This window comes from Bidens hawaiensis, unplaced genomic scaffold (genome assembly GCF_021521415.1).
Source record: "Bidens hawaiensis isolate Kalapana, Puna unplaced genomic scaffold, B.hawaiensis_p1.1 tig00046649_1, whole genome shotgun sequence".
Taxonomy (NCBI): Eukaryota; Viridiplantae; Streptophyta; class Magnoliopsida; order Asterales; family Asteraceae; genus Bidens; species Bidens hawaiensis.
In genome coordinates, this window is record NW_027505991.1 from 9307 (window position 1) to 81395 (window position 72089).

General features: G+C 35.2%; 1 protein-coding gene across 1 annotated transcript; it reads right to left on the reverse strand.

The window, feature by feature from the left end:
• Positions 1-7018: 7018 nt before the first annotated feature.
• Positions 7019-59726, reverse strand: LOC143616289 (uncharacterized). Its single transcript, XM_077089162.1, has 14 exons — positions 59550-59726; positions 59341-59485; positions 59129-59221; positions 34595-34653; positions 14193-14314; positions 13735-13794; positions 13523-13642; positions 13324-13443; positions 13086-13227; positions 12754-12924; positions 12519-12674; positions 12018-12215; positions 7281-7579; positions 7019-7205 (listed from the first exon to the last, which is right to left on the reverse strand). The coding sequence occupies exons 1-14, from the start codon at positions 59724-59726 to the stop codon at positions 7019-7021; spliced, it is 2049 nt and encodes a 682-aa protein (XP_076945277.1).
• Positions 59727-72089: the final 12363 nt, after the last annotated feature.

Below are 72089 nucleotides of genomic sequence, written 5' to 3' on the forward strand. Positions count from 1 at the left end.
GTTTATGCGGGTTTTGCCGCCTTCCCCACGCAACGACTTCACGTAATTATGCGGTGAAAACCGGCATATCCGTGTTGAATAAATTAACCGTTCGACGCGCGGTTGTCAATAGGTTAGTGTTCAGTTCCCTTTTTCATGATTCATGCGGATAGACCGGCACTTTCATTTAATGGGAGGACTGAACTTTTCCCCTTCAACTGACCTGCGTGAAGGTTTGTCGTTGTTTGGGTTTATGCGGGTTTTCACCGCCTTCCCCACGCAACGACTTCACGTAATTATGCGGTGAAAACCGGCATATCCGTGTTGAATAAATTAACCGTTCGACGCGCGGTTGTCAATAGGTTAGTGTTCAGTTCCCCTTTTCATGATTCATGCGGATAGACCGGCACTTTCATTTAATGGGAGGACTGAACTTTTCCCCTTCAACTGACCTGCGTGAAGGTTTGTCGTTTTTTGGGTTTATGCGGGTTTTGCCGCCTTCCCCACGCAACGACTTCACGTAATTATGCGGTGAAAACCGGCATATCCGTGTTGATAGTTCATAAAAATGTAAAATCATCAGTGTCAATGTTTTAAGGAGAATCGTTTCCATTAGAAGTGGCTCTTGGCCTTTTCTTTACAAATTTGGAATTGATTACATGCAAACTGTGTAAATGAGCTCCCTTCCATGTTGTTGGGATGGGAGTGCCATCGAGCCGATACGCACCTGGTTCGGGATCTCGTTCTTTACGCAGCATGTAGTCTCCACATTGAAGCTGGAATTTTATTCGTGTTTTCCCCAGCTGGGGATCTACACGCATCAGCCTGCTCAGCGTTCATTGCGCCACGAGGTGCGCGAGCGTCCCATCTCTGACGAATGCTTCGACCATGTCCTTTACGTCTATGCATTCTTCAGTGTTGTGGCCTTTTGTCCTGTGAAAGTCACAGTATTTGTTCCGATCAGCATTGTGACGATGTCGGATTATTTGAGGCTTTGGCCATGAGAGCTCCTCGGTGGCGAATATCTCGGTGACGCTTTTGGTGAGCGGCGTCCATCTGGAGTTCTTGTTTGACTGTACATTATCCCTTCCGCCTAACCGATGCTGCAAGCCAGATGAGGTGTCAAAGTTTACCCTTGACTGCCAAATGCCTAGCTTTCGCTTTTTGTTTAATCGGGCGGTAAGGACGTTGTCTTCCCTTGTTTTCTGGGTGTAGAGGTTTGTGCTCTGTGGGAGATCTCTACCCAGTTGCTTCTCCGTTTCCGCAAAGCGTTTAGCTGCTGTCATGATGGCATCCCATGTGGATGGCATGCCATCTTTACCCGTTAAGGTGCGGATGAGCTCTGGGTCGTTCGCGCCCTGAATAAAAGCAGCGCGAACAAAATCTTCGCTAATGTTACCCAGACTTAGCTTCTTCGAGTTGAAGCGAGTGGTGAAGTCTAGCAAAGATTCATCTTTTTCTCGAATGCACTTGAGGATTGTCCATTGCTCCTCGGTATACTTTCTTTGCTGGCTGAAGTGTTGGCTAAACTTCTGTTGGAAGTCTGCCCAGTCGTAGATGTGGTTGACCGGTAGACGATCGAACCACGCTCTAGCAGCCCCGACCAGGGTCATTTGGAACATGTAACACCTTGTAGGTTCCGTCCAACTACTGACGGTTGCCCCCGCTATGAATCTGTTCAAATGGTCATCTGGGTCGGATATACCATCATATGTGCCTATACTGGACATTTGTTTGGCACTTTTTGGGGCGATTGCTTCCGCAATGTCCCTTGCAAATTTGGACGTTCCCGCATTTGCAACGTTTGGTCTGAATGTTTTGGAGAAGTCTCGTGGACTTCCACCTGTGCTTTTTGGTTTGAAGGCTTGTCCAAAATGCCTTCTCGGTTGGGAATCCGTTTCCTTACGCTTCCCTTTTGCCCTATGGCGAGGGTTCGCGTCGGAGTCGGATTCCTCCGAGTCATCCAAGTAATCTTCGAATTCGTCAGCCTGTTAGACGGAACGCAAGCGTTCGTCCAACTCGACTTGGAATTCCCTCTGACGTGCCTCCGCCCATGCCTTAACTTCATCGAGTGTTTGGCGGGGGAGTCTTGTTCGTTCTAACTGGGTATCGGTGAATCCCAGTGAGCGATTATTTACTGCACTTGCCCCAGCTTGGGTAGCTGGGGTAGTGTTCGTAAAATTTACTTCACTTGCCCCGGATTGGGTAGCCGGGGTAGTGTTTGTAAAAACTGTGTTGCCGGTATTCCCCCAAGTAGCTGGGGTTGTGGTTACCGGAGTTTCTTTAACCATCTTAGAAGTTTGAAAAAACTGGAGAAAAATGTTCTAGCTTTATGCACGGATGGCGCCAATGAAGAAACACTAACCGGACCCCGGGCAGATTACGAGTAACCTGGGGGTTAGATAGATGTTTCCCACGAGGGGTTAGACCCTGAGAAGATGGTTCTTCTGATAACCTGCAAAACAGACACCGTGAGCTCGTCACTGAGAAGGGGGGGTTCCTCCTTGTGACCACCCTCCGGCGTGAGAATCAGACTAGATTGCTCTTTAAAAATAAGTGTATATTAAGAGATTGCTAGAGCAGATATCAGGTATAATATGATGTTATAAGATGAGATCAGATGGTCATACCATTTGTGGTATTTATAGCCGAAGGTAGGTTTCCAAGGAGGTGTGGCCGGCTGCAACAGTGTTCCTGTTCCACCAACAGTGGCCTACGCACGTGCCCTGCTGGTAGTTGGTGGGTAGGCAGCGGCTGATAGTGACCAGGCCTGCTGTGTACTATTCCTTTTCCACCAACTGCCGGCTACGCACGTGGTATGACAGGAGTTGGTGAGTAGGCAGCGGCTAATAGTGACATACAGTGCAGGAGCATGCTGCTCGCCATACTGTTGTCAATAAGCTGTCGTATCTTTAGTCAGATCTTTTGCCCATACCTCGTCAGGTACAGTACAGAAGATCTTCCCGTATCGTACGGACTGGCTTATTTGGGCGGGAGTATTCCCCCTCCCGCCCTTGTGCGGGATTGTTCCCGGCTTTGCTCATTCCCTCAGGTGACACTGAGTGATTGAGAGCTAAGTGCCTTGTGCGTGTAGCCTTGCTGCGCGGGTGGCCTTCCCTGATGGCTTGTATCCGAGGCTGCGGGGACAGGCGGAGTCCTTCACCATTGGGAGGCATTTCCTGCGGGACCAGCTTGCGTACTGCGCGTAAGGACGTCACGTCTCTGAGCATGGTTGGTCCTGCGGATCCAGTTGGTTTCTGCGCAGACGTTCCTCTTCAAGGTGAGTCTTGCGGGTCCAACTGGGCTCTACTGGGACCTACCTCTTCAGTGTGAAAGTCAACAATCGAGTATTTGTTGATGAAAAGTCAGAATCGAATGAAAGGTTTAGAAAAATAGACGGAAAGAAAAGCCCAACGGGTTCTGATAAAAACATAATGAATAACCCATCTACAAGTTTTGATGAGCAATGAAAGAAAAGAAAAATGAGAAAGAAGAACGATCAGAGTGAAGTATGTGAGATCAATGTGGACGGTTTGAACGATGAACGTGAAAAACTTGTTAAAAAGGTTTGTTACAATCAATTGAAAAAAAGGGTAAAGACGAACCAATTATTAAAACTGAAGAGTTGAGAGTGTTGTTGGGAATTCAAGACCCTCGTGGTACAAAAGCAAGAAGAAGACCAATTCAAGATTAAGGGGGTGAATGAATGTTAATCTTGAATTATCAATAAAGTTGAGGGTTTGTTTTGTTAAGTTTATTTTAATATGGATTATTCTAGAATAAGGTTGTCTTGGCTTCCAAGTTAGGTTTGGCTTGGATGACAAGTTAAGTTAATCTATAAATAAGGTCTAGATTATTGGTTTTATTTGAGTGAGTCAAAAGGAGTCTCTTCTCCATGTAAGTTTGTTATGTTAATGAAGTTCGTTTGGTTATATGAAAAGAGTCGAGGGTTGTCACACCAATATCTCGTGTTCGTTCATTTGTTTGTTTGTTCGTTCGTTTGATTCGATTGTTTGATCCATCTGGGCCAACACTAGAAAAGTCAATGCACTAGATTTTTCACAAATGAAGAAAGAAAAGAAGAAAAAGAGTAACCATAGTGGTTTTTTTTTTCTCTTTGGTTTAAAAGGCTTTGATCGATTACTTTTTGCGGTTAGAGTTTGACGAAGAATGATGAACGATAAAGAAACAATGAAGATGAGCGGCGGGAGCGGGAACCCAAATGCGTTCCAAAGTCCCATGCTTACCTCTACCAATTACACGGTATGGGCTATTCGAATGAAGGTACTCTGGAATGTTCATAAGGTTTGGGATACCATTGATCCGTGGTCAACCGATGATGATAAAAACAGCATCGCGATTGCGTTGATTTATTAGTCGATCCAGGAAGCGACAATCATGCAAATGGGTAAATTTGAGTCGGCCAAGGAGATTTAGAACGTGATTAAGACGCGTAATCTGGGGGCTGATCGGATTAAGGAGGCAAGATTTCAAACCATCATGAACGAGTTTGATGATATGAGGATGAAAGAGACGGTGACCATTGATGAGTTTGTGGCGAAACTCTCGTGTACGGCATCAAAGGCGAGCAAGTTTAAGAGAGATGATCGAGGAAACTAAGATGGTCAAGAAGTTCCTTTCAAGTCTACCCTGCAGTAAGTTTATTCAAGTTGTTGCATCCCTTGAACAAACTTTGGATCTCAAAACTGTTGGGTTTGAAGACGTGGTGGGACGTTTAAAAGCATATGAGGAGCGGATTCGGGAAGAAGACATGCATTCCGAAACCCAAGGTAAGCTTATGTTTTAAGGGTCTGAATCCTCAAGTAGTTGGTACAATGATAGTGAGTCCACTCGTGGAGGTCGTGGACGTGGAGGAGGGCGAGGACGAGGTGGTCGCGAGTCGAGTCAAAACCACGGTCATCAAGAAAACGCCATGAACGGGAAAACCGTGAACATAAGGGCAAAACCCGAGGCCTCTAAAAGGTTCAATGTTATCGATGTGATGAGTTTGGACACTTTGTCCACAAGTATCCCAATCGAAAACAGAAAGTTCAAGGCGAAGCAAAGTTAGCTGAAGTATCCGAGACAAGGGATCCTGCTCTATTTATATGAAGAGTGTTTAGGAAAAGGTGTTCTTGAATGAAAAGAAGGTTATACCCGAAAACTACGAGTCCAAAGATAATGGTAGAGACGGTGTTAAAATGCTTATATTAGACAAGGAAGGTAAAATTACAAATAAAACAAGAAATATGGTTTAAAAGGAAGTCTTTAGTAGCTTATGAATTTTACATTTTCAACTTTTGATTATGTATCTAAAGATTGTAATTTGAATGTTACTTTGGTTTATCTTTATGTTTCACAATCATTTCTTTTTGTCCCAATATTATTTACAACTTAAAGTATGTTGCCGTCCCAAAATATATATAACAACTTATGTTGTCCTTTTAAATTGCATGTGTTTGTTAGACAATTTCAATATTTTCATTCGTGTCATACACGGGTCAATAACCCAGTTAAATACAATATTGGAAGAAGAATTTAAACAACCACATTTTGTATTGATAACTCATATACAACGAGCTAGAAACATAACCTACATGTAATTAATACTAGTAGTTATATTTTGAATATGACTTTGACTAAGACTTTTGATTAGAATAATACATATTGAAAATATGCAAATAATATGTCTCTAATATGCATCCCGCAAGATGAACGGTCATAGGATAAGGTAAGTCTTGAGTGAAAGTAGATTATTAACATTTTTGAGCTAAGAGATGAAGTTGAAAATGTAAATGGAGATAAAGTTGATGAAGCAAAAGAATATATATTTTGTGGGTTTGTTTAAGAGGGTGAATGAAACATAAGATAGAAGATCAAAGGTGGAGTTTGCCGGAAAATGATGATTGCGACGGTGATAGGATTATAGGTTTTGCAAAATCTAATCGATATAGACAGAGAAGTAGTTGTGTTTAAAGAAGTGGCCATTGCAAAGGCGATGTAGATAGATTTTTTTTTTTTAGGAGAAGAAGATGGCTGGATAATTGATTGTAGGTGGCAGAGGGTGGGGTGTTTGAATGAGTAATATTGTGATTGTAAAGGATATTACTAGAATATAGAAAGAGGAAAAGAGATTGATGGTTAGAGGATCAAGAATTTTTCATTGGATATATGAACTTTAATACCATCTCAAGAAGAAAATCAAGCATATTACTGCAATAGAGAATGAAGAGAGTAGATTGATGGTTGCAGGAGCATGAGCTACTCGTTGAAAATACAAGCTTTGATACCAGGTAAGGAAAATGATCAATCATGGTATTTGAAAGAAGAATAATCAAATACAATATTGAAAGAAGAATATAAACAACCACATTTTGTATTGATAACTTATACGATATTTATAAACAATGAACTGGACACATAACCTACATGTAATTAATACTAACAATAATATTTTGACTATGGCTTTGACTAGGACTTTGACTAAGACTTTTAACTAAAATAATGCATGTTCAAAATCAAAATATATACAAATAATGTGTCTCTAGTAATAACTATCGATGGAATGCATGTAACTCAACATCAAACGTGTAACCAGTAACAGCACCCGCATAACACAATACCAGACATGTAACCAACGTGGGTACAAACGTAACACATGTCGGTGCATGCGTAAATGTTTCCGTTACGCGCATAACTTGGCTCGATGTCGATACATGCGCTAAGCAAAATCGAACGTGTAATCGGTGCCGATACTTGCGTAACCCGGCCCATTGTCCGCATGCGCATAAATTCTTTTTGTTATCTCCTTTTATGACTTTTGTGCTCATTTTTTGAATCCAACCCGTTCCTGGAGCAGTCCCAACCCAACCTATTACGACTCGGATCCGTTTCGACTCTAACCAATTCCAACCTTAACCCTTTCTAACCTGTGATCCTAACCATTAACCAACCCGACCCGTTTGACAGCTGAGTGAACTTACATTCACAAAACAAATTGTAACTTTTTTTATGGGATCCTGTAACAATGTGTTTTTAACTAAATGAAACCGGCAATCCTATGGTAAAATGAGAATTCAATTTTGAAGAGAAGAGAATATAATACTTGCCTGTTTACGTGTGCGAAGAACCAGTCATTTTTGTAATCACTTTGACCAATTGTAAAAACCAAATCACCATCCGGATATAGCTTTGCATATCTTTCCCACAATCCGTATTGTCTAAACCTACTCAACTTACATATCTCTCTTATTATCTTCGATCAATTTTCAAAGCTAATACCAAATTAGAATAACATTTACCTGTTAAGATCATTGTCTAGAAACGGGTTAGTATACGTCTGGTCAGAATCAGGAATGTAATATTCAGCTGCCGATCGGTCAGGTATCCCGATCTCCCACAACGTTGGACCGTCTCTCGGTGGCTCAAAAACAAGATCACCAAGTTCCATGTCACAACCTGCTATGATAGTGATGGTGCTAACGTTTTTGTAGTCGCCGATGAATCCAGGGACCCATGCATATGCATTATATGTCCCAGCCAAGACGTTTTCAATCGAAAACTGGCCATCAATATTTGTTTTACTCCAAAACTGATAGCCCTGCACTCGTGTGATTGTGGATTAATATACATATATTTTGTAATTGTTGAAGAATAATAACACAGAAAGAAAAGAAGCAAAGAAGGAAAATCTTATTTTATCATAATGAAAATTACAAAAACAAAAGGCAGAAAACTATATATATGACAAAACATATGCGGCACATATGTTATAATATATATATATAGGGTAAGGTTAAAATGAAAACCTACTTGAGTTGTGAAAACCCGCGAAAACCCTATGTAACATCGTTTTTTTTTTGTTACATGTAATATATGTTGTAACATTTAATACAAAACATCGAAACATTAAAAAAAATGTTTTGCTAACTTTTAACATTTTTTTACTAATTTTTATATATGTTTTCAGGAGAGAGAAATGGTTATATTTGTATTTACATTTTTTATTCACTCTAATTGTGGACCACAAGATTTAAACATTAATTAAAAACATATAGTTGAGAATGGGTTTCTAGAGTTTTCACAACTCAAGTGGGTTTTCATTTTATACTTAGCCTATATATATATAATCAGGATCATGTGAGAACTTTTTGGGAATTGAGAACTATGAGAACTATTTTGGACCACAAAAAAATCCAAAAATAAAAAAAATCATAAAACAAAAAAAAAACACGAAAGTAAGAAAGGTAAAAAAATCAAAGTTCTTATTTATCATCCCATTTTCTAAAAAAAAACGTAAAAAAAAACTCGGTTTAGTTAAATTATACATATATGTATAATATGTACATATATGTACACACATGTTTTTTTCCTATACACATATGTATAATTTAAGGTAAATGATAATGTACATATGTATATATTACGTAACTAGAGATTAAATGAAAGTATACATATGTGTATAGATATAATACAAATTAAAAGGAAAAAAATCGGTTTTTTTATTATACATATATGTATAATATGTACACACATGTTTTTTCCTATACACATATGTATATTTTAAGGTAAATGATAATGTGCATATGTGTACATTACGTAACTAGAGATTAAATGAAAGTATACATATGTGTATAGTTATAATACGAATTAAAAAGAAAAAAATCTATGTTTTTTTTAATGAAACCGGAATGAAATATAAGAATTTATGGTTTTTTTACTTTTTTAAAATTTTCTTTTTTTTATAAATCTTTAAATATTTTTTAGAGGTATTTTTAGTGGTCCAAAATGGTTCTCAAAGTTCTCAATTTGTCAATGGTTCTCTTAGGATCCCTACCCTATATGTATATATATATATATACATATATATATAGGGGAGATTTCAATTAAGAATCCCTTTGAGTTTTAAGAACTCGAAAGAACTCAGCGTAACGATTTTTTTTTCAAATTTTTTTTACACATGCGTAATATATGTAAGTTACATACACGTAAAAAAATTACAGAATTTTTTACGCACCGAGTTGACTTTTTACACATATGTAACGAACGTAAAAGTTAGTGTAACCACTTACATATTTATTCTCTCCTACTTTGACTTTTTTTCCAGATTTAATCTCAACCACATATTCCAATCCATTTAATTAAATGTGTGGCCTAGAATTGAGTTCTTAAGTTCTTAAAACTTAACATGGTTCTCAAAATATCCCTCCCTATATATATATATCCATTATATATAGGGGTGTGATCAAATGAAAACTCCTCTTAAAAAGAAAACTTAAAAAAAAAATTTCCATTATTCTTATATGTTGTTATTGATTCAAAAAAAAAAACCCCTTCGGTAACCTCGTCGATGTAGTGCACATGTGTAATAGTGTGCATTACATATATGCAAAAGTGTTTGTATTGCATAGAATACAACACTATTGCATATATTTGATACACACTATTGTATATATGCAATATAAGACTGATACGCACATCGAATACACATTAGTACGTATGTGTAATACAACATTAACGCACATGTACACTACATCGACTTTTATTTTATTATCATTTTTTTCCCATATAATACAACACTACTACATATATACAATACACAAATATTGAATATATGCAATTAAACACTATTAAACTTAAAAATACATAGTAATACGCAGGTGTAATACAACGGTATGGCACAGTAATACGTATGTGCATTACGACGAGTTTTTTTTAATTGTTTTTATTTTTTTAATTTTTTTCTATTTTTTTCGAGCAAAGGGTAAGAAAATATAATAATAGTGGCAATAACAGAAATTTGAAAATATTTTTTTTATTTTTAATTAAAAATAATTCTTTAAGAGTTTTTAAGTTTGTTATCTAAATATGAGTTTTCTCTTGATCCTCTCCCTATATATATACACACACACACACACATACACGCTATTCTTCACATCCCCCCTCGAGATAGACGTTGAGAAAATCCCAATACGCTAAAAGTCCAGAAAATAAATACGAAACTCCGGTGAACGAAATCCGACGTCAGAACAGATCGTCGACGGAACGAAAACAAAGTATGTCAAAAAAAAACAAAGAAAAAAATATTCAATTTCAAAAAGAGATTGAATGAAATGAATGGAATTGATCAAGGAAAAATCAATTCCCGAACAAACACAAGAACGATGAAAGAAAATGATCAAAAGATAAAAAAAACAAACAACAAATGAAGAGAGAAAACCGATGAAACAAGAGAAACCAGTTAAAACAAAAAGCAGGATTAGGAACTCAGCTCTGATGCCATGTAATCGTTGAAGAATAATGAAACAAAAAGAAAAGAAGCAGGGAAGGAAAATCTTATTTCATGGGATTGAAAAATTACAAAACAAGAAACAAGAAAAATATATATAGCATAACATATGCGATGCATATATTATATGGCGTATATACATATACGCTATTTTTCATATATTTATATATAAGATATGGATCGTGTGAGAACCATTTTGAAATTAAGAACTTTGAGAATCATTTTGGACAGCAAAAAGAACTTTTTTTAAGAAAAATAAAAAAATATATAAAACAAAAAAAAAGCGCGAAAATAAAAAAAACAAAAAAGCTTTATCTTTCATCCCGGTTTCATAAAAAAACATATTGGTTTAGCAAAAGTATACAAATATGTAAAATGCTTATTTTTTAATTTTATACACGTTATTCTTTATACCCATATGTACAATTAAGATAATGATAATATACATGTGTACATTATATAATAGAGATTAAATAAAAATATACATATAATGGAGATTAAATAAAAATACACATATGTATATAATTAGGGTTTTATGAAATCCGGATGAACAATAAAAATTTTTGATTTTTTTACTTTTTTAAAATTTTCATTTTTTTCGATTTATATTTTTTTAAAATAAGTTTTTAAAGAGTTTTTTTAGTCCAAAATAATTCTCAAATTTTTCAATTTCAAAAAGTTTTCTTAGGATCTCTCTCTCTCTCTCTCTCTCTCTCTATATATATATATATAGGGAGATTTCAAATGAGAACCCCTTTGAATTTTAAGAACCCGAAAGAAATCAGTGTAACGATTTTTTTTCGAATATTTTTTACACATACGTAATATATATAGGTTACATACACGTAAAAAAATTACAGAAATTTTTACGCATCGAGTCGACTTTTTACACATGTGTAACAGACGTAAAAGTTAGTGTAACCACTTACATTTTTATTCTCTCTCATAATTTGATTTTTTTGCCAGATTTAATCTCAACCATATATTCCAATCCATTTAACTAAATATGTGGCCTAGAATGGAGTTTTTAATTTCTTACAACTCAACATGGTTCTCAAAATATCCGTCCCCTATATATATATATATATATATATATATATATATATATATATATATGGTTAGGTTAGAATAAAAACCCACTTGAGTTGTGAAAACTCTATAAACTCATTCTCAACCACATGTTTTTAATAAAAGATTAAATCTTGTGGTCCATAATTAAAGTTAATAAAAAATGTAAAAGTTTATTTATATTTTCTTTCTCCTGAAAACATATATAAAAATTACTAAAAAAATGTAAAAAAAATAGCACAACATTTTTTTTTATGTTTTCGATATTTTGTATTTAATGTAACATATATTACATGTAACAAAAAAAAACCATGTTACATAAGATTTTCACGGGTTTCCTCAACTTAAGAGGGTTTTCAAACTTTACTTCTCCTATATATATATATATATATGAGAGAGAGAGAATAAAGATGTAAGTGGTTACACTAACTTTTACGTCCGTTACACATTTGTAAAAAGTCGGCTCGGTGCGTAAAAAATTCTGTAATTTTTTTATGTGTATGTAACCTACATATATTACGCATGTGTAAAAAAAATCGTTACACCGAGTTCTTTCGAGTTCTTAAAACTCAGAGGGGTTCTTATTTGAAATCTTCCCTATGCATATATATATATATATATATATATATATATATATATATATATATATATGCAACTGTGCTTTGATCTCATGCTAACTAACCTTGTTTTCCCGTTGCCATGATCCGGGGTCTCCTGGAGGAGCTAGTCCAATAGAAGCATTGATTGCAGGCGAGCGTTCATGGCTAATGAACCTATCATATACATATAATCTACCACTTATCCTACTGCGTTCGTGAGCTTGATGGAAATCGCGCGAAGCTGGAAAGTAGTAAGGCCATTTTCCAACTTCTTCTAGCATCTGAAACCGAACAAGATGAAATTAGATTTCACATAACTGAAAATGTTGTATTTGTGAATAATATTTTATGTGTGCAGATCGAATAACTGAAAGCCAAGTCTTTTATATAGAGAGATTACAATGAATATGATAATGATAAAATTAACTAAGTTATGATAATGAAATAAACTTAAAAATATATGATAAACAACAACAATAATAATAATTACTAAAATAGATAATAAACTCAACTAACCAAACAAAAGAATTTCATTTTTAATTTGCTGATTCAAGATTCTAATGATATATAACTCTACTGAATACCTGATTTTTGGCATCCTCCCAAAGCGTAAGAGGTTCTTCTCCTGCCGACGTTGAACAAAGATACATGAAAACAGGGCCAAAAACTTTCTTCCATTTTTCACTGTCTTTAAATTTAATAACTAAATCGCTTCCTCCATAATGAGTGCTAACAAACATCTGCAAGTTCTTGAAATAAGATGCATAAATGTGTATAAAATTGCTATTGGGATTTGATGATCAGCGTTGTTATTCTTACAGCTAAATTTGTCGGTCCCACATGAGAAGTAAGCTCTTGTTTCATGGGGCCGCCTGTTCGAAACTCATTACTGGGCGTAATTTGCCAAAATCCAACCGGTGGATTGGTGGATATCCATCCATGGACCTTTAGATCCTCCGTTTCACATGAATATTGATATTTGTCATCTACCTACGTAGGTATCAAAAACAAAAAACCTTCATTTCTAGAGGAAAAGGAAAGCATGCATACAGCACACATAAGCATACGGGGGCGTGTAAGAGTCTTGTGCACCAGGTTTGCTAACATAATACTGATATTTATCAACTTGCTTCGAAATGTTAAAGATATACCTCTCCTTTGAACTCGGGTTCCACTGGATCAACAAGAAGTACCGCTTCCGGATAAGCCAAGGGTTTACCTCTTTCAGGTGATCGATCCTCAGGCAAAGGCATATACCTTTGTCTATAATCAGACATCGCCATATAGTGAAACCTATATTTAAAACAGATGTCATTAATATTAATATTAATGTTATATATAGCGAATGGACACTTAGATAAACATGGAAGACATTGGAAAAGTGCTTACTTGTCTTTCCTAAGCTTAAAAACTATCCGAGTTTCAGCAAGATTGAAACCGGGCCATCCCTCCAAATGCTCATAGATAGCATACGAGTAGAAACCCGAAGAACCACGAAGCAACACAAACCTATTAATTAAAATTGTATCATTGTCTTTTTTTTTTCCCCTAAAATATCAATTAGAAAGTTGCATGTAATATCCATCACCTTTTGTCTATCTTCAGCGGGGCATGCTTTCCCTCTAGCGACGAATTCCATGTTCTCGAAAATGAGAGTTCCACTTGTTCTTCTGTTTCAGCTATAACCTCACAGCTTGTTCCTACGATCCTATATATGTGTATTGTGATTGATAATGAAGGTTATAGCTTTCGTGACCAAGATTGAATTATTGGATGTCGATGATTGTTTCACAATATTACCTTTCAAAAGTCCCTGTTGTTCCAGGACTTCCCGGTGGACTCCAAACGAGGTCCCAGTACCTATTGATATTGCATTTAACACCACTATTATGGAAAAGCCAAGATGTTTATCGATTGTTCATTTTGTTTACTGATTGCATTCTCTCTGTTTTTTTAACGCCCAGCAAATAGAAGCCCAGCTATTCAGGGTAACCCAATGGTAAAAGGTGAACGCTGGGTAGCCAAAACCCACCATCTCCTGTTTCAGGAAAAACCCTTCACCCGAAAGCCCATATATTACGCTAAAAGCTAGATCGTAAGAGCCAGATGATCACTTACACGTAATCCCGCCAAATTTACCACCAAAAAGAAAAAAAGAAAAAAGGAAAGAAAAAAAGGGTTGTGTTACATGTAATTGATTCATTTATGTTACATGTGAATTACATTTAGATAAACAAAGGACTGAAATGATTTTTTACCCTCGATTTGATTCATCATTGTTTACTTCCAACAAATTGTCGATTCCTTTGTATTGTATGCCTATAATATAACCTTCCGGATTCGAAAAAGTCATCCGGACAATGCCATTACTCATTACTACCTACAACGAACATTTTTTTGAGATCAATTAATAATAATAATAATAAATAGTTAAACACTTTGTAGTTTAATTACATTTATATATCTGTTCAAAAAAAATCTAATCTAATTATATATTATATTATATATACTATTAAAACAAAATGTTATGCCCCTTTCTTATTGGTCGATTACCTTAAGTAGGTTAGATCTCATGTTACACACAGGCGAAAAATATATAAAACTTCATATAACGTGCTAACTGTGAGAATCAACTATCTATATCTATACTATATATAAAGAGAATTCCAAAGACCTCTTAATTTTTAAGAGGTCCAATCTATAATGCAACATGTACAAGTTTCAATGCATAAAATTTAAATAAATTAGGGATATTTTTGACTTTACATAATTCACTAACCACCCGTAACTTCTAATTTTTATTTTATATTTACAATATATACCCATTAAAACTTACAATATATATCCTTAAACTTTAGTTAATTTTTGTAATATCTAGAATTGTTTACACATTTTACCCCTCATCTTTTTAAAAAAAAATTGACATACTTACCATTTTTTTTCTTTTGTCTATATTTTTATATATATAATGTTCTTTAAAAAAACTGAACCAACCATTACGACGTGCTTATTTTTGTCAATGTTTCTATATAAAAAAAATTCAAAACCGATTTGTAGATTATAATGTACAAGTCAATGAAGCATTAAAGTACAACTTAGATATGCAACTAAACACCTATAAAATGTTTATAAACACCCCTCATTCTATTTAAATTATCAACTATGAAATTACAAAACCAGCCCTCCCAATTATAAAATTCAAATTACAAAACCATTAGAATAAAATCAACTCAAAACACACATAAACTTTTATTTAGTTGTGGAATAACAAAATTATCCAATTATCAATATATATCAAAAATTTATTATATCAACTGATCGACAATTTTCATGGTGAGGAAAGGGTTTATTATATAGTTTCGACGAAGTTGAGGACGATAACCACAACTTTTATCTAACCGAGTTCCTAAACTCACTAAATGTTAGTGGTTTGCGACCTCATAAACTTCTATTGAAGATTGGATGTCCAATGACGTGGATACGGAATATCGATCCATCACGTAGTTTTTTGTAACGGCACAAGTGTTTGATTTTACCTGTTTTTTCCTCATGTTTTCCATCATACTAAATTAATCATTTTTGTATTACATAAACTAGGAAATTTTAATGGACGAAGAGTAGAAAAAGTTTAAAGCATTGGTATTTATACTAACTGCATATAACATTATTACTTTGTTAAAACATATATAAGAGACTAAATATTATTTTCTTTTTCTTTAGTATCGAAACCTGCTGTAGAAGATGTGGCAATGCAAATAGATAGCCAACAAAAAAGAATCTCAGCCTCCACCAAATGTATCAATGAAACCTGGGCATCAACCTCTTTGTAAATCTTTAGATAGCATGTTCGCCGATGATGAATGGTGATTGAAAAATCAAGATGAGACAATTAGGATATGAGAGAAGTATGACTAAAATTTATTATTCTTGTTTTAGTTTATTGCACTGTCATTATAGTTTACTGAATTAGACAATAATTTTAATGTCAATTTATTTTTTATTTCACATGTGTAACAGTTATAAAAAAGATACACCATATTTATATTGCTAACTTGAAACAGTAAAAATAGTTTTCTATAATAAAATTTTGTAAAATATTATACGAATAACAAAACTAACAAACTAAAGTGCTATTATACACTATCTCACGAGTTGCCTTATGAACCAACATAAACGACTAAAATGTTGCAAATTGCCGTCGCCGCCGCATCGCGCGGGCACTCTGCTAGTTGTAATTATATATACAACATAGTATAATTATAGTATAGTATAATTACAGCATAGTGTACTTACATTATGATGTAATTACATAATTATTGTATAGACAAATTAACAAAACCTAAGAAAATAAAATAATTAATATATCAGGCAGCTCTTTCATTGTCTCTAAAGCAACCGTCACAGTATTCAAGCAGCCATATCAAGAGTGCTCTTCGTTGTTCAATCCTCTTTGTATTGAATCTAACTCTGTATGATTAATTCTGTTAAACCAATCTGATAACCGGTTTTTCCCCTTCTCCAGATCTGTTTGCGTGTTACTCTCCTCTGATGTTCTCTGTTTTCCTTCGTCTCCGATGTGAATGTTTCTTTGGTAAGTTGTATTGTGTATTTCAAAGGTATTTTTTCATGTGTAACCATAAAAGCTTGAATTTTATGATAATTTTGGCTGCTTTTAAAAAAACAACATATGTTAACACATATGCATACCACGTGCTCCATAAAATGTCCGTGTGACTTCTAAACAGAGAATTGTTACTTTCAGTTGTAATGGAAGATTAAAATTTTGGGCTTATAGTCTATTTGTTTTCTTTCATTATGCTGATTTAGATGCATGCTTACTCTGGATTCTCTCGTGTTTTACTTCACATTAAAATGGGGGTATACATGTTATATTTATTTAGGTTTATGATATGAATTACAAAAACTTGCTTAAAATTCAAACGAGGTATACAATTGTTTAATAGCTTTTAGGCTTAGTTTGTGTTGGTGATTTTATAATCTGTTACTATCTTTAGGGCTAGTATTGGCCTGCAAGTTTTATAGGTCATTGGTTTTTCTTTACTTTTTGCAGGAAATTCTTGTAATATTTCGGATTTTCTTTCATTTCTCATATTCGTAATCTTTACCCGACCTGGTTTGTAAACGGTTTTGTTTTCGTCAATAAAATTTTGCATTTATTTTGTAGTTTCTTTTTATTTCAAATTGATTCCTTAATTGAATAAGTATTTGGATAAATTAATAAATAACTATGATTTTACTACACAAATGCCCCCTAACTAATCTTTTACCCCCCTTGTGCACCCAACACCAAAGCTTAGGGACTGAATTGCAAAAAATATCCAAAGCCATCTTCCCTCCTTCTCCCTTCCCCGTCACTGACACATACCCCCCTCCTTTCTTAAACCTTAGTTCTCGGCATAATCAACGGAATTGATCTTACCAAATCGTTTATCAACCTAAAACATATCACACCGACACTTAAATTGTGGAAAATGATTAACAATTAACAACTAATGATTCGTATCAACTTTAACTAAACCACGACTCTTTTGACCTCCAAAACACTATAAATACTTGTTGAATCAATTAAGCTCGTCCATACACTCCTTACAACATCACGATACTAAACCCTAAGTTAATTGCTTCATATCTTGATATTAAGATCAAGAACGTGATCAAGCCATAAGCCGTAACCCTAGTTCAACAATCTCTGTCTCATCGTCCTCATAATCGGTAATTGAAATATGCTTTTTGTTTCGTTTTTAACTGGCAAACTATAACCCAAAGCAATTTTAACCCACAAGAAACAATTAAGGCAAACCCGATTGTAGGGTTTATATTTGAATTTGGGGAAAAACAAGAGTTAATATTGTTTATAAATTAATTTTCTCATGTTATAATCAGCTTAAGACGCTGGCCTGATGACCAACGCCTGCTCTGTTAAAACTCTGAATCGGCCTGGAACGTGGGTTCAGGTCCCTCAGGCCGGTTTTTGAAATTTATTTTTTTAAGTTTTTTAATCAATTTTTGATATTATATATATATATGTGTATATATATATATATGGGTGGGGTCTAGTGAAAACTCCTCTTAAAGAGAAAATTTAAAAACTCCTAAAAAACTATTTTTAACCTTTTTTTTTAAGTTTCTTATTTTTCCATTATTCTTATATGTTGTTATTGGTTCAAAAAAAAAAAACTTGTCAGTAACCTCGTCGGTATAGTGCGCATGTGTAATAGTGTGCATTACATATATGCAAAAGTGTTTGTGTTGTATGGAATATAACACTATTGCACATATTTGATACACACTATTGTATATATGCAATATAAGACTAAAACACACATCGAATACACATTAGTACGTATATGTAATACAACATTAACGCACATGTGCACCACATCGACTTTTATTTTATTATTATTTTTTTTCATATAATACAACACTATTACACATATACTGTAACGCCCGTTAATTCCGGTTTCAAGAATTTAAGCTTATACAGTATGTATAATTCTCGGAATTTATCCAACGTTTCTCGGAAGCCTTTACGTCATCCCGGTACGTTAAAGAACCTAACTTTTCCTTCCATTTTGCCTTACACTTCAATCTGGAGGAACTAGAGTGTAATATATTATGTTATAACATAAACTAACCCTAGCCCCCCCCCCCCCCTGTTGCGATCGGCAGGAAGCAAGGACCCAAGACCCACGAATTTTTCTTTTTGCAGCCAATTCTAAGCCTTAGAACTTCAATTCAAGGTATGTACTACGATTCCCCAAGTCTTTTACACCATAATTGATCGTTATAACGCGTGTGTTGATCGGTTTATGGCTTGTTGTAGGCTAGCCAGGTGGCTGTCCAATTGAGCGTTTCCGGGGCTGTTTTGAGTGAGGTTTTTGCACCAAAATCCTCCTAGGTATGTGTGGTACATCATACTTAAAAACCGTATTCATTGAAGGTGTTTAGGTCGGTCAATCGATTTTAGTTCGAAAACTAGGGTTTACCGGGTGTAGAATTGGCAATTGTTGAGTTTGATGCGTTAATCGATCGAATGACCAACCGAATCAGTTTGTACAGCCCTAGGGGGGTTTAAGGGCTGTGGAAAAATTAAATTTTTGGAACTCGGGGCTGTTTAGGTTGGTGATTAGCTAATCGAGTCGGTTGTGCGCAAATTGCCGTTTAAACGTTAAAGTGAGTGTTGTAAAAAGGAACCGCCACCCATATCGACTCGTGTGGCATGTTTATGATAAATGAGCAGGTTATGATGGGGATTTGGTCCATTTGGGGCTAATTTGCTTGACAAATGATTTAAGAACTTATTTCGCGCGTATTCGACTCGATTGGTTTGCAAGCGGGTAAATTGTACATCATGGTTAACCCCGATCATGATAGTAGGGTGGGTTCGGTTAATTGAAAGGTTTTAGGGGCTGAGGTAAAGTAATTGGGTATGGGTTGGGCCTCAGGCCAAGTTGTTGGGCCTCGGGCCAAAGTGTTGGGCTTGAACGGCCCATTAGGCAAGTGTGTTCTTACGGTCTAGTTTAGTGACGCGTTGTGTACAATTTACAGGCCCTTACTTGTGAGTGTGCACTTAGGGACTTCCTAGCCCGTTGCAGGTGTTCGGTTGATTTCAGGTGAGTTCTTGATGCCCCGTTTAACTCTTTTTAAGTTTTGGGCTAGCATGCACACCTAAGCGATTTTGCTTGATGAAATGTTTTAAACGATTTTACATAGGCTTGCTAGTATTGGTAGGCCTTGGAATGTTAAAGAATGTGTGTATGTATATATATATTATAGAATGGCCAATATTTGGCGAATGTTATAGTCGTCTCGACTACTGAATGTTGCGTATGCCTACTTTGTGTTTGCATGCGCTGAATGTTACATGTTTGGGTTGTACGTTTGCTCGACCTGAATGTTATTATTGAATGTTATATATATATATATATATATAGGAATGTACGTATAGAGATGTTTATGTGTAAGGATGATTATTTATTAAATGTGATGACCTAACTGATGTATTTCCGTTTTCAGTTTTAAAACCGTTGGAATGATTATTAAGACTTTTGTTACTTATTTAAAACTTGAACTCACTCGGCTTAAGCTGACTTTGTGTGCATGTTAGTGTGAGTTTTAGGTTAGGAAGATGATGCCTTATCGCTTGGACGTGCACGAAGCTACTTGGACGGTGAAGGGCATATGGGATTTGAAGATTTTATTATTAAACATTTATTTTTAAAAATTTTTATTAAAGATAATTATGTTGGTTTTGGGCAAAATTCCCGGGTTTTGGGAACTTACTTTGTTATTTACGTTTTCTGCCGAATTATACTCTGTGATGCTTATTTTAATGAAAAGAATTGTTTTTAAGTTTAATTAATTTTACGAGTGTTTTGAATGATTACCAACTGTGGGGTTCCCGAGGTTCGGGGCCTTACATATACAATACACAAATATTGAATATAAGCAATAAAACACTACTAAACTCAAAAATACATAGTAATACATATGTATAATACAACGGTATCGCACAGTAATACGTATGTGCATCACAGCGGTTTTTTTTTATTTTCTTTTATTTTTTTCGAGTGAAATATAATAAAATATAAGAATAATGGCTAAAACAGAATTTTGAAAATATTTTTATATTTTTAATTAAAAATAATTATTTAGGAGTTTTTAAGTTTTCTCTCTAAAGGTGAGTTTTCTCTTGATCCTCTCCTTATATATATATATATATGTATATATATATGGTTTGGATCAAATACAAATGAAATTATTGTGCTAAACGTAAGAATCAACTAGAATAATTATATATACAAGTAGAGTAATTATGTAATTATATCATAGAGTAATTATGTAATTACTCTAGATGTAATTACTAATTACTCTACTTGTATATATAATTACTCTACGTGATTCTCATGTTTAGCACGTTAATTTCATTTCTACGTTAACTTTCCCATATATATGTACGTATGTATATATGTAATTAAATAAACATTATTTTGATAAACCGGACCATGGTTTTTGTTTAAAAACTTTCTTTTATTTAAAAAAACAAAATATATTTTTATAATATAATAAAATCCTATACCTATGAACCGAACTTTATTCATTGATCAAAATTTATTTTCGTTTAATTCTCGTTATTAGGTTTTTGTTTTTAACCGTTTTGCTATTTTTATATTTTGTAATGATTTGTTTTATTTTTAACGTAACTTTATGTTAATTTAATGCGTATATAGTAGTTTGTTACGTTAATTATATTTATTTAACGTTAGGGCTCTTTCAATTGAGATGTGTAGGTTTCTTAGATTTTTAACGAACGAACATAAACGAACAAGAATATGCTGATTTTCTTAAAACAAACAAACATGAAAACAAATATTTTTCCTATGAAAAAGGGGTGGTTAATATAGGTTATGATGGTGGTTGATGCATGAGATGGGAGGTTGATGATGGTGGGTGGTAATCATAAGTAAACCGGTGATGAAGAGGATAGACCGGCGACAGGGAATATGTAGATGAGAGAAATTATATTAAGGTTTGATATTAAAATGTTTCACAAATAAATGAGATCTTTTAACCTGTTTAAGGGTCATCCGGGTTTGGTAAGATCCATGACCTGTGAAAATTATTGTTTGATGATTAAGGAGTTTCACAAATAATTAATATGTTATAACCCGTTTAAGAATTATCCGGATTTGGTGAGACCCATGACCCGCGAAAATTATTATTTGATGATAAAAAGTTTTATAAATAATGAGATATAACCCATTTCAGGATTATCCGGGTTTGGTAAGACCCATACTCGCGAATTCGGGTCAAATGCATAAGAAGCCACCACTCAAGAATGAAGCAATCTGGTGGCCCGAGAGGGGATGAGAAACAACCACATCACGACACATAGGATTTTTATGTATGCAATTATATATATATATATATATATATGGGAAAAGTTAAAATACAAAGGGAGACAAAAATGAGAATGGTGAGAAGGATTTGTGGCCACACAAAAAGCACCTCAATAAAAATTCCCAAAAATAAATAAATAAAATCATAACTCAAAATATAAATAAAAAATAAAAAAATTTAAAAAAAAATGTTTCCTTCGTGATTCTCGTTCCAAAAAAAAACAACCCCAAAAAAACGCAGAGACAAAAGACACAATAACGAAAATGAACAAAATACTCAATTATAACTAAATAAAGACACAATAAATCGCAAAATATAACACAATGCTGAATAAAATATAACACAATGTTGACTAATGTAACACAATGTCTAAAAAAAACACAATATCAAGAAATAAAAGACACAATCAATGACGAAAATAAACGCAATGGTCTTTTTCACTTAACATTGTGTCTTTTTCGAGGTTTTTTTTTGTTTTTAAGAACTAGGAAGATGGTGGAAACATTTTTGTGTTTTTACTTTTTTTTATTAAATTTTGAGTTATGATTTTTTATTTATTTATTTTAAATTTTTTTTTGAATGGTTTTTTTTTGTGTGGCTAGAAATCATTCTCATCCTTCTCATTTTTGTCTTCTTTTGTAGAATAACTTGACCCTATATATATATGGGAGATTTCAAATGAGAACCACTTTGAGTTTTAAAATTCGAAATAACTCAATGTAACATTTTTTTTTGAATTTTTTTACATATACGTAATATATGTAGGTTACATATACGTAAAAAATTACAGAATCTTTTACGCACCAAGTCGACTTATTACATATGTGTCACGGACGTTTAAATTTGTGTAATCACTGTACATCTTTATTCTATCTTCTACTTTAATTTTTAATTGCATTTAACCTCAACTACATAATCTAATCTATTTAATTAAATGTGTTGTCAAGAATGAAGTTCTTAAGTTTTTAAAATTCACAAGGTTCTCAAAATATCCCTCCCATATATATATAGGGTAAAGCTAAAATAAAAACTCACTTGAGTTGTGAAAACTCTAGAAACCCATTCTCAATCACATGTTTTTAATTAAAGTTTAAAACTTGTGGTCCACAATTAAAGTTAATAAAAAATGTAAAAGTAAATATAACTTTTTCTCTTTCCTAAAAACTTATATAAAAATTAGTAAAAAATATTAAAAAATAGAAAAACATATATTTTTTTTGATTTTTGATGTTTTTTTATTAAATGTAACAACATATATTACATGTACAAAAAAAACAAAACAAAAAAAAAACAATGTTACATAGGGTTTTCACAACTCAAATGAGTTTTCATTCAATACTTCCCATATATATATATATACAGGATCATATGAAACTTTTTGGGAATTAAGAACTGTAAGAACCATTTTTGGACCCTAAAAATAAAAAAAAATCATAAAACAAAAAAACACAAAAGTAAAAAAACTAAAAAAAACCAAAGTTTTTATTTATCAACCCAGTTTCTAAATTAAAAAAAATTATCGATATAGCTAAATTATACATATATGTACACACATGTTTTTTACCTATACACATATGTATAATTTAAAGTAAATGATAATATACATATGTGTACATTACGTAACTATAGATTAAATAAAAGTATACATATGTGTATAGATATAATACGAATTAAAAAGAAAAAAAATCATTTTTTTAATGAAATCGGAATGAAATATAAGAATTTTGTTTTTTTTTTACTTTTTTAAAATTTTCGTTTTATAATTTTTTAAATATTTTTTAGAGGTTTTTTTAGTGGTCCAAAATGGTTCTCAAAGTTCTCAATTTGCCAATGATTCTCTTAGGATCCTTACCATATATATATATATATATATATATACATACATATATATATATATATATATATATATGAAAACTTTAGAAAGCCATTTTCAACCACATATTTTTAATTAAAGTTTAAATCTTATGGTACACAATTTAAGTGAATAGAAAATTTAAATATAAATATAACTTTTTCTATCTCCTGAAAACATATATAAAAATTAGTTAAAAAATGTTAAAAAATAGCAAAACAATTTTTGTTTTTTAGTTTTCGATGTTTTGTATTAAATGTTACAACATATGTTACGTGTGTAAAAAAACAAAAAAAAAAGATGCTAAATAGGGTTTTCACAATTCAAGTGGGTTTTCATTATATATATATATATATATATATATATTTATAGAGAGAGAGAGAGAGAAGATTGGGTTAAAATAAAAACTCACTTGAATTGTGAAAATTCTGAAAATTCATTCTCAACCACATGTTTTTAATTAAAGCTTGAAACTTGTGATTCATAATTAAAGTTAATAAAAAATATAAAGTAAATTTACACTTTTTCTCTCCTAAAATGATATATAAAAGTTAGTAAAAAATAGCAAAACAATTTTTTTAATTTTTTAATGTTTGTATTAAATGTAACAGCATATATTACATATTTAAAAAACAACAATGTTAAATAGGGTTTTTATAGGTTTTCACAACTCAAATGAATTTTCATTTTATGCTTCTCATATATATATATATATTCTCTTTTATTTGCAAGCCTAACATAAAATTTTATAAATAATAATAATAATAATAATAACAATAATAATAGTGTTAATAATAACAAAAGTAAAAATAATAACCATAATAATTTTGATAATTAAACTAATAATATGTTAATTTTACTTAAAACCCTATCGAATCCCAAATCCGTCATAAGTCTTATTATTTCATTTATAATTAATTGATATTATCATTAACAACTAGAAACTTTTGTTAACGTGTTTCGAGGAGCTCGACCGTTTCTATCTTAATTTTTAGCCGTCTCGTCTTCGTTAATCCACTCGTTAAGGCGATTAATCACAACCCCCATTTTAACGGTTTTTACGTTTTTGTGGCCATTATGCTTTCACAAGTTAAGTAGATTATAATTTTCACTACAATTCCACTGTTTGCGTATATATGAAATTGCTCAATTAGTTGATACATGTGAATGTGACTATGTGCTTTTTTTGAGTTATGGTTGTTGGTATCTCATTCTCATCCTCGTTAGTATGATCATACGTCGTCGAAGTAACTTGACTAATTTGAGACGAGGAAAATGGCTCTTTATCACTAGTTGTAGTAATTTATGTTTATCGCAAGGAATTTTCATTTTCAATATTATTATCTATAAAAAATCATGATTATTTGCTCAACTTTATGTTGACAAACTATATATTTTCATGCATGACGCATGTAAGTATATGAGATGAAGCAAGTGATGGAGTTTAGAATGAACCTTAGGTTCCATGTTGAATAAAGATTGAAATTTGTTTTAAAAGATTTAATTTCCTTTTGAGACAACGTTATGTTTTTATGTACTTAATTGATATATGAAATAAAATAATTTAGATATTAACACATATAATTTCTTTAGGACGCGTTCGGTTTATAGACTTTTTTTAAAGGATTTGGAATGGAATGTTTGAGAATCCCTATCATGTGTTTGGTTGGTTAATATGTATTAGAATTGGAATCTTCTTCATTCTTGGTTTATTTATTTATTTATTTATTTTTTTGAAGAACGAGGGCAAAGACGGAAACGTTTTAGCTTTTTTTTTACATTTTTCTTTTTTGATTTATATTTTGAGTTATGATTTTTTATTAATTTTTAAAAAAAATTTTGGATGGGTTTTATTAACAATAAAAACCCCTCCTAAAAAATTCAAAAAAATTCATAAAAAAATCATAACTCAAAATATAATAAAAAACAAAAAATTTAAAAAAACTAAAACGTTTACGCGTCTGCCCTCATTCTTCAAAAAAAAAAACCCGACCTGAAACCCGTTTTGACCCATTCTGACCCGAACCTTTTGACCCTAACCCGTTCCGACCTAGCCAAAACAACCCTTTTTTTAGTTGACTCATTCTGACCCTAACCCGTTCCGACCCATGACCCATTTCGACCCAACCCAACCCATTTGCCACCCCTAGTACTGATTAGGGTTAATAAAACAATCCTTTATTTTCCATAACAATCCTTATAAAATATGTGGGATTTTAAAATCCCATGAAATGTGGGATTTGATGGGATTTAGTTTTCACTCCCATTCTTTCCTTTAATGAAACAAACATATCAATTCATGAGATTTAAAATCTTATTCCTTAGAATTTCTCTGAAGTCCCTTAGAATTTCTTTCAAGTCCTTGAAACAAACAGGACCTTAGTATTTTTTGAGCCATGATACGAATTATGTCGCGTCCCGACATGTTATATATTAATTAGCTATCTAATTACTTTTGTGCTCATTTCCTCTTTCATTTGTTATACACTTAATGTGAATGGATCTTCAACCTATAAATATTATCTTACGGGAATTAGTTTTTGGCTGTTGCTTCATTTTTATGTAAACTTTGAGACGAGGGAAAGAACAAATGAACTTTGAAGAATTGCTTTTTCATAATGTTCTAAAGTCTTGTTTTTTATTTAGTTTGGACATTTTATTACATGGTTTACCAATTGATGTTCAGGAGTGGAAGGTCTCATGAGCAAAGTTGGAGATCATTCTTGTTTCAAACGCTCCTTCTTCCCAAACCCTAATCGTCGCACCCCTCGTAGCACGTTCTCATCAAACCCTATATCTACAGAAATCTTTGGTGGGTGTTCGACTGTGGTGGTGGATGTAGGCAGTGGATCTGTTAAAAAGAAGGTTGCCAATGGCAACAAATCAACGGCTATAAGTTGATTTTCCGGCCCAATCTTCGGGAAGGTATTCTCGCTTTTTCTGAACCTTTTTTCGTTTCGTTTTGTTTCTTTATGTAATATAGTGAATTTTGTTGTCATTATAATCTGTTTAGTTTTTCCATGGAATTTATTGTTTCCCCTATCGTTTAGTATTCAGAATTTGGTCATGGAGGAATCAATTTTGTCAAATGTGTGATATTAGGTTTGTGTTTGTAAATGAATTTATTTGTGTCAAATTATGGTAAAATTTGTAAAAAACCACCAATATGAGTGGTGTTAATAAGAAAATATAAGCATAACTTAATTACAAATCAAGTGTTATGTGTGTGAGTGAAGTTACACTCTGAAAGTTTGAATTACTATTGACCCTTTTGATCTGACTTTATAAACACGCATTTTGTTTCATACCTTCACCGACAATAAATTACTTTAATTGTGACAGATAGTTTAAAATACGAACCCAAACAAAAAACCAAAAAATCTTAACAGACCCAAAACTGAAACTAAAAACAGAATAAACCAAACCAAACTCGAACGAAACTAAAAGACAGAAACCGGAACTGAAACTAAAACCGAATAAACTGAGACCGAATCGAAACAAATATTTCGGATCCAAAAAAAAAATGAAACGAGCCCAAAAACCAAAAAATTGAAACAAAACCAACAACTTAAAATATCGAACCGAAAAAAAAAATCAAAAGTAAAAAACTGAAAAAACTTTAACCGAAGCGAAATGAAAAACCGAAAATGAACTGAAAGTCCGAAACAAAACCAAAACCCGAAACCGAACCGAATTCAAAAGATTGTAGTGAGGTTTATTTATCTGAACTTGCTACCTCAGTGAGCACAGAATATCTTAGTTTGATTTTACAATCCCAAATAATGGCTAATGATATTTGTGCTAATAACTGATATTCATTTATATTATATCATCAATGCAAGTAGTAAAATGCTTAGATGAGACATTATTGCAAAGGTTATAGTACTATAGGTAAGTTTTTTTCTATGTTCTTATGGACAACTTTGAGCACCATAAGTTGATAAAAAGTGAATGTAAACCTTATTGCAGGCACGGGGTGGTGAGCCACCACATGGCTCATTAGGCTGGGCTATTGACGAGGGCTATAGTTCAGCTAGAAAAGTATATTGGTATGATGATGCAGAAGGTGCTACTATGCAGGGTTCTGGATGGGTGGTATACGCTTTATCTTCTTGCTTATTGCTAACACAGTTATTATAATTTGGTGGAGGTGGTCAGAACATTGGCTGATGACCCTGGTTGAAAGTATGTGCAGTTGTTGGTTTTGGAACTGCTGACATGCTCATGGTAAGCTCTGGTTATGGGACTTATAATTAAATTAGTTCATCTCAAATGCTTGCGAAAGTGAGCAGGTTGAGGTCTTCTAAAGAACCATGAATATTATATTCCATTAACAGGGATAGAAGAATATTATATTCTATGTGTTATTGCAGGTCATAATCTTAATGTCTGCTCTTTACTTGTAGAATTCTTAAACCTGGGAGGGTCTGTATGTTGGTGAATAATATGTGCAAATATGCGGGCATCAAACCGTATGGAACAAATGCATATTTGCGTTATATGCTTAACCAAAGAGGCTACAAAGTAAGTTACCATGATTCCATGCCCATTTTAAATTCATTATTTAAAATTTTAGTATGTGAAGCATGCCTAAACGAGCTCAAGACTTGAGCTTCACATATCAAGCTTGATTAGGCCTGTGATTTGGACGAGTCTAAACAAGCTTATTATTTATATAACGTTGGTTCATGTATTATGTGTATAAGGGATAATACCATAAAAAACCAACCAACTTTTTGTTTTCAATAATAAAAGTCCATCTACTCTTTTTTACACAATAAAATCCCTCTACTTGTTTATTTTAAACAAATTGTGAAATGACCTACAATAATAGGTATCTTAAATGAATAAATAAATTAAAAGAGATTTATGTTTTTACTATGTTTATCGTCTTCCACATAACCGCCTCACCACCATACCTCCGGCCACTTATCTCACCAGGCGATCCACCTACTTCACAATTCTCATTGTTTCAATATCCACCGCTGTTCATGGCCCCACCGCTGCTTTTATCTCCTTTCTCATTCAATCCTCCGCACTTTGCTAATATACGCCGACCATTCTCAATAAACTCTAGCAGAGATCGATTTCAAACTCAATCTCCATGACCCCCGGGTGCACTCACCGTCTAGAACCGATCTACTCCTTCGGTTCCATGCGACTGAAGTGGTGTCGGTTGCTTTGGTGGCCACATTTGCCTCAGTAACCTTAGGGTTTTGTCTTCTATATCCTCTCAGTTACGATTTCAGGTGCACCATGGCGTGTGATGGGAGGAAGAAGGTGATCGGAAATTAAGCCGCCATGGTCATCCACCTCCGGCCACTGGTTTGTGGGCTTGATCATGATAATTCACCGTTTGACTGCACAGTGCACGCATTGTCGTTTCCTAAATATTCGAGGTTTAATGTATGATTTAATTAATTATTTGATTTTCATTTTGTTCAAACAAATCTCCCAAATATAAAGTATAAACACGTAATAACTTTCCTTCTTTTTAGTTCTTTTTAATAAGCCTAGCAAGTTGAAAACGACCATTAACCAGTGCAGCGATTTCAGGTTACTTTTTAAAAAGTGTTTCACAGTTATGTTCAAAATAAGTACAAGGACTTTAACATGCAAAAAAATGTGTAGGGACTTTTGTGATGAAAAACAAAAGGTAGGTTGGTTTTTTATGGTTTTATCCCTGTATATAATGTACACCTATAAGATGCCAACCATTACATATCAAATTTGATAAAAATTTTGTGTTGGTTTCAGTGGAGAAAGAGTTAATGAGGATAGTGGTTTAAATCACAGCAAACCAGGTGCGTTATGCTGGTTAAAAAGCCTTTTTTTTTCTATCTTAAAGTTATTAAACAAATTATGGCCCTTTTAATTACCATTACTAAATATATTATTCAATATGAATTTCTGTTGTAAGATCCCACAGGTTACCAAAGGTTCAAGTTTGGTTTCTCTGATTGGCATGGATGTTAGGGAGCATGAGTGATCAAATGAAGTTTCATTCTTACATATATATATATAGTTGCAACTTAAAAGCCTCCTAAAAGTGTATCAAATAGGATCAATTGTTAGCATCCTTAATTTCTTACTGTATTTACTTTGGAGGATCTTTTGTTATTTTGTGTAATTGGATGATGATTTGACAGAGTAATATGGATATTTATTGACATCTCATATTCCTTGTTTTTGCTGTTAAGTTGAAAATCAGTTGGATGCAGTTGTCATAGTCCTTTGTTATTATTTAGGGTTTTACCATTTTGGTGACGGTGATGAATCATAAATCTTATATTTTGCGAGTCATCATTTTGAACTTTTTAGTGTTTGTTTGAAGTTTCTAACTTTTAATTCTGTATGGTTTTTATCTTGTTGGTTGAACGACTTAAATTTAATCATTACCCACACCACGTATTCCTTCAGTTTTATTTTCTATGGCGTATATGACAATAAAAATTTATTTTTGAACGAATCAAACTGTTATGTATCAGTTATACTTGTGTGAATTAGCAACCTTAAAATGCATTCTTTTTTAATTTGAATAATATTGATCCATTATTGTAGAAAAACTACAAGTTTTTCAAAGAGCATGTATCTAAGAGCATGCATGGACATGTGACATTCCTCATTTTTCGTATTTGAAAACTCGACCCGTTTTAAAAATTTGTTTTGAAATCAAACCTTTTGTTATTAAGAAAATATGTCATTTTATGTTTTTCTTCGTACTTGTATTATATAACCGACCCGCTTGTTTTCTGATTCATCGTTATTAATAAAAGATTTTTTTTTTCATGTTATAATCATGTCTCATACTTGTCGTTTCGTTCCAAAGTCTTTAATGTTGTTTAAAATGCTTATTTTATGCTCGAAATCGACCTAAAACAAACTGCATGGACCAATATTGCCAAAACCCCCCACCCCGTGCTGCGTGTAGGGCTAGCCTTAGCCTGCCGTGTATCTCGGCCCACCCATCAGATCAACATAATTCTTTTTTTATTCGTTTTCGATCGTTTAAGCCACGAACTCGTTTTTAAACCATCCAAACCGACTAAGAATCACCCCATAATTATTATAGTACCTTCTAAACATGTATTTATCTCTGGAAATAATTTATTTAATTCAAAAACTATTTAAACAAAAGAATCATAATGTATCGGTTTATCCACCGGATATGTTCATGCTCCCTTACCTCAAACCCTAATCTTTTCCTATAAATATCTCCTCAATCTCAGCCATTTCACCTACTCATCTTCTCCTTCTTCTCCCAAATTGTTTGAATTTGCAAGTTGTTCTAGCTAGTTTTGCTTAAGTTTAACTTTAAAAGTTAACGGAGCCGAATATTGCATTTCAATCCATTTTCAGACAAATGTATTTGATACTTTTAATTGTTCTAAGTTATTTGATCTCAAGAAAACCATTTTCAACTTTGTTAGTTTTTGGGTGTTTACACACGTATTTATGCATGTTAGGCCCGTTTGGTCATTTTCGAAAAAATTTACTTGTTTAACCTTCTATTTGAGTTTGAATATGGAAATTTTTCTTTATTTTAGTTCTATGGTTTTGGACATGTGGTAACCATCCTCGGTCTCATATAAAGTCAAGGACTGAACCAAAACCAAACACCCGCATAAGCACTTTCATTAACGTTTGAGCAACCGAGTTTCATGGAACACTTTAGATCTGAGTTTTTCTTTGTATTTTAATTATTATATGGTTGATATAGAAATCTTAGAAGAAAACTTGGCTTGAACTTAGTTTCAGATCAAAACTGAGTAAAACCAAACGCTCGTCTTAATGAGTTAGTCAACGTTCAAAACCACCAAAAGTTCAACCTATCTTTTTAGTTAGGTTTTACTTTATATAACTTATATAACTTATATAACTTAGGATTTTGGAAGGGTTGGAACAAATCTTGGCTTGAACCAAATTTCGGATAAAAACCAAGTGAAATCGAACTTCTCGTTTCAAAGAGCTAGTCACCGTTCGAACCACCAAAAATCATCCTAACTTCTTAGCTTATGTTTCATCTTGTATTATTTATATTTCTTATGATTATGGTGTGTTGGAACCAAAATGGCCTTATACCAAGATCGGGCCGATTTACACCAAACACTCGCTTAAACCCGAGTTTAGGACTTTAAATGATAAAAATTCTCAAACTTGTTTAAGTTACTGATTTTATTGAATTAATTCATATATTTTAATATTATAGTAAGTTGGATTTAGATTTGGTAATCTATCAAGTCCAGAACCAACTAAACCGAACGAACTGTTAAAAGTTGGATCTTGATGCTTACATTAGCGTGATCGTGCACACTTGCACTAAACGAACTCCCCTATGTAAAAGTTAACAAATGTTGAGTAAAACTAAATATCAAAGACCCGGTTTCATGTAAATCTCATTTCATTTTATCCTTACTTTATTAACCACATTTTGTAAAATATGATTTAAAATTCCGAAAACCCAAACCTTGTTTTTATAAACTATTGTACCATTTATATTCCATCTTTAAGACTCAATATTAACTTAAAGTCTTTCAATCTAGGGCACGCACGTTAAACCGAATCGTTGGGCTCGCTTACTTGAGGATTTATTTTAAGTTTTCTTCATCAACGTCATTTTTTCCAAGTGAGTAATTTCATCCCTTTCTTCTATACTTTGGAGGTAGCTTGCATACTTAAACAAAAACGATTTAAGACTTAGATCCTCAAACCACAAACTCTAGGTTATGTGTTGCTTAGAATAACTGCCCGATTGTGTGCTATATACCTCATAAATTAATTGCTAAATGTTTATTGCTTTTGTTGGTTGGCCTTATCCTCATCCTCAATATGCATGATCATACGCTTCTCCCTGTAATTTGGTAGTTTTACCTATTAGAAAGGAATCTCATTTATTTATGATTTATATACCACAATTGTCGCTTTTATTTACGGTTCCACATATGAATTGAGGATTGTTGCCTTATATATATATATAATCATAGAATTGCTCACCAACGTTCGTGTTGATAAAATATATTTTATGCAATGCTACATGTTTGATAATTGATTGATTGAAGATTTGAAGACGTTATCTTATTTTGGACCTTTTAGGTTATTAGTTAAATGAACTATTTATTTCCTTGTACTTTGTTTATTTGTATGAACCAGTGTTGTTGTGTGATGTTGAATGAAATGAATGCGCTATTTAAATATTTCCACTTTAATAGTGTCGTATGTATTAAGCAATTATAGTCGTGGCCCGGCATATTCCGACTATATTTAGTCAGGGTGTGACAGAACCAAAGACTACTCGTGATAGGTCACATGAAACCTTTTAGCTCACTTGGAAAATCCCCAAATTAAGAATATCCATAATATCCTCTTTCTAGAGATTATTATTATTATTATTATTATTATTATTATTTTTGTGATTTTACATGTTATTAGTTTTTGTTTATCATGGGAGCCATTCTTAGTGCTCATTTTTCAAAGATGTTTTTGGACAAAAACTCGAAAAACAGGTGACGTGTGCATGTAGTGGGCCAGAAGGAGGAGAAAAATGGGGGGGGGGGGGTTAAGATTCATTATTTGGTGAGTTTTGGATGTTTTTTAAGTACAATGTTTTTATGATGTGGTAATTTTTGTGTGCCCTTATTGTGGTTGCTATGATGTTAGGCCGTTTTGATTTTTCTTTGTGCATATTCGTGTCATGCTGTAAATTTTCTATAGCAGGCCAAATGCTAAATTTTGAAGAATAGTATTTTTGATGTTGCGTTTTTGCACGTATCAATCCATATTACGAGTTTGTCTGGATACATATGTGCTAGATATGATTTTTGCTATTGGCTGATCGGTTGAGTACATGTTTACAAGTACCGTGTTGTAAATTGTCATTGCTGCCACCGTATCGCGTGGGTTTTTACTACCACTAATAATAATATAGTACTATTTGCGTTCTTGTGTAAGATTACATATCGAAATGCCCATTTGTCTTAACGGCTGGGTAAATGAAGACCTAACGGCATGAAATAAAGTTAAGGATTTTGCAGATGTGATAGGTGCAAGTGGACTATTTTTCAAACCCAGTTTTCTTGGTGGCTGGACCAATCGTTGAAGATGGTGGTGTGAACAGTCGAAAGGTGAGCTGATGGTCGAGGTAGTGATGGGTTGGCATCCATGGATGAGAAATTGTTTTAGAGGTCAATGAAAGAGAGAGAGATAGATGTTTTACATAAAAAAATTGTATTTAGTTTTTTATTTCTTATTAAGGTTATTTTGGTCATTTTACAATAACTTAAAATAAAACAACTATGGTCTTAGCGAGCTGGATTTAAACGAGAAAACACAGGTACGGAGTTGGCAATTTACTAAAAAAAAGTTATGCAGGTGCAAGGATCAACTACTAAAGATGAAATTGTTGAAAACTTGTGAGTATGAGTAAGTTGCAAAGCATTGTTTGTTTGGCTTTATGATTACTGTAGAGATAGGGTTCTAGACCTTAGCTATGACTTTTATTTATTATATTAGGTGTTATATTTATTATATTATTCTTGCTAATCAAGGCCCAATGAAGTAGGGGTTTTGTGAAGATTGATCCGTTAAGGTTAGGGTATCATGACAGTGACCACCGAATTTCTAGTATAATGGGTATTCACTACTCATTTTGGAGCATGCTCTTGGCCTCTAGTATACTTTTGGTGTATTTGTATAAGAGGAAACTTCTAGCGGTCAGCACGTCACCTTCACCCCCCCCCCCCCCACTTTTACTTTCTTCCATGACAGATCCAGAGCAAACCCGAAAAAAAGATCAATGTGTGACTTCGTTCGTGTTTAAAACCGGAGAACATTGATCTCGACCCGACCCTTACAAAATGAAACACATTAATTATAAGCGAAGTTACTTACATGATTATCTTCAAAACGTAGGTTCACTCCTGTGGAAGCCACTGATGATCGTTGAGCTCCTGTTATTTATAAATCACTACTTTCAGTAAATCTCGAGTTGCAGAAAAATATGAATATAATAAATATAAACCTGATGAATGTATGAAGAAGCAGCTCAAAGCACACAGAAAAACAATGAGGGTATACATCGAGTTTTTTCTTGTTTTTGTTGTTAGCCAAAGCCATATAAACAGTAAGTGTGTGTATATATATATATATTTATATGGTTAGACTAAAATAAAAATCCACTTAAGTTATGAAAACTCTAGAAACCCATTTTTAACCGCATATTTTTAATTAAAGATTAAATCTTGTGGTCCACAATTAAAGTTAATAAAAAATGTAAAAAAAATTAACAATTTTTTTTTTTTATGTTTTCGATGTTTTGTGTTAGATGTAACAACATATATTACATGTAACAAAAAAAAACGATGTTACATAGGGTTTTTACGGGTTTTCTCAACTCAAGAGGGTTTTCAATAGTTTGAAAACCTTCTTGAGTTGAGAAAACCCGTAAAAACCCTATGTAACATCGTTTTTTTTTTACATGTAATATATGTTGTTACATCTAACACAAAACATCGAAAACATAAAAAAAAATATTTTGTTATTTTTTTTACATTTTTTAGTAATTTTATATATGTTTTCAGGAGAGATAAAATGTAAATAAACTTTTATATTTTTTATTAACTTTAATTGTGAAGCACATGATTTAATCTTTAATTAAAAACATGTGGTTGAGAATGAGTTTCTATAGTTTTCACAACTCAAGTGAGTTTTTATTTTAACCTAACTCTATATATATATATATATATATATATATAGAGTATAGATATTTTAAAAATCCATGTGAGTTATAAAAACTCTAAAAACCCAACTACAATCTTTGATCTTTCTAATGAATTGAAGAGGTAGGTCCCAGCAGAGCCCAGTTGGACCCGCAAGACTCACCTTGAAAAGAGACGTCTGCGCAGAAACCAACTGGATCCGCAGGACCCACCATGCTCAGAGACGTGACGTCCTTACGCGCAGTACGCAAGCTGTTCCCGCAGGAAATGCCTCCCAATGGTGAAGTACTCTGCCTGTTCCCGCAGTTGCGGATACAAGCCATCAGGGAAGGCCACCCGCGCAGCAAGGCCACCCACTTAGCTCTCAATAATTCAGTTGTCACCTGAAGGAATGAGCAAAGCCGGGAGCAATCCCGCACAAAGGCGGGAGGGGGAATACTCCCGCCCAAATAAGCCAGTCCGTACGATACGGGAAGATCTTTTGTACTGTACCTGACGAGGTATGGGCAAAAGATCTGACCAAAGATACGACAGCTCATTGACAACAGTATGGCGAGCAGCATGCTCTTGTACTGTATGTCACTATTAGCCGCTGCCTACTCACCAACTCCTGTCATACCACGTGCATAGCCGGCAGTTGGTGAAAAAGGAATAGTACACAGCAGGCCTGGTCACTGTCAGCCGCTGCCTACCCACCAACTACCAGCATGGCACGTGCGTAGGCCACAGTTGGTAGAACAGGAATACTATTCAGCCGGCTACACCTTCTTGGAAACCTACCTTCGGCTATAAATACCCCAAATGGTATGATCATCTTATCATCATATACTATCTCGTATTACATATTATACCTGATATCTGCTCTAGCAATCTCTTATTATACATTTATATTCAAGAGCAATCTAGTCTGATTCTCACGCCGGAGGGTGGTCACAAGGAGGAACCCCCCCCCTTCTCAGTGACGAGCTCACGGTGTCTGTTTTGCAGGTTATCAGAAGAACCATCTTTGCCGGGTCTAACCCCTCGTGGGAAACATCTATCTAACCCCCAGGTTATCCGTAATCTGTTCGGGGTCCGGTTAGTGTTTCTTCATTGGCGCCATCCGTGCATAAAAGCTAGAACTTCATTTCTTTTCAGTTTTTTTAAACTTCTGGAAAGATGGTTAAAGAAACTCCGGTAACCACAACCCCACCTACTGGGAGGGATACCGGCGACTACACAGTTTTTACGAACACTACCCCGGTTACCCAAGCGGGGGCAAGTGCAGTAAATTTTACGAACACTGCCCCAGTTACCCAAGCTGGGGCAAGTGCAGTAAACAACCATCCCCTGGGATTCAATAATACCCAGGCGAAAAGACAACAGACGAGACTCCCCCGCCAAACACTTAAATAAGTTAAAGCGTGGGCGGAGGCACGTCAGAAGGAATTCCAAGCTGAGTTGGACGAACGCTTGCGTTCCGTCCAACAGGCTGACGAATTCGGAGAGTACTGGGACAATGATTCGGAGGAATCCGATAGTGACGCAAACCCTCGTCATAGGGCGAAAGGGAAGCGTAAGGAAACGGACTCCCAACCGAGAAGGCATTTTGAAGAAACCTTCAAACCAAAAAACACAGGTGGGAATCCACGTGACTTCTCGAAAACATTTACACCAACTGCTGCAAAGGCGGGAACGTCCAAATTTGCAAGGGATATTGCTGAAGCAATCGTCCCGAAAAGTGCCAAACAGATGTCCAACATCGGCACTTACGATGGTATATCTGATCCAGACGATCATTTGAACAGGTTCATAGCGGGGGCAACCGTCAGTAGTTGGACGGAACCTACGTGGTGTTACATGTTCCAAATGACGCTTGTTGGGGCAGCTAGAGCGTGGTTCGATCGTCTACCGGTCCACCACATCTACGATTGGGAAGACTTCCAGCAGAAGTTTAGCCAACACTTCAGCTAACAAAGAAAGTATACCGAAGAGCAATGGACAATCCTCAAATGCATTCGAGAGGAAGATGAATCTTTGCCAGACTTCATCACTCGCTTCAACTCAAAGAAGCTAAGTCTGGGTAATATCAGCGAAGATCTTGTTCGCGCTGCTTTCATCCAGGGCGCGAACGACCCAGAGCTCATCCGCACCTTAACGGGTAAAGATGGCATGCCATCCACATGGGATGCCATCATGACAGCAGCTAAACGCTTTGCGGAAACGGAGAAGCAACTGGGTAGAGATCTCCCCCAGAGCACAAACCTCTACACCCAGAAAACAAGAGAAGACAACGTCCTTACCGCCCGATTAAACAAAAAGCGGAAGCTAGGCATTTGGCAGTCAAGGGTAAACTTCGACACCTCATCCGGCTTGCAACACCGGTTAGGCGGAAGAGATAACGTACAGTCAAACCAGAACAGATGGACGCTGCTCACCAAAAGCGTCACCGAGATATTCGCCACTGAGGAGCTCCCATGGCCAAAGGCTCCAATAATCCGACATCGTCACAATGCTGATCGGAGCAAATACTGTGACTTTTACAGGACAAAAGGCCACAACACTGAAGAATGCACAGACGTAAAGGACATGGTCGAAGCATTTGTCAGAGATGGGACGCTCGCGCACCTCGTGGCGCAATGAACGCTGAGCAGGCTGATGCGTGTAGAAGCCCAGTTGGGGAAAACACGAATAAAATTACAGCTTCAATGTTGGAGACTACATACTGCGTAAACAACGAGATCCCGAACCAGGTGCATATCGGCTCGATGGCACTCCCATCCCAACAACATGGAATGGAGCTCAATTACACAGTTTGCATGTAGATCAATTCCAAATTTGTAAAGAAAAGGCCCAGAGCCACTTCTAATGGAAATGATTCTCCTTAGAACATCGACGCTGATTTTACATTTATACTTTTATGAACTTTCAACACTGATGCCGGTTTTCACCGCATACATAAGTGTGAAAGTCGTTGCGTGGGGAAGGCGGCGAAACTCGCATAAACCCAAAAAACTGCAACCTTCACGCAGGTCAGTTAAAGGTAAAGTTCAGTCATCCCACTAAATGAAAGTGCCGGTCTATCCGCATGAATCATGATAGAGGAAACTGAACACTAACCTATTAACAACCGCGCGTCGAACGGTTAATTTATTCCAACACTGATGCCGGTTTTCACCGCATACATAAGTGTGAAAGTCGTTGCGTGGGGAAGGCGGCAAAACCCGCATAAACCCAAAAAACGGCAAACCTTCACGCAAGTCAGTCATAGGTAAACTTTGGTCATCCAACTAAATGAAAGTGACCGGTCCTAACCGCACAAATCATGAGAGTAAACCGAACCTATTGACAACCGCTCGTCGAACGGTTAACTTATTCAAAATACTTTAGAAAATTTCTAACAGAAGGATGAGGAAAACCTCCACGCAGGTCAGATGTAGGTAAAGTTTAGCCATCCTACTAAGTGCAAGTGACGGTCCTACCCGCACAATCACGAAAGAGGAAGCAAAACTTCAACCTATTATCTACCACGTTCAAAGGTTAACTTATCCTAAACACTTAGAAATTTCAAAAAAGATGAGGAAAACCTCCACGCAGGTCAGATGTAGGTAAAGTTTAGCCATCCTACTAAGTGCAAGTGACGGTCCTACCCGCACAATCACGAAAGAGGAAGCAAAACTTCAACCTATTATCTACCACATTCAAAGGTTAACTTATTATAAACACTTGGAAAATTGCTAATTTAAACTAAAGTATGCAAGCCATATAACGTTTATAAAGCAAGGAATCCAGTGAAAATAGCGGTCTTACCCGCACAAAGATTTATATTTCATAATATTCATTACAAGAATGGCTGGGTAACTACCCGCCTACAAGAATATAAATCTATACAAGCTAAATCTATCCTAGCAGTGGGAAGGGATCTTCAGGATCAAGCTTCAGGGCCACTTCCACTTGGACCAGCACCATCAGTAGAACGTGACGGTTCAAGGAAAGCTTTAAGGATAGCTAACCCATCATCAGCAGCAGCAACTTCGTTCACCTTCTCCACCACCGGATGCGGGAAGGCGGCATACTGATTCACTGCTTGGTCGTAAACAGCTTCAGTATCCACATCAAATAAAGGGAAGTTGGAAGGCGGGATGACTTTCTCAACGAACCCTAGACCAAGCAGGAAGCCGGCCTTTTCCCCATCCTCATGAGAAGCGTTGAGGGCTGCGCTCATAGCATCGTCATAAGACGTATCCGCGAAGACCCGATGCACAACCTACAAGAGAATACAAGTATCAAAACCTTTTCTATTTACAAAGAAAAGCGCGAAGACATGAAGCTAAACATACCTGAGACAACGCTTCTCGAAGAAGCCATTCCTTGGCAACCAGAGCCTCCTGGAGGGCAGCTTGAGCTTCGTTACGGGCGCGTTCGGCTTCACTTTTGTTGAGGTTGGCAAGCAACACTTCTTTAGCCGCAGCCTCTTCGACGCCCTTTAGCTTCCGCTCAGTGTGGTCAAGCACCCCCCCTCTGGTCCAAGATCTCTTGGAGCTTTTTGGCGTCTTCCATCGCCAAGGCATCATGAGCCTGCTGGAGAGCCTCTAATTTGGCTTTAAGCTCCTCATTCTTCACGCGTAAAGGCTCAGCAACAGCTTCAGCCTTGGTGGCCCTTTCAGTTGCGTTCCTAGCAGTTTCCTTAGCCAGCCGAAGCTGTTCATTAACAGCCTCGGCAGCCTTGGAACGGGCCTCGAGTCGGGCCTGAACCTCAACTTCAAGGGCCTTGAACGCCTTCTCCTTCTCCGCAGCCGCGGCGGAGAGCCTCCTATTCTCCTCCCGGACAGCCCGCGCCTGAGCTACTTCTTGAATGCGAGCTGCTTTTAACTTGTCGTTTTCACGACAAAGCAGCTCGACGCGCGGCTGCATCCGGGCCAGGAGAACCCGAAGCTCATTGGTTAGCCTACCCTCCTGGTAGCTAGCCATGGCTTCCCCCAACGCACCACTGGGAGCTGCGTGACGAGCCCACTCCACGCACTCCACAGGTGTGCGAAGGGTTGTTCCTCGGCGGATGTTCCATCGCGGAACATACACTTCATTGGAATCCGACACTGCAAAAAACAAAAAGCAGTTAGAAAAAGATGATATATAAAAAAAAATATAGGCCAAAGAACCCTACGCACCTGTAGGGTCAATAACAGGCCGATAGCCGCCAAACCCATCACCTGAACCCAAGGGAAATCCGTCCAAGAGGTCAGGTAGATGGGAAGGAGGCAGAGGTTGGCGAGAAGCCCCATGCATACCTGAAGGATCGGCCGTCGTTGCCGATGACGGAGGAGGCATGGTAAAAGCCGCCGCGGTCGCCGCTGCGGAATCTGTAGCAAAAGTAACCGCCGGCTCAGTGAAAGATGCGGTAAAAATGGCACTGACAGCCGGCGGTGATGTCATCACAGCTGGAACAGTTGGCTCAATGGAATGAGCAACTGAACCAGCGGAAGCAGGCGCAGCCGCCTGGGTCGTCGCCTCAGGTAGGCTGACCAAGCCTACCGTCATGGGCGGGGGGGTACTCCTCCCCGCTCCACCCTGGAATGCGTCAATATCCACGTCTGCACAAAGAAGATAAGTATTAATGATGGAAAGTTATGCAGATAAAAATATAGTTTGTACTTACGGGTTTTCTTGAGCCTAAAAGTGCGGACAGGCGGGGATGAACCCGATGGAGCCGGCCTCTTCACGCCGGTCACCGTTGTCATCCTGGGCTCTCCGGAGGTGACAATCGTCGCAGCCTCCGGAGCAGTGGTCTTATCACCACCGGGGTTCCCCGCCACCTCCTCGCTCTCGGCCTCTGAGTCAGACCGAGGCACTGGATCGGCAGTGGAGGCCACCTTCTCCTTCCCCTTCCCGCCGGCAGCCTTCTTCTTCCGCACCAACGGAGGACCATCTGCGGATTCCTCATCAGAACATAAGATTAGAGGAATGCCAGCAGAGGTTTCAGCATTGAGGGGTCGAGGGTTGAATAACGCCTTACCTGGCCACCTGGCGCTCAGGATCTCGTGGCCTAGCGGGTAGACCTCCACGAACCGATCTGCCGTTTGTTCTAGGATGGGCAACTCGTTCTCATCTAGAGCACGAGTACCCATCCGAGCGGGACTGTCAGCCTCCCGCGGATACAGGAGCGACTGCAAGTCGTTCCCCTCTGAAATAAACAAGAAAAGCAGTTAGAAGACAAACCTATATAAACAAAGTAAACAGAGCATACCGTAAGGAACAGAGTTCAAACCGTATTCGAGGACGATCGGGATCTTTTGCGCATCCGCATCCTTCCATACCCGGCTCATCCCGTGCATCACCATCCCGGACTCCGCAAAGCGGTAAACCGGAGATTGGACTCGGGATATCTTCGAGAACCATTCCGCCTCCTGGTAGTTGGAGGCGTGAAGGCTGGGAAGTGCTTGCCCATTCTTGAACTTCATGGCAAGGGGGATGGCGCGAGCGGAGATGTAGAAAAACTCCCGCTTCCACGAACGAAGACTGCGCTCGGTTGCGCAAATCTTCAAACCCTTGATCCGGGTTATCAGCGTATACCAGCCCTGGATGCACTTCCAAGAGTAGAAGGTCATCAGGCGGTCGACAAAGGGCTCAATGCCCAGAATCCGGCACACCCACTCGAAATGGCGAATCTTCGCGATCGCCATCGGGTGCACCTCGGTCAGGTGTACACCGTGCCTCTCTAGGACACGGTACACAAACTTTGTCAACGAGAACCTAAGATTCCCATAGACAAAGAATGCAGCATATACCCCGATCTTGCCTCTGGGGGCATCATACACCGTCTGATGGGGTTCAGGAAACTCAGGCTCGAGAGACTCGAGCATGAACTTCCTGACGATGTACTGATATAAATCGACAGGCAGAGCACACTGGCACTCGCCAGCAGTACTCTTGTCATCGGCGTACACCCCAGCCTCCTGGGCTGTAGCCTCAAGATCATGAGAAGACATCTTGCAGATGAAAGAAGAAAACGATTTCAAGAGAATGCTCGACTGAAAAGGAGAGTATTCGCCGGAAATCGTTTTGAAGATGAAGAGAAGTGAAAGTGTGGATTACAAAGAACTCTCTCCCCCTTTATATACTAATCGCAATTAATGCGATGAATTTAATGCGGAAGAGAGAGAAATCGAAGGTGCAATGAAACTATGACACGTGGCAAAAAGCAAGCTGGCAACAGCTGTTTAAAGGACGCGTGCCATTAATTTCGCGGCCACGCGCCTGAAAAAGCGTCTGGAATGACCAGGTACTGTCACGTCGCCATAACTTCCTGCACGTCCTGACACAGTCAGAAGAAACTGTCGCATGACGTTTCAGCAGTTTGGACTGTTCTTATCCTTTCACCAACTCTTCGAATTTCAAAAAAATAAAAAAATTCAAAAAGATTCAAAAGTAAGCGGGAAAATACCCCTTACCTTGGCAACCAAGTAACCATAAGACAGGTGCGGGTACAGTGTTAAGGCAAAACACTTCACATACTTAGCACCTGCAGGGAATTGAAGCCAAGAATACCTCGGCAACCAAGTAACTATAAGACGGGTGCGGGTACAGTGTTAAGGCAAAACCCTTCACATACTTAGCACCCCCAGGGAATTGACGCCAGGAATACCTTGGAAGTAAAGTAACCGTAAGACGAGTGCGGGTACAGTGTCAAGGCAAAACCCTTCACATACCTAGCGCTCCGCAGGGAATTGAAACCAAGAAGGATCTTCTGGGCAATGCTTGCGGAAACGTGAATAACATCTCCGCATAGCGGGAACGTCGAGAACTACATTGTTTGAAGCTCCAGGATGGAATTGGTGGTTTTAACATAATTGATCACTATGTTCAAAACTACCAAAACCTCATGGAGAATCCACACAAGTGGGACTCAACGCTCCTGACTTGCGAGGAGGTTACAGACCTACCCGCATCATACTCAAAGATCAAGCAGGAAAGTCGGGAATTTCTGCAAGTGACAAGGACTTCCGCCGGAAGAATCCCCATGGAAAACCTTAAAACTAAACCCCTTTTCAAAACCCTTTGCTTAAGTCCAAAAGTTCACCTCACTTTATTAAACATTCATGAGAAGAACATTGTACTGTACCTGACGAGGTATGGGCAAAAGATCTGACCAAAGATACGACAGCTCATTGACAACAGTATGGCGAGCAGCATGCTCTTGTACTGTATGTCACTATTAGCCGCTGCCTACTCACCAACTCCTGTCATACCACGTGCATAGCCGGCAGTTGGTGAAAAAGGAATAGTACACAGCAGGCCTGGTCACTGTCAGCCGCTGCCTACCCACCAACTACCAGCATGGCACGTGCGTAGGCCACAGTTGGTAGAACAGGAATACTATTCAGCCGGCTACACCTTCTTGGAAACCTACCTTCGGCTATAAATACCCCAAATGGTATGATCATCTTATCATCATATACTATCTCGTATTACATATTATACCTGATATCTGCTCTAGCAATCTCTTATTATACATTTATATTCAAGAGCAATCTAGTCTGATTCTCACGCCGGAGGGTGGTCACAAGGAGGAACCCCCCCCCTTCTCAGTGACGAGCTCACGGTGTCTGTTTTGCAGGTTATCAGAAGAACCATCTTTGCCGGGTCTAACCCCTCGTGGGAAACATCTATCTAACCCCAGGTTATCCGTAATCTGTTCGGGGTCCGGTTAGTGTTTCTTCATGAATGGATCACATTTAAAGTAAGTAATTCTCACTAAGGATATAATAAAACAATAGATATAAGGACAATTAAGGGTAATATAAGCAATGACAAAGTATCTTTCTTCTCTTTCCCCTGAGCTTCTTACCCTTCCAGTATTTCAATAGTACAAATAAAGTGATAAAATGTGTTTGACAACGCCTCCAGTAAACCTTAGTTATATGTACACATGAATGTTTTTGGAGAAAGTAACCTAAGTCATTAAATTTACTATTCATAATTTCTTTTTTAAAGTTTTAACTAATGTACTTTTTCATTTATAGCTTAGATCTAAATATATAGTTCACAGAATTAATTTGTCTAGGTTTTATAAACTTAAAATTAAGAACAATTATAAAAGATAATTTAAGAATCTAAGAACTATCCATACATATTTATTAGCTATTAAACCAAAGTATAGTTAGCAGATGATTTTTATTATAATATGAGTAGGACACGCCCGCCTTTTATACAAATAAAAATCATTTTTAGATTAATTTTAAAATATATATATTATTAATCTTTATTCATTAATTCATTGATATTTTGTTATTAAATAAAATAATAAATTTCCAATCCCTTTATATAACGAGCATTCTATGCATACATAAATAGCATGTTTATAGAAAGAGATAATGACTATTAAATACACTACATGTAACTTTTTGTTATTCCAACATTTCAAGTGTACAAAATTTTGTAACTTTTTGTTGTTACATCACTTTTAGTGTATAACACGTAACTTTTTAATGTTACATCACTTTTAATACATGACATGTTGTAACTTTTTTTTGTTACATCATTTTTAATACACAACATGTAACCTTTTATTGTTACAACATTTAACTTTTTGTTGTTACATCATTTTAAATGCATGAGATGTCGTAACTTCTTTTTGTTACATCATTCTTAGGAAAAATTGTTGTTATATGCTGTAACTTTTTGTTGTTACATGTAACCTTTTGTAGTTGCATGTTGTAACTTTTTAAATTATATAAGAAATCGTAAAATATTGGTTTTGTATTAGTGGTAGCAATTGAAGTAAAGTATATTATGCCTCGTATGTAACAACTTATATTACCTTTTAAAAATATGTATACATATAAAAGTAAAAATTGTTACAACATTATTAAAGTTACTTTGTGTTGGATAAGTATTTGTAGACATGAGAAAATTAAAAAATGTTGCATATTTTAAAAATATAACAATATGCTTGTATATAAACTTGTTTAAAATTTTGTTACATAATTTTAAAATATTTTACAAATTAAAGTTACTTTTACATATTTTAAATATCTAAAGTTGTTTACATATTTTAAAAAAATACTTTTACAAATATAAAAATATGCTTATATGTAAACTTGTTAAAAAATTGTTACATATTTTTAAAAATATTTTTACAAGTTAAAGATATTTTTACTTATATAAAAATACGTAACTTATTTAAAAAATATATAAACATATTTAAAATTTTGTTACATCGATATTAGAACTAAAAAATGTGAACATATATTTAATTATTAATGTGAAATAATGACAAAAGGTAACAGCAATTATTTTTGAAAACTAATCAATTTGTGAAAGTGATACTTTTGAGAAATATGTCAAAAAATTATATTTTAATAATTAATACTAAACCATGAAAATTAGGAAAAAAAGAAGAAAAAATAAACAACTAATGCTAAACTGAATCAACTAATATACTAAATTAGTTCACAAAATAAATACAATAAATGATTAAATTTCATACAAGGTCATATATTATATAAACACTAATTTATTGCATATCATATTTTAAAACTTGGACTTATACTAGGATATATTGAGGAATACTTTATTTGTTGACAAACCCAATAGTTAAACACACAAATTTGAAATGTTATATGTGAAGATAAGAAAGGATGATTGATGCGAGCAAACTGATATGCTTTTTGTGTCATAATCTAGTAAGAAAAATACCTTAACGCCCTTATTGCATAAACTAGCAAAAGATGAAAAAAGGAGATGTGGCATGTTAACGACCATGTATTGGGTTTTTATAGTTTCTTTATCTCAATAGAGTTTTCAATCTCTCTCTCTCTCTCTCTCTCTCTCTCTCTCTCTATATATATATATAATATATATATATATATAACACAAATTCATACCAAAGAAGAGAGAATTTCGGTTTTGATCCATGTGGTTTCTTAAAATTATCAATTTTGATTCAATAGTTTATTTAGAGCTTTTATGATACTATAGTTTCAATTAACTATTAGTTTTAGTCTAACCCATTAACGTCCTTCACCAACCGTTAGTTAATAAAATTTTGGTTCAATAGTTTATTTAAAGCTTTTATGGTATAATAGTTTTAATTAACTATCAATTTTAGTCTAACCAATTAACTAACAGTTGGTGGATTACGTAATAACTTGGACTAAAACTGATAGTTAATAAAAACTATTATATCATAAAAGTTTAAAATAAACTATTAAATCAAAATTAATAATTTTAATAAAGCATTAAAATCAAAGTTTTTTTTTTAAATAAAGAAATGTGAAAACCATATACACACTTTTGTCCACCTTCCATTCTCTCTATTACTTTATGAGATTAATAACGCTTCATTTAATACTAGTTATTTGTTTTGTTATCACGCTAATTTATCCTTTTTTTTTGAATTTTATATACTCGATCAAGTTCATTCGAAAAGCAAACCCAACTATAAGAGCTTTGAATGATATATACTTTATTTTTAGAAAGACAACTTTATTGTTTGTAAGATCATCGCACTTTTCAATTTAGAGAGCCTTGTTGTCTTATTTTGGCCTGACTATTTAACCGGGTCCACGTCTGCTTTAGAGTTTGCGTTAGGTGTTTCCTAAGAAAACTATACTGCTGGCTGTCATTTGACAGTCGATGTGCCACCACAAGAGCAGAATTATCTGGCGTAATTCAAGGTGGGATTAAAACCCAGGTGGGCTCGGGATTCGAACTGACAAACTGCAAGGTTTGGCTCAAATCTTTCATTGCCAATATTCACTTAAAATGTCACAAGTAAAAATCGAACTTAAGTCTCCATTAAAAAACCAAGCCTCCTACCGCTATATCACAAATATGAGATTTTGAATATGACTTACAATGATTCTTAAATATGGGTTTTTGTTACCTATCACAACATACAACTTATTTAAACCCATTAAAAGTTAAAATATTTTATATTTTTTACACTTAAATCTGTTACAGATTAACAATTACATAAACTGTTTTTTTTAAATGATCAATAAATCCAACAAATGGCTATTGACTAAGTTGATCACATATGAATACACTCGTCTTTTGATCAGGAGAAAACCCTCACATGAAGCCAACAATCATGAATATTCGCTTGAAGACCCCACAGTGTGCTAAGTAAACTTGTTTAGTTCAAGAATTTAACTATTGAACGTCATCTGCTTGTTTAGTATTTCACCATCATCATCTGTTGTCGATGAAACTAAAATTTTAATCTATTACTTTTAAATTTGGCCCTTAAAATCAGTTATATTTCTTTTATTTTAAAATAAGTAAATACATAATTTGTTATTTTTTTGCACATGCTTAAAAGAGAAGACAAAGAGTCCCCGACAAAAACTGGTCACGGACAAATCAGTGCAAAATAAAAGCATCCGCGTGAGGCTAACTTTACATTGTCTAAGTTTTTTTTGAACGACTAATTTGGATAACTCACGGACCCTTAGAGTATTATCGTACCACCAGTGATACCACGCGATCATATCCATCACCATAGGGATGGCAAAAATCCCCGAATCCGACGGGGAAACCCGAAAACCGGCTTATTTCGGGTCGGGTCGGGTTTTGTTTTTTCGGTTTCGGGTCGGGTTTCGGAGATTGTTTCGGGGATTGTTTCGGGTTCGGGTTCGGGTTTGGGTTCAGGTACCCCCGCCCCGACCCGCCCCGATATAATATATATAAATATAAATATAAATAATATATATATATATATATTAAAAACCTACATCCAGTTTCAATTTCATATCTGCATATTGCCCCGCCGCCCCCGATTGTGTGATTCACACTTCTCTCCGGCCGACGCGGCCGTGAATCCACTTCTCTCCGGCCGACGTGGCACGACGACTTTGGATGATTTGGTTTGATTTGGTATTTAGATTTGGTCGCAAGTTTGTAGTTTGTGTATTTGGCATGATTTTTCGGCCATGTAGACTTGGTTTTATTTCCTTTGTAACACATTGTTTCAGCTTTCATGTGTGTGATGCAGAAGTTTATTTCGATAAATGTTCAGTTATGTGATGAACCAATTTCGGGTCGGGTCGGATCGGTTTCGGGTTTTCGGGTTCGGGGACGGGGCGGGTCGGGGGGGTACAAAAAACCAAACGGGGAATCCCCGAATTAAACCCGACGGGTAATGGGGCGGGTACGGGGATGGTTTTTGGTTTCGGGTTCGGGTTCGGGTTAAGCAAAACCCGCCCCAAACCCGCCCCGTTGCCATTCCTAATCACCAATTCAGGAGGAAACTCAATATTTGAGAAAAACCCCTCTTGTGAGATTCGAACCAGGACCTTATAATCACTAAGTCTTATACCACCACCAAGATACCATTGGACTAGAAGTTCTTTTGTTTTACATTGTGTAAGTAACTTTTAAAACCATAACACTTAATTAAAAAAATGATATAAAATTTTTTTTTGTGTTTATTATGTTTTAAATAAATAGTTTTCTATTTAAATATATTAATTTGTTTTATTTGCGCATTGATACATTTATTTTTTGGTTTAGATTCAGTGTCGTAACTTGATACTAACCGATTTTTTGTCGATTCACCGCCATATGTTTTATTTTTTTGGCGTTGACTAATTTAATTTTTGGTTTTGTTCTAGTGCCGACCTGTAGTTTGTTGGTGGAACCGTGCGGTACGGCTTTGCGTTTCCTTTTTTAGGTTTATTGTTGTTATCATTGTGAACCTATACTGAGTTACCGACTGACTTTGTGACACAACGTGACGAATTTTGAAACCTAATTGTTTTTACGGACTCTAGTTACACATAAATGTTGTGTATTTAAAATGGCTTAGGGTATTCATACACCAAAGAGGTTATTCAAACATCAGGAGGGCCTATACGAGTCGTATAATACGGACCTATACGACTCGTATAGGTGTAGTGTTAAGTCATTTTCGGTCAGGAGTGTCAGTTTTCATTTATTTGTACCGTATAGCCCCTATACGAGCAGTATCGTATAGGTCTATATGGCTCGTATAAGGTCTATATGAGTCGTATCGTATAGGTCTATATGGCTCGTATAGGGTCTATATGAGTCGTATAGTTTTTTTTTTAGATTTTTCTAAAATTACAAAACGTTAAAAATAACATCCGAATTGTTTACAAAATAGAAACACGTAATTTAAAAGTAAATTATAAATCATAAATCTTACAAAGCAACACAGAAATCTTACAATTTGTCAAACAACTTTCTTAAGGAAATCATAAATCATCACACGAATCTATCATGTTTTAGGCTTCTATCCCAATGTTACAATAAGCCAAACATTTTGGTATTATCTTACAAAACAACACATAAATCTTATATGATTGGAGCAAGAAAAACTGATACCTGGCATGTATGGGTCGTATACCATCTATACGGCTCGTATAGACCATAAAATAATTATAAATATCTAGTCAAAGTACATCTGACATGCTGTCTATATAAGTCGTATAGACCCTATGCGGCTCGTATAGGTCTATACAGCTCGTATAGGGTCTATACGGCTGTTATAGAATCTATACGAACAAGAATATCTATACGACTCGTATAGGGTCTATACGGCTCGTATAGACTGCAAAAAGCTGCCACATTATCAACTCCGTACGCATGTTAATATACGAGCCGTATAGTCTTATTCACACACCATAGGATGGTATTTGTATATAACAACCTTTTAAAATATATTCTACTGTGATACCTAAATTCAGTGGATGACTAGAAACAGGCGTATGGGATGGCTTATCCTTTCATGCCTTTTGTATTCTTCATAATATCTGTGGAATTATGGGCTTTACGGTGTGTGTGTATAAACAAATTCTACTTATTATTTAAATTATATAAAAAGTCGTATAGGTACAAAATTTTCAAATCCTCATAAACAATCGTATTAAATCTTGTTTTATATATTTATTTTCTTATATAAACTGTGAAATTCTTGTTCTTAACATTTACTATTAGAAAGCATTATATATAAAGTTTATATCTTAGGTAAAATCTATGTAGTTTTTGTTTGGGCCTGAATGGTTTTATTCAGATGCTCAAGTCTGAATCGCTCATATACATGGGTGTTTGATTCATTAACTTAAACCTCTTAATGGTTCGGGTACATGTGAACCGTTCAGCTTCAGAATATTACTGAACCATTCAGTAATCAGTAGACAAGATACACACTCTATTCACCTTTATCACTCATCTTTATCATCGTTCTTCATCTCTGAACTGCCGACCATCACCACCGCCGACCCAGTACACCATACCTGTATTTCTATTCCGTTCTCAATCGATTCAATAATCTATTAATTAAATCAACTATGGTGGTTTGCCCAGCGGTTTAATTTTGTTTTTGTCAAGTTCACCGATTACTCCTTTACCCCACCTGAATGCAGGGGTTGCCTTCGAACTTACAGCCATATTAATCCAATTTCGTTACTAAATTGCTTCAATTTTGATTAATTAAAGTTTTTATTTTCATACTGTAAACTTTATAATACCTTTTGTAATTAAGACTACATAACCACTATGTAGTTAGGAAACTTATTATTTCCTTCCTGTTAACTCAAAGGCCCATCATATTGATTTTCTTTTTGTTACTATCAATTTCTCATAAAAATAGCTGAAATTTGGAATTTTATAATTACTTTGCGAAAGACTAAGTATTTATTGAAAGAAATGGTTATTCTTAAATAAGTTCGAGCCTAAAAGTAAGCTTTTTAGTTAAACAAGCCAATGCCGGACTTAAACGCGCCCAACCCCAAAAATAAGCTTATTTAATCAGGGGTGTTCGGTTTTCGGGTGTTGTTTAATTAGGTTTTGGGTTGCATCTAGTCGGGTTCAGTATTTTTTTTTTGTTGTTTAATCGAGTTTCGGGTTGCTTCAGGTCAGGTTCTGGTAAGTAAAGTGTTTCTTACTTAGGTCTTGGGTGGCTTCGGGTTGGGTTCAACATGCGAGTTCGGATCTGATTCAAATGGGCCATATTAAAAAAACAACAGGAAAATGGGTCGAATAAGTCCAAGATATACTAAATGGTTTTATTAAAAGATTTTGCTTATTATTGAAAAATAAAAGATCTTATCCGTTAAACACCTTTGACTTTTTTGTAAACTTTTACCACCAAAAAGTCAAGTATGACTAAAAAGGTCCATTCCACCTGTTTGGCTAAAAAGTTTTATTTGGCGCTGTAGGGGTATGGTACTAAACCCGGTTTTACGACCCTAAATTTATTATGTTTGACTTATTTTATTATATGGACTACTACAATGTTATTGGGCTGAGGGGGTTTTGTGGAGGTAACCCTAACTGGGCTAGGCCCATTAGGGTACCATGATGGTGGCCATGAGGCTCCCTATATAAGGAGGTCTCCACCTCCTTATTAGGGGTTGGTCATTCTCAATAAGAGCCACCACCATATTTTTGTGTCTGTGAACAAGAGATCCTGGAGATTTCTTAGCGGTCACCTCCACACCCCCAAAAAGTCATTGCAGATCCCAACCAGCCGGAGAAGAAGATCAAGACGTGGTTCGTTCATCTCGAAATCCGTGGAAACATCGTCATGGATCAGGTCAGATTCATCTCGTGCTTCGACTGGGGGGGGGGGGGGGGGGGCTTGTAGGGGTATGGTACTAAACCCGGTTTTACGACCCTAAATTTATTATGTTTGGCTTATTTTATTATATGGACTAATACAATGTTATTGGGCTGAGGGGGTTTTGTGGAGGTAACCCTAACTGGGCTAGGCCCATTAGGGTACCATGATGGTGGCCATGAGGCTCCCTATATAAGGAGGTCTCCACCTCCTTATTAGGGGTTGGTCATTCTCAATAAGAGCCACCACCATATTTTTGTGTCTGTGAACAAGAGATCCTGGAGATTTCTTAGCGGTCACCTCCACACCCCCAAAAAGTCATTGCAGATCCCAACCAGCCGGAGAAGAAGATCAAGACGTCGTTCGTTCATCTCGAAATCCGTGGAAACATCGTCATGGATCATGTCAGATTCATCTCGTGCTTCGACAGGCGCATTTGTCTAAAAAGTTTTAATCGAGCCGGTTGGCTTAAACGTTTTATTTGGCCTGTTTGACTAGAACCAACGAGGAAAATTGGTAATTTAGGGTCACGTTATTGGTATTTGGAAACTAAAAGTATCGAAACCAAACTGAAATGAAACCAAAAAATGAAACCGAACCGATATGGAATCGAAAAAACTGAAACCAAAACTGAACCGGCTTAAAGTAACTTAAAACTTTTTTTTGTCATGTTTTGAGATTTGACCCATATTCCTTTTAGTCAATTTCACATACTGAACTAATTGTTAGAATTGCTAATATGTTGTGCATGTGGACTGCAACTGGTATTGTGTGCAATTCCCCTGGTGTCCTAACTATTTTTTCATTATAGCAATAGGAATTGGTAGATGATATGTCAGTACAAACTGCAACTGATAATTAAGCAACATAAACAAGTAGGGTTATGCTTCACAATCTGTTGTGGCATTACGTTGTCGGGTTATGATGCGTTGGAAGTTGCTAACAAGATTAGAAGTATCTAAAGCTTTATTGCTTCAGTCAAAACTTGTATTTAGATTTTCGACATTACTGTTCAGCTGTCTCGAGTAGATTTAAAGTTTTCTTATGTTTGATCAAAAGTTGTTAGTGGATGATATTTTTAATTTATATATTTATATTGAAAGTACATCTGTTGTAAGTTGTAACTTGAAGAGACATTTTTCCATATTTGTGATATAATTACCACATCTAAAATATGTTGTTAAGAGTTGTGACTAAACAAATATATTTCATTCAGCACAATATAGTTCAGAGGAGTAAAATAATTATTCTATACATTCATTGAGATGTCTAGCTAAACAACACTTACTGGTTCAGTACTTACGGGCTCAGAGCCTCATAATCATTCACACATTTTACTGGTTCAGCACTTAATGACTCGACATTTGTCAAACATCCCTAAAGGTATAAATGCACATTTATGCTGCGTATAACTATTTTCATGTATTAAGAAAAATAGGTTATCAGAGACTACGAGCATTCCCAACAGCCCCCCCCCCCTAAATTTGTGTGAGCGAGTTTTGCAAATTATAGGATAGCGTTAAGAGTGGTTGTGAGTAGATGAGATAGAAAAGTTAGTGATTTTTTATAAATCTGGGGGAACATTGTTTGCCCAAATTTATTTTTTAATATTTGTTGGATTGATTGTGAGTAGGAGAGAAAGAAAACTGTAATGATAAATGTATAAAAAGTATTATTTAATTGAACAAAAAAGAGAAATATAAGAATTTTAGTGTAATTATAAAATTAGGGACAGGGGACCTCTCGGGAATGCTCTAAGAATATTCTCAACCCATACCTAATAAAATCTGTGAGGGGATTTCACAAACTATAGGGTGGGATAGTAAGTTGTAAAAGAGAGAAAATGTAGTGATTTTTTTTTAAATTTAGAGAAATTTTTATTACACCCATTTATTTTTTAATATTTGTAGAAAGTGGTTGTGAGTGAAGTAAAGAGAAAAGACAATAATAAAGATATAAAAAAATATTATTTAATTGAACATGAGAGAAATATTATAATTTTTATTGTAATTATAAAGATAAGGGATAAACTCTGAATGATCTAAAAGTTAAATTTTATCTTGTTTGAGAAAATAAAAATACGAGAAAATTACAATTTTTGTCCCTTTGAATTACCTAAATTGTGGAATGGGTTCTTTTCAAAAAGAATGAAAATGCCCTCATATGCAGGGCACATGATACAACTTAACTGAAAAACTTAACATCTGTTGGTGTATAAGACTAAAATCAAGACAAGTATGTAAAATGAAGGATAGAGAGTGAAAGTAATTTTTAAAAAAGATTCATTTCATAATTTAGTTAATTAAAAAACAAAAATTGTATTTTTCTCTAAAACTACACATCTATACTATTATTATATAATAGAGATAAGAAAGAGAAGTTGAAAATTAAGAACTTCACATGATAAGATACACATTGAACAAGTTATTAAAGTACATGAGGATAATCTGATTGAACAAAACCCTCAAAGCTGAATACAGCTGGCATACCAAATAAGAAGGGCTCGCCTCTTTATTTCTTCCCTTCTGAACCATGGGTACTCTAATGAGGTAGAATGGCACACAATGAACTCTCAAATCTCCAAATTCAAATTTCAATTCACTACTATAAAGTCACTCCTTTAACACTTATATCAATGTTCTGAATTTTTAGAATGAGACCTCGGGTAATTGCTTTTTTGTTTTCATTTTTAGTTATTATGATATGCTGCTTTTCAATTTAGATTTATGTTTTTCATGATGTAGGCTGCTGTTTCTACATATCAATCTTCTATTTTTCCCCGTCCATGTTCCATTACTGTCCTTTTCAAACTATTTCTTCAACTAATCATTCAATTGTTCAAATTCCGTTTTATTGTTATCAACTTCTAACTGAATTGGTGTATTGTTAAGGTAAATACTAGAGGGCGCTGAGTATAGAGTTATGTTGATGAGGAACTTTGATAGCTCTTCAATGAACATATCAAAGAGGTTGGATTCAGGTGAACACAATTTTTATTTTTTTATCTTTTGTTTCTTATAATTTCTTTGTATAATTTGGCTTTTTTAAGTGAACCAAGTTGTCGCTTTATAGTGAAGAATGTTGTTTTTTAAACTGTATTATTGTTGTTAATTATGTTTGGTTAATCATACAATATTCAAAATGTTTGTGCATGTTTTCTCCCCCTAATAAGGAGTAAGTAAAATAGGGGGAGGGATGAAACTTACCTTGAATGCGCGCTAATTAAGTAAAGCCGACAGCTACGCAAACAGGCTCGTATGCGTATCCTAAAATATACAAGTGTTGTAAGTAAATATACGATGATTCCTAGAACCCTAGTATCCAAACAATCCCATTGTTTAATCGCGTCTAACAAAATTTTGACTTTTTGTTGATTTTGACCAAAGTTTGACTTTTTTTGACCTTTGACCAAAAGGTTCAATTTTTGTTGACCTTTGACCAAAAGGTCCAACCTTGTTGATAGTTGACCATAAAGGTTGACCGTAATGTCGTTTTTTAACATGATCAAACCATCAATCTTTCAACTTTTAGTTATAGTTTCACCGATTTGTCATTATCTGGATACTAGATCTCCATATTTCAAATTCTGATATGAACAAATCATAAAATACAACTACTTACTTGCTTATGTGAAATGAAATCAATTAATAAAAACAAAACTTCCAAGTACAATTCTTCTAGGATGAGCTACTTAATCTAACTCAACAAGATATGCTTGTATGATGATTTAATTAAGAAAAACAAGAATTTTGTGTGTGTGTGCTTGATCACGACCAAGAGAGGGGGAAAAGAAAGGGAAAATGACATCCAAGAGTTTTATAACCTATTATTATCATTACTCACATCATAATTTGCCATAACTTGTCTTTCATAAATTATGTGATATTAATTATTTTTCATTATCCTTAAAAATTTATGATAGCTTTATATTAATATAGATATAGATATAGATATAGATATGCGACATGTACATATTTTCTTATATATTTTCTCCATATATATAACATAAGTATATAATGCACATAACATGTAGCATATGTAATATGCAACACTTGTATAATATGTAGCGTGAATAAAAAAGTTTATATTTTTAACATATAACACTTATATATTTAAATCTATTTCACTTTTTTTACTTGTGATTAATTATCCTTGTTAGACCACCAATGTATGCGGATTGACTCATGTGCTACGTCACACCCCATTTAGCAAATCGCGGAAGCGTAAAACGGAAATGTAACAGACATTTCTGATATCAACCACATTGTTTATAAAGAACAATACAAACTATTTTACATTGATCTAAATTCGTTTATAACTAGTTGATACACACTAAATCCAGCCCGTTAAACGGCTTTACTTCTTACTAGCACACTTGCATCAATTTACCCAGCATTGATCGCAAGTTAAACACGTAGCACATTGACTTTTTAGTCCAACTCCGGTATACCTAAAAAACATGTTAAAACAGGTTAACTACAAATACTTGGTGAGTTTTCACAAGTGTCAATAATTCAATTGTGCGTATAACAATTGTAGTTTGTAAATACGCAAGTATGTATGTATGTAAGTTCACACGTACGTTTGTGTGTATGTTTATGATGTAATTATGCTAAGCTACAGTGAAGCCTTGACTGTTCGTGTTGTGAGCCTCTATTTCCCATGCTCAATCAACCACTGTGGCCACCCTTCCGTCCATAACATGCCCCGAGTAGCTATGTCTAACACTACAATACGTGTTTGTATAATTATGGTCATGTGCAAACGGCATCAAAGTCTCAGCAAACCGTGCTGGCTCCGTTTAGGTTTGTCAAACCAATAGTACTATTCACAGGCCAACGGCTCGAAGTTAATCACTGTGTTAGTGGGGACTTTTGTGTGTTAGCACTTAGATAATTCCCGTCATCAAACAATTTCGAGTATATAGATATGTATCAACATGTTTTTCACCCCAAAAATTCGTAAAACAGATTAAAAGTGGGGTTATGATACTCACAGTTTCGTAGATGTTCAGTACTGTATCGGTTCGTGTTTCGTCTAACTCGCTCTTATTTAGTCCATATAGTCAATATTATAATTATATTAAAATTTTAATATTATTATAATCTTCATACTAAACTGGGTTGTATATCTAGTCTGGGTATAGTTGTGACACCCAGAAAGTGTCAATAGGCTTAGATTGTGATGTTGTTCAATGTCTAATACTTAAAATCGATCGAACTTGGCTCAGTTTCCCCGTTTTACCAGCTGGGTCAAGTTGTTCGTTTACGCGTTTAGAAAACAGGTATGGGGATGTAAGCTGGGTAAACGTGTTGGTTGATAAAATGATTAAGTTATAAAGAAAGATCACAAATTAGGGGTCTGGATTCGCTACGGGGCTCGTTTCCGTTTATTCAGTTTGGTCTGGAGAAAAATACGCACAATTCACCCAAATTGTCCGGATTTCTCACAAAAAGTTCGTTTTTACTTAATTAGTTCATAAATATGGTTTTTATTACTCTTGATGTTCTGATATTCCAACAGGTTCGTTAATCACGAACTCGTCGGTTTTTATCAGAATTGAATTTTTTTATTTTTCAAATTAGCATAATTAATTATCCGTTAGTCATTAAATTATGAAAATTTAGCCACTTATCAATTAAAATATGTAGATTTTTATAAAAATATTTCTGAAATTATTTATTGATCTATTAATTTATAAAAATTCATTTTATGTGCTATATTTAGCCCGAAAATTGTCCATTTATACCAAACGATTTCCGAAAAATCCAACAAAATTCTCGAGTGATCAAAATACTCCCCAAAACAACCTGTAAAATTTCAAGAAACTAACAACCTTACCAAATACCCTTTTCGAGCCAAAAATGACTATGAAATCTTGAATAAATGTGAATCCACAAAACATATTTAGGATTTTTCAAATGACCCCAAATTTCATATGTGATCATATTAAACCAAATATGAGTTCCCCACAAAATTTCATAATTTTCTAAGTATTTTAAGTATTTTTCCTAATTAAACATCCCAATTCGATAATAAATTATCCAAATATTATCGGATGGTTGAAAAATTACCAAATTTGGACAGGGACTCATTCCTATGGTGCCTTATGTTCCTGCAAATTTTCATAGGCTAACAGTAATCACATCATAATTGAATCCTAAACAGCCTCTAAACGAGCAATTCGGGATTACCTTTGCGGGTTTTCGTTCGTTTCCGCTCTCTTATTCAAATTTTCAGGTTCTTGTGCTCCTAAGTAATGTAATACAAGTACTATATCACAAAACCAAGCATGTATCATCAAGTTATCTTCCTTGAAACTTAGGGTTTCGGCTAGGGCTTTAAACCGAACTTTTGAACTGTAAAAATGCGATTTTAACCCCTTAATCCGTGTTTATGGCCAAAAAACTTGTCAAACCAGGTTTGTAACCATGTGTATGATCAAAATATGTTGTTGGACAGTTTTTAGGGTTTTTTCATGGTTAAAAGTGATTTTTGGTAACCAAACTATGTTTATATATGCTTAAACATGATTAAACAAGTATAAAATTGATTAAAAATTGATTATTTACCTATGCTTCTTGGCTGGAACTTTCAAGAGCAAGTTGGTAGCAGCTCCAAGGAAGTTTGCTTGATATTTTAAGAACGGTTTAGAAGTCTTGAATTGTTAAAATATATAAAGATGAGTTATTTCAATCTTGGCGGCCGTAAACTATATAGGCCCTATTGGGCCTCATTTTGGCCCAATGACCCCGATTTGCGTGCCAGAGCGTGAAATTCCGAGCCTATATTTATTTTGGATTCGGTTTTTGGCACGAAAAATATATCGGGTACGACAAATAACGCGAAAACGAGTGTTTTTTCGGCCATTTTTGTGTAAATTTGTAAAAATATACCATTTGTTTGTAAAAATAGAAAATATTTTCACGGATCGCTTAAAACATTTCAGATAAATGTATTGTAAGTCTTTTTCCGCTTAACGGATGATACAATGCTTGTTTTGTAACTATGTTTCGCGTTTAAATTCATAGGATTTATGAATTTCATTAAATCCTCATCCAAAATTGCTTTCTTTTCAGATGAAATAGGTGAAACATATTTTACATTAGAAAGATTTTTCTTAGTTGATGAGTGAACCGGATTTACTTTCCTTGAAGTCATGTGATTCACACATAATATGATTCTCACGTGGAATGTTTTCATTTTTGTGAATCACATCTGTTTCAATAACATCTTGAACTAGCACATAATGATCAGTTCAATAAACACCACATTGCTATGAAGTTGAGATTTTGGAGTTGTATTAGAATTAGCAACTTTTAATGGTTCACTGATGTTAGATTTCTCCTTATTAATACTCTCATTCGTAGTCACAGGTGGATCAATAGTCAAAGGACTATCAATGTCGAATTTCTTTAAGTTTCCTATATCTGGAATGGATGTATAATCAATGTGAAATGGAAGAGGAATCTCAACATATCCTAAACCGGCCTTTCCATTTTTCTGATGAGTATTATTAACCTCAATGATCTCATTTAAACAGAAAAGATGAGTTTCTAAATTTTGCCTTTTTTAACTCCATCCCCTCATTTTCAAGTTTAGTGATCTTAGTTCTTAATTTCAGTATTTCTTGAAACTGGCCAACAATGATTGTTAATTTAACTGATATCTCAGCTTTTAAGTTACGATTTCTAACCAACAGTGCCTCGATCTTATCATATGATTTTTGTTCAAGATCAACCATTTGTCAGTAGTTATCACAAATGATAGTGAGTTCACGAACAACTTGATCATTGTGGTGTCGAAGTGATTCAAGTTTAAACTTGTAATCACCACAATGAGAACATTTTAATTAATTAAACACAGATGAAATATTCTCAGTCTGAACCGAAACAGATTTAGAAGAGTTAGAACGAACCTCTTCTATCTTAGCCATGCAAGCAAAGTTGCCTTGTTGGTCATCACATGAATCATCGGATTCTGTCTCTGATTCCTCACTCTCATCCATTAATTTATCAACCTTTGTTTCTTCAAGCTTCTCAACTTGGTAAATCACAGCCAAGTTAGCTTTATTTCCTTCTAAAGAAACATTACCAAGTAGCATTTGAGACCAATCAAAGCCCTCTTGTGCTATCATTTCCTGTGACCCCCCTAATTTTGCAAAATCGGCACTTTTAGGTTTCCCCTTGGACTCAGAGTTGTTATCATACTTCTTGTTGGTGTTGAAGTTCCTATCTTGTGTTCTTGGTCCAGAAGAGTATTCCTTTCTCGGCTTGTCACGTTCTTTGGAAAAATGGCCAGATTCCCGGCAATTATAACACTTGACTTTGAGTTTGTCAAATCCGATTATCTTGCTCATGGCAGGCAAATCTTTCCCAGTCCTTTGCATAAACTTCTTTATCTTTCAGACTATCATTGCCATATTACATTTGAGATCCATAAGCTCAAGATCATCAGGATCAACTTGATCATAGTCTTCATCGGTCATGTCGTGGTTGGCTACTTGACCACCCACCAATTGTTTATATGACGTCATAAATGTAGCCATGAAAGAAAAATGTTTTCCGGCTTATTTCATGTTTACATTCAGTGGTGGTGATACATTAGGTGCTTGACCAGAGTTAAAACCACCTGAACTTGGAAATACATAAGGCTCAGAATCAGCTTCATGAGGAACCTCAGGAGTTTCTTGAGAATAAAAAGCAGTGACCGAAATAGATGCACTCATATTCACTGGGCATGATCCACCATACAAGGCTGGATTCTGGTTACCTTTTGAAGAACTTTGACACTTTAGCTCAAACTCTCTTTGCTCCAACTTCTGCACAAAATCCATTATAGACTGGTCTTCATTTCTGAAATACTCGTTTTCTGTGAGAACCATCAGTTAAGTTGAGTAAGAAGGAGGTAGTGAATTCTTCAATCTGTGAATAAGATCACTGTCAACTGGAAGCATAGAAAATCTGTTCATTTCAGCGGTTAAATGACATAATCTAGTTATCAGTTCTCCCACGGTTTCTTTTGTGATAAGGTTAAAGTTCCTGAACTGATACTTTAACATTGACTTATTTACTTTCATTTGTATTTTCCATACTTCTCATCTTTAAGGCTTGATACAAAGGAGCACACATCTTAATGTGACTAAATTGGTGAAAGATATGCTCGAGTAAAGGCATAGTAAATGTGGAATAAGCCTTGGTTTCAATCTCATAGACCTTCTTCTCCTCGGCAGTCATCTAGGAAAATAATTTTCAGAATTTCCAAGAGTGACAAAGTGTACAATCAATGGTACATTAGAAATTTCCAAATTCTGCATACACTCTGGATGAACAGCACCTAGATGAGCTTGGAATCATAAATGCCACTTCTGAAAGTCACACAGATTGTTAAGTCTTAGATATTTCGTGTGAGATCCGATCTCAGCATCAATAGTTAACATTTGCTGCATTATCACGTTTTGAGAAGCGAGAACATAAAAGTTTGCCATTATGTCAAAATTTGAAAGTTTAGGGATGAAATTTGACAATGTTTGAAAGATTATGTAACGAATGAAATGATTTCATGAATGAAGAAAGTGTAACAAATGAATAAGGTTTAGCGAATGAGTCCGAAAGAAATTACTATAACGAATGGCACTGTTCAAGCGTGTGAACAATGATGAATGAAGATGGAACGAATGAAGTAGGAACGAATGGGAGTGAAAGAATGAAGTTGGTAATGAATGTGAATGAACAATATAACGAATAGATGAACAGTTGAACGAATGAGTTGTTAAAACGGTTACAACAACCCTTTTAACCGCTTAGCGAATGACTTCAAAAGATATCGAATGAACTCATGAAATTGACGAATGTGTTTGTTATCTTCTTCAAGATTTCCAGAATAAATTTAAACCAAACTTCAATAAACCTATCCAAACAAATCCAAAACACCTCAATTCCCTCAAAACCAATTCCAAAACTCTTCGCAAACCAAATTCCTACACTCACAAACCAATTCAAACCTTGATCTCATCCAAAATCAAATCCAATTTGACTTAGAATACATTTAAACTTGAAGCATTTCTCACTTAAATCAAATTCAAGTGTAAACAGTAAATCAATACAATTAATCGATAACGAACAATCACTGAATCATTTCGAACAAACCTAGATCAAATTCAATATCATTCATCATCATTATAGCTTTCAATTGCTTAATTCTATGTTCTGTAAAGTCCAAGAGCTAAATTCGATCACACCAAAACAATTAACTTTCAATTACTTTATCAATTGAATCGAATTTCAATCCTAAACGCATCATGGTTTAGATAGATCAATTTTGTTGGAAAATGCAGGTTATGACTATAAATCCAGTTTGCTAATTGTAAAACGTTTAATCATTCGAATGTATCAACAGAATCATTTTAACAAACTCCAATTTTTGGGCACAACAAGAGTTTTTATTTGTAATGTCCGACGTTTCTTCGACCATTATAGAAATTTCGTTGTCTCTGCTATTAATATCTTCCCTAGTAAAGAGATAATAATCTCCGATACCACTTGATTGAACTTATATGGATCTACTCTTGTGATATGAATACGGTTAGGATGATCAATTACGTTATGGAATGAACGATTACGTTAATTGAACAAAGGATTATGTTGAGAGAACAATTGAGCAACGTAACAGTATATTTACTTTATAAATGAACTTCATTAATTAGAAAATATGTTACAGAGGTATATATAGGAGACAACTCATTAGTTAGACATGCCTAACAAATGAATATTCCGTTCGCTATACCATTCGTTATAAAAACCATAACGGATGGCTTATATACGTTAACTCTCATACGTTAACTCATTTCTTAAGCAACCTCAATGAATGAGACAAAACATGCGGACTCATTCCTGATTATAACACTAACGAATGAGTCTTTACATTATTTCCCAAAATAACCCCTATACATTAATCTAATATCAAAATACGTTAAAACAGAGACCGAGATGCCAAATCGTGTGACATTCATGACAAAACCGGATACGCCTCAGTATTCACAAATCGAATAAACGTTTAACTGCTTATTGGGTAACGAACGAAGGAATAACCAAACGGGTCTGGTTATGACCCAGATATCTCGGGGGGGGGCATCTATAAGCGATATACGTTGAATATAAGCAAACATATTAGTATTATGACCTTAGTTCGATAGCAAACTAGTTAAACAAAAACATACTCCTTTAACTACCCCGTATGAATTTAAATGCGAAAGTAGTTACAAAACAGACATTGTATCATCCGTTAAGCCGAAAATGACTTACAAAACATTTATTTGAAATGTTTTAAGCGATCCATGAAAATATTTTCTATTTTTACAAACAAATGGTATATTTTTACAAATTTACACAAAAATGGCCGAAAAACACTCGTTTTCACGCTGTTTGTCGTACCCGATATATTTCTCGCGCCAAAAACCGAACCCAAAATAAATTTTGGCTCGGGATTTCACGCGCAGGCATGCAAATCGAGGCCATTGGGCTAAAATGAAGCCCAATAGGGCCTATATAGTTTGCGGCCGCCAAGATTGAAATAACTCATCTTTATATATTTTAACAATTCAAGACTTCTAAACAATTCTAAAAATATCAAGAAACTTATTTGGAGCTGCTATTGACCTGCACTTGAAAGTTCCAGCCAAGAATCATAGGTAAATAATCAATTTTTAATCAATTTTAAACTTGTTTAATCATATTTAAACATAGTTTGGTTACCAAAAATCACTTCTAACCATGCGAAAACCCTAGAAATTGTCCAAAAACATATTTTGATAATAGACATGGTTAGGAACCTGGTTTGACAAGTTTTTTGGCCATAAACACAAATTAAGGGTTTAAAATCGCGTTTTTACAGTTCAAAAGTTCGGTTTAAAGCCCTAGCCGAAACCCTAAGTTTCAAGGCTGATATACATGCTTGGTTTTGTGATATATGACTTGTAGTTACATTACTTAGGAGCATAAGAACCCGGAAATTTGAATAAGAGAGCGGAAACGAACGAAAACTGCAAAGGTAATGCCGAATTGCACGTTTAGGGGCTGTTTAGGATTCGATAATGATGTGCTTGTTGTTTGCCTATAAAAATTTTTAGGAACATAAGGGACCATATGAATGAGTCCCTGTTCAAATTTGGTAATTTTTCGAGCATCCGAGAATATTTGGAGAATTTATTACCGAATTGGGATGTTTAATTGGGAAAAATACTTAAAATTCTTGGAAAATTATGAAATTTTTCGGAAAACTCAGATTAGAATAATATGATCACATATAAAACATTTATTTGAAATCATAAAAACACACACAAACATACTTGTGAACGTACAAATATACATACTTGCGTATTTACAAACTACGATTGTTACACGCATAATTGAATTCTTGAAACTCTTGAAACTCACCAACTATTTGTAGTTGACCTGCTTTAACATGTTTTTCAGGAATACCGGACTTGGACTAGAAAGTCAATGTGCTACGTGTTTGACTTGCGATCAATTCTGGGTGAATTGATGCAAGTATGCAAGTAAGAAGTAAAGCCGCTTAACGGGCAGGATTTAGTTTGTATCACCTAGTTATAAACGAAGTTAGATCAATGTAAAATATTGTAAATTAGTTTGTATTGTTCTTTTTAACCAACGTGGTTAATACCAAAGGTGTCTGTTACATTTACGTTTTACGCTTTTGCAATTTGCTAAATGGGGTGTGACAGAAGTTGGTATCAGAGCCATTGGTTATAAAGGATTAGGTTATCCCTTAGGATACCTTAAATATAACCGTAGGCTCTATTAACTCTGGGAAAATAAATAATAATATAATATTATATACTGATAGATGCGAGGATGAACTCGAGGGGCCAGTGAGTTATTATGGTCCGTAACTTAATAACAGACTTGCTTGTATGAAGGAATTCGGGAAGAAACCGCGGGACTTATCACTAGGTAAAAATGGCAACATATGTGTATAAAAGATACTGTTAAGTGTGTGTGTGTGTGTGTAACATTCATACGTGCTTATCTGGAACAAGGTGTACGATTACTTGTACGTATTGTATTATTGATAATAGTAAATCTTATTGTAACGAATATTATATTCGATTATCATCAATGTTAATTCTTAATATAATTAAAACTATATTTTAGTAAAACTAATATTACATTTTATTATAATTAATGTTATATCTGGTCATAACAAATAAAATATTTTATTTGGCTTTAAGTAATAATATCTCTAATGATGTGATCTTAATTATACATATTATTATATAAATATTCTTTACACTTTTAATCTCTTTTTGAGTTAGTTTTTAAATAATTCATCCCTAATTAGTTCATATTTTGATAACTACTTGTTACAAGTAACTGCTTAATATATATATACATATATATATATATATTGAGAATTAAATGGCATGAACATTATATGCTTAAACTCATTAATGAGAGCTATGACTTGAATGGAATTTAAGTCTCATTTAATTGTTTTGAGAATTGGTAAACAGGTCAAGGTCACGTGAGCATTGGAACATATTAACATTCAAAATAGTTAATAAACAAATGGGCTATTAATTTTCAACGTCTCATGTTGTGGAGCCCATATGACAACAAGGTTTGGCCCATCAAAAGGAAAAAAATGAGGTATTGACGAGGTGAACGGCAGAAGAAGGGAAACCGCCCCCTGTGGGATTAGAACAACGAGAGATACAAGAGGAGCCACAAGTCAGAGGGAAGATTGAAGTTTGGTATATTTCTTGGAGCCGCAAGTCAACAGAGGTGAAAGATTATTATTATTTCGAAGGTGTTCGGATTCATACCTACTCACGGTTCTCTTGTTTTAACTTTATTATTTTTACTATGAACTTTGGTATTGAACTTATATATTTTATTTTCTTGAGTATGGTTGTTGGCTAAAACTTTTTTTTAGTTGCCTAGGTTTTTGAATGAATATTTGTTGAACTTTGGATTGCTTGTCAGTTTTATTGGTTATTGGTGTTGGACTAATATTATTGTAACCAACTTTTTGATGCTTTTAAGATGAATATGCATGCTTAATATTAATTTACTTTTATTAAATTGTTCCATATGTGTCTTTGTGAAAGTCTTTCAATGTGTAGATGCATATTAGGTTACCTACTATGTGTTCGTAACTATTTTATGGCTTATAGTCGACATATTCCATAGGAACTATTGTTTGAGGGTTTAGAGAAATTAAGTGTTCTTCCTATCTTAAGACTGAGAGATAATAGATAGTTGGAGTTTTCTGATTCATTAGGCAGTTTGGGTATAGATTACACGAGAGTGGGTTTCCCCCTTTTTGTCTTTTGATTTTTGCTATCCTAAGTCTTTTTTAGCATATTTTGGTTACTCCTTACGTCCCTTACACTCCCGGATGTAATGTGATTAGTGAGACTGAGAAGTGATCTAGTCATTAGAGTATTTTAATATTGTTGGAGAGACTGAGAGGTAATCCAACCAACCGGTTTGCGTCATACGCCCGTTAGGTATTCCTTTCAGGTGACACCCAGAGAATGATCAGGGATCCACTAGGATATCTAGGGTGTCGTATCTCTAGATCCCGGTTCCATCACAGTTTCCATAGCCGATAAGCACCCAAAATTCACAAGTAGGATTTCAAGCCTAGGTAACGCCTTTCTCATTATTGTTTCCGTCTAAGTCTTAGAGTTTTAAGTTTAATTTATTAGTTTAATTTAGTTTAATTAATTAGTCTAAATAAGAATTAGTAATAAAATAAAATAAATAAAAAAATAAATTAGTTTCAGTGTTAGGTTTAGTTTAATTATTCTTTAGTTTATAATTAATAAATAAAATAAACACATAAATCAATTAAATTTATTTACTTAAGTATTTAGTCAGAGTCTAGTTTAGGTGTCGCTAGTGTCCTTTGGGTTCGATGTCCGGACTTCATTAGGCTTTACTACAGTTGATAGGTACACTTGCCTGTCTAGTGGTTTAGCATTAGGATAGTCTAGATTTATAAATTTAAAACTAGAGTGTCTAGGTTAGGTTAAGTTTTTATAGACCGCTTTTAGCACATCATCTACTTTGATTCCTGTTATTGAAAAATATTATTTTTATGGCAAATTGTTGAACCGAAAGATGTCGAGATCAGTAGCCTCATATCGGATGAAGAACCGGTGTTACCTATAAGCGAGAATTTTGATAAAGCTTTATCGAGTCCAAATTGAATCTTATTGTATGATCGAACCACAGACCGAGCGTAAATTCAAGGCCCAGAAAGGAACCGTGGAAGGTGTGATCTACATACGATCATCTCAAGGGAACACAACACTTCTCGATTCGGGCCTAATTTTTATCTCATATACCAGTTTCTAACAGTAAACTGAACTGTTTTCTATTCATCTTTCCATTTCCATTGTTCAAAAATAAACACTACTCCTAAGAAAATACCTAGTAAAGAGTACGGTTTATCAAATTATAAATATAATAACTATCCTATTGAATTTTCAATAATATAACAAACCGTGACCACCTACATATATCATACACCAACTATAAAAATAATAATTCCTTTATACCTCACCGGTACCACCGACCTTGATGAACCCTCCTTAACTAATAAATCCATCAAATCATCTTTGTACAAGTATCTTCAACCACTCCTATATATTTGCCACTCCGATCAATTTATCATAGAAAAGAAACCTCACGTTTGCGGACCAATGATGTGTCTTGGCTTGTAAAGAACATACTTACTCCCAACTAATAAGTCACCTCTTTTGGTAGACTCAGCATGCTTGCGGCTACCGAATGACCTGATGACAGAATATTCTTTAGTTACATTTAATAGCATCTAAAGGTCAAGGGGAGTATACAAATGCCTCCCGATTATAACGTACTGTTTAAACTCATAACGGACAAATGTCTACTCACGGGAGAGGCAGGATAAAACAGCTACCCAATGGTGAGATTATATCAGAATAATTGTTGTGCAAGTTGTGAACTATTCATGAGTATTATAATGTGTGCCCAGGTAGACAAGGATAGTATGACACTATTGTGTATAGTTTCGATACTCCATGCAAGCATATGGTAGTGTGATATGTTGATATGGAGGATTATTTGGATCTTTTTGCAAACATTGACCCTTACAGGGTTAAAATTACTTGTCACTAGGTGACAACTTTTTATTTATACATGCAAACAATGGCCTTATTAGGTTAAATCTATGTACTATCCTTGGTATATAGATATAGGAGTCGATATGTGTGATACTATGTTCTATTAGAAATACCTGAGTATTAGTTAATGTAATTCCCTACGCAATGAGTATAGGCGGGATTACTATTAAGTGAAGTATAGTCGTTTATCATTATAAAATGGCCCCGAAGAAAACAAACACGTGATCTGAGGCAGTTGTGGCCGAGATGATTGTTCAGCAACTGTAGATAGTAACTCCGACAATAGTAGCGCGATTCGCTGCTAGCATTAACACGACAATGAATACAAATTAAATGCCAACCGCTAGTATGGCAGCGAATACTATCTCGCCGCCCAATATTAATACAATTACAGATGTTATTCTCTCAATAAATACGAAAATTGTCACGAATAATACTCCTCCACTGAACACTGGTGATACTGCCAATAATAATAATTTCCCCCACTAAATACCTTTGGTAACAAAAATCTCCAACCGAACTTGAATACTGATCGTAACAACTGTGATCCTTCACGACGGGAATACTCGTTTAAAAAATTTATGTCATGAAAATATATAAAGTTTAGTGGTATTAAAGGAGTAAATGAGTGAGTAAGATGGATCGAAACAATAGTCTATTATCAATACCAGAAGTTTCCCATCACATATGTGATAAATAACGAGTGTACCAATTCGGGAACAAGAGGCAACCAACCGAATAACCTGGTCAAAACTTAAAACCCTCATATCGAAACATTTTCGTCCAAGGAATGAAATCTAGAAATTAGAACACGAACCCGGGAAATTGAAAATGAAAGGTGCGGACCAATTGAGATGCACGAACCATTTTAACGATCTGGCTTGACTGGTGCCATAGTTAGTAGCCCCAGAAGTAGGAACTTTAACTAATTTAGTTTACCACTAAATCTTTAAAAATGCCGTGACACAAGCCGACGTGGTAGCTTTTGATTTTGTCAGAAATAGTGTTTTGAGAAGACCCAGGAAAATCATCTCGTATAAAACGAACTAATCACGAAACAGGGGTACAATAACTACAATAAATTAAACGTGCACACCCTACAACTCAAAACAATACGTCCATTAACTTTAGTTCTAAACGAAAGATATACAATGAACCTTCACCAAGGTGTGGTTATGTAATCATTATAAAGGAATGTTGAATAAAGATACGTTTCAAAAACTAGAAGATTGGATACTATACCTGTAGCTATGGAACCATTATAAGTGTTGTAAACAGACCGTTCTAGCCTTACCATTCCCAGTTAACCCAATCGCAATCAACTCGCGCACAACCTATGACAAACCCTCATGCTCGCTTTGAGTGTGGAAGTACGAAACGCTTCAAAAGGAACTATCCCAAGTTAAACCAAGAATGAACATCGACGTCTCACTCGGCTAGAGGCCGCGATTAGTGATCAGACCTGATAAAACATAGAAAGACTTAGATGTGGTGAAGGGTACATCTATAATTCCTGACTAATATGCTTCGAATTCACTTGCTATAGGTACCGATAGAAGTCTTATCCCCACTAACTTCTTATCCCCAGGAAATGTACTGGCTAGTGAATTAATAGATCCTTTTGCTATAGACTCCACTAACGATAAACCTAGAGATATTAACCAAATACTCCAAAACTATCTTATTATCCTAAACAACCAACCATTTTTATTGACCAACTCCCGGTCTAGTTGGGAAGTATCGATGTAATTGTCAGTATGAACTGGCTAGCTAAATACAAGGCAGAAATAGTGTGTGATGACTAAATAGTTAAAATTCCTCTCTTGGATGATGAAGCAATTATGGTACAAGCAGAGAAGTTTGGTGCAATATCACCTCTCATGTCTCATCTTAGAGTATTAAAGCGCTTACGCCGAGGGTGTATGGCATTTCTGGAAAATGTAACCATAAAAGCCCCAATGAAACATATAGGAGATATCCCCGTAGTACTCGAATACTTTAATGTCTTCCCTGATGAACTACCTGTGTAACATCCAACTTTTGTTAAATAATAAATAACAGAAAGTTTGGTTATTAACTGTGCGTCGTTAAATTAATTGTGTGTTAAGTGTTTGGATAATAATTGGAATTGGAATTGTGAGTGGGTTGTGGGGCCCGTAACCCCCCTATATAAACCCAACCCCTCCATCCTTTCACCATTTTCCTTCCTTTCACACACACACTAGAACACACATTTTCTCTCAAGACCCGAATCCGAATCCGGGCTAAAGCAAGGAAGATCTTGTTGTTCAAGTGTTTTCAAACAACAAGAACACGTCCAGATCTTCGTAGTGTTCAGTTCCGAACCGAACCCGAAGAAAAATGTGAGTTTTGGTTAAAAAGGTTAAGTTTTACAGTCGAATTCGACATGCAAACTAATAGAACGATAGATCGGGTTGTAAGATGTAAGAAAAATATAAACTTGGTGAGTTATAACCTCACGGGTTGATATAGGACAAAAAGGTGATGTTCGGACCTCTTAAAGCGCGGGTATACAAAGTTGGAGCAACCCAAAACTCAAAAAAAGGGTAAAATCGGGTCCTAAGGAAGAGTCACAGAGTAATTTGGCTTAAAATGGCAAAAAATGAAGAAAAGGAGGTATTTACATATAAGTCGATTTCGCATCGCACAGCCATGCGAAGAGAAAAAGTCATGCGAAGCGAAAAAGTCATGCGAAGCGAAATTCCATGCGAAGCGAAATTCTTTCATGCGAAATTCTTCCATGCGAAATTCAACCCCAGCCAGGGGCTCTGCCCCTTAGACCCTGCTAGGGGCTGCCGCCCCTAGACCCCGCTACTAGGGGCGCTGCCCCCGGACCCCCGTTAGTTGAGGGTTTCATTAACTTAGATGTAGGAAGTACTAGTAATGGATAATTGACACGCGTAATGTATTGTACAATTAGCCGTGCACAACTAAGGAAGGGCATTACCGTTAACAGTGAAAGAAACCGACTCCAGGTGAGTTCTAGCCCCTTTATCTGTTATGTTTTTGGGGCTGTGTGCATACTCCTATGTGGTAGGTAATACACTTACTTGATTGGTAAGTGTTTCCAACAGCCCGTATATCAAACCGAATCTATCCGGACTGAATTGGTTGTTAGTTCATTCAAGCCTCGCGTTAAACGCAATAATTCAACAACCTAGGCAACCGAATACTAGCTTTCAATTTATCGACAATTGATCAATCAAACGAGCTTCATAGCTCACCATATTAAAGTATGTTACACTAGACATACCTAGGAAGATGACGGAGCAAAACCTCACCTCAAACATCCCCGACAAGAACACAATTGGACAGCCACCGGTTAAGCCTAAAACGAACTTATCAATCAATAACGAGTATAACATGCAAATTTTAGCATGCGAAAATGCATTTTATTACAAAGGAAAACTATAGAAATAAATTATGAAATTTTTACCAGAGTTGCGTAAATGTCTCAGGTGTTTAAAAATACTTTTATTATATTTTTCCAATGCACACAAAAATCATAAGAATTCGTCCAACACAGAAAGTTACGTGCAGCTATTTCAGTGCGCAGCAAAAGTGTTTTATTTGTTTAAAAAACATTACTAAACCAAATTAAGCTATTCCAAATGGGTTGTAATCTTAACTCAAAATGTAAACTTTCAGAAGTGGAATCAAATAATTTGGACTTGTCAAAAAAGAGTTATGATGTCGGGTAGACAGACCAGGATCTGTCACCCCGCATCAGCTTTGACACACAATTTTATAAACTCATAAAAACCATTCAATTCTCGTCCAAAAATTACAAATTATAACTTTATGGAAACTAGACTCAAAGAAGAATATATCATGGAAATAAGAATAGATCAAAAACAATCAATTTTCATCGAGTTATATACCAAATTATAACTGCAT

Coding starts and splice junctions, on each gene's coding strand:
- LOC143616289 (XM_077089162.1), bottom strand. CDS start 59,726: ATGGTTGATCTTGAACAAAAATCATATGATAAGATCGAGGCACTGTTG. Junction 14,315..34,594: donor TACGTTTTGAAGATAATCAT/GTAAGTAACTTC, acceptor TGTTCGTTGTAG/GTAGTAATGAGTAATGGCAT. Junction 12,675..12,753: donor TGGGACCGACAAATTTAGCT/GTAAGAATAACA, acceptor AAGAACTTGCAG/ATGTTTGTTAGCACTCATTA.